The sequence below is a fragment of the Theropithecus gelada genome, chromosome 7a (genome assembly GCF_003255815.1).
Source record: "Theropithecus gelada isolate Dixy chromosome 7a, Tgel_1.0, whole genome shotgun sequence".
Classification (NCBI taxonomy): domain Eukaryota; kingdom Metazoa; phylum Chordata; class Mammalia; order Primates; family Cercopithecidae; genus Theropithecus; species Theropithecus gelada.
In genome coordinates this window covers 42,360,639-42,427,325 of record NC_037674.1, presented here as the reverse complement: position 1 = coordinate 42,427,325, position 66,687 = coordinate 42,360,639, and the positions used below count along the sequence as shown (strand labels likewise).

At 46.6% G+C, this 66,687-nt stretch overlaps 1 pseudogene across 1 annotated transcript; it reads left to right on the top strand.

Annotated features, from left to right (window-relative positions):
- Positions 1–50,398: 50,398 nt before the first annotated feature.
- Positions 50,399–51,049, top strand: LOC112627849 (annotated as a pseudogene). Its single transcript, XR_003120234.1, has one exon. The product of XR_003120234.1 is annotated as a myosin light polypeptide 6-like (transcript).
- The last annotated feature ends 15,638 nt before the right edge of the window (positions 51,050–66,687 follow it).

Sequence of the window (66,687 nt, the reverse complement as noted above, 5' to 3'; positions counted from 1 at the left end):
TCCTTTTTTTTTTTTTTTTTTTTTTTGAGATGGAGTTTCGCTCTTGTTTCCCAGGCTGGAGTGCAATGATGCAATCTCGGCTCACTGCAACCTCTGCCTCTCAAGTTCAAGTGATTCTCCTGCCTCAGCCTCCCAAGTAGCTGGGATTACAGGTGCATGCCACCATGCCTGACTAATTTTTGTATTTTTAGTAGAGTCAGGGTTTCACCATGTTGGCCAGGCTGGTCTCCTGACCTCAGGCAGTCCACCCGCCTCAGCCTCCCAAAGTGCTGGGATTACAGGCGTGAGCCACCGTGCCTGGCCAGCAATTGATCTTAACATGTGAGGTTGAGATCCTGTGAAATATTTGGCAGGGAAAAGTCCTATGGGAATGAAGAAGTCTATGAATGAGTTATCTGTTTAACTAGAACCAACGCCCTACATCCTCAAAGGTCTGAGCTTTACCAGGAAGAGCCAATAAGCCGAAGAGGGAGTCCTGCCCAAGAGGTTAGGCTGGTGATGGTGGCCTGTCACCTGTCCCCCTGGGAACCAATGGAGGGAGCAGAGCAAACCTAGGCTTCACGTTATTCAGGAAGGGCAGTGGCTGCTAAGCTGGCTAGTAAGAACCTGCAGCAGGACAGACATCTGGCACCTCAGAACTCCTCTGCTGCCTGCCATCTCCACAGGCTATATAGGAAGTGCCCATGCTAGACCATACTCCTGGCCACTGCCTCTGAATTTTGGTGATTATTTATTGTTCAAACCAGGTATTTTAATAGTGAAAGATTATGCTAAAAATAACTTAAATTATGTAATATTTTGAAATATTTACTATTTTTAAATAGATGTGGGGTCTCACTATGTTGCCAGGCTGGTCTTGAACTCCTGACCTCAAGCAATCCTCCTCCCTTGGCCTCCCAAAGTGCTGGGATTACAGACATGAACCACCACACCTGACCTGAAATATCTACTATTGACTGACATTGTTTTTGTATTCATAGATCTATAAAATATTTCTATTCAAGAGCCATTTTAAAAAGTAAAACTAATTCTAGCAAATAACATATCTCTGAGAAACACACTGTTAAGGGAATAAAATGAAAAACTACAGACAGAGAGAAAATGTTTGCAAAACACATATCTGATAAAGAACTTGTATCTAAAATACACAAAGAACTCTTAAAACTGAACAATAAGAAAGCAAACAACTCAATAAAAAAATAGGCAAAAGATTCTGGACACCTCACCAATGAAGCTATAAGGATGGCAAATAAGCATATAAAAAGACGCTTCACATAATTTAGCTTTAGGGAAATGCAAATTAAAACAACAATTAGATGCTACCACACACCTGCTAGAATGGCTAAAATCTAAACCACCAACAACATCAATTGCTGGAGAGGATACATAGCAAAGGGAACTCTCACTGATTACTAGTGGGAGTGCAAAATAGTATAGCCACTTTAGAAGATATTTTGGCAGTTTCTTACAAAGCTAAGCATAGTTTTACCATATGATCCAGAAATCATGCTCCTGGGCATTTATCCAACTGATTTAAAAAATTTATGTCTACACAAAAACCTAAATGTTTATAGCAACTTTACTCATAATCACCAAAAACTGGAAGCAACCAAGATGTCCTTCAGTGGGTTCATGGATAAGCATACTGTGGTACATCCATACATCCATGTAATGTAATACTAAATGTATATTGCTAAGCGAAAGAAGCCAACCTAAAAAGCTAGATATTGTATGATTTCATTTATATAACACTCTAGAAAAGGCAAAACTAAAGAGAAAGGTCACCAGAGGTTTGTGGGAGGAGGTGTTGAATGAGTGAGGCACAGGGGATGGATTGTTTAGGACAGTAAAACTATCCTATAATATTATAACGATGGATACATGACACTATGCATTTGTCAAAACCCATAGAACTTTACAGCACAAAGTGTGATTCTCACTGTATAAAAAATTTGAAAATGACACTTTAGAAGGTTGGGGAAATCTGAAGATGGAGTGCAGATTGTGATAAAAGAACCTAACTGTATGTATGAAACAGCCTCACTGAAGGGGATGGGGAAAGAGGTTCTGACCTAAGTTACTTTGGGAATGAATGGCGTCTATAAGACGAAAGGCAAACGGACCTGCACATAAGAACAGTACTTTAGTTGATAAAGTGGTTTCTCATGGGGATACAGATGAGCAATTCCAAAACTTCTAATGTAACACTGGAATTGAACAATTAAGTAAATGGATGGTGGATGGTGGGAGCCAGGTTTTTCGCTGTTGGAGTGGGGAGTTACAGATTAGCAAGGATGGGGGCTAGAATGACCTATGTGGTAATGAATTAGAGCTGAGCACATCAGTATGAAACCATGTTAGCTTAATATAGATATAGATGGTTACATATGAAATATTTATAACTGCATGTACATAAATATATACACACTTAAGTTTCCTTGCTCTGCCAGCTTAGAGAGCCTAGAAGCAACAAAACTTTTGAGAGGGCCTAGAAGCAATGACTCCTCACCAGCACACGTAGCTCCCAGATCTAGGTTTCTACTTCATCCTCCAATTAAAGGAACCAGGGCTCCTTGGAGAAATGGTTGATTTTAGGACTGGGGCAGAAAATATACTAGAGAAGCCTGGAGCATCTTGTAATTCCAGAAAATAAGGAAATGCTACATAACAAATACACAAACAAACAAAAAAACACAATGAGGGGATGTGTCAAAGGGACACAGGAGCCAACTGAAAGAGTTCCCAGTGGCCAAAACTGGAACAACTTAAGCAACAAAATAAAGAAGTGTTTAATTATAACCTAATGGATAAAATAAATACCCATGAGTCCATAGTGCTCCAGATTAATGATTGAATAAATGAATAAATAGGGAGAAGAGATACATCTCCAGTGCAGGAGAATTTCAAATAATTTCTGTAGATACTCCACCCTCAGAAGGGGTGCATAACTCTCTATTTCTTCAGTGTGGAATGTGCATAGTGACTTCCTTCCAAAGACTACAGTATGGGAAGGGGAAGAGTAACTTTGCAATGGAGAAACTGACAGACACTACCTTGGCCAGGTGATCAAGCCTATGGAAACATGATAACTAAATGCAAACGTGACATCCTGGATGGGAGCCCAGAAGAGAAAAACAACATTAGGTTGAAACTAAGGAACTCTGAATAAGGTATGGGCTCTAATTATTTAAAATGTATCCATATTGGTTCATTAATTATAACAAGTGTACCTAACATGTAAGATGTTAATTATAGGGGAAGCTAGGTGTGGAGTATATGGAAGCTTTCCGTAATCTTCACCATTTCTCTGGAAATATAAAACTATTCTAAAATTAAGAGCTTATTTAAAAATAACATATCTGTGTAAATTATATTTTTTAAAAATTTTATATTTATTATCCAAGCATTAGAAACAGTATAAGAGAAAAATTTTGGTACATATTCATGTACTTTAATCAATTTCTTAGCCATATGTGTCTAATACTGTGTCACTGGTATTTTTCTAAGGAAGGTGTGTTTTTTAAAACATGATCTTTTTTAAAAAACCTCCTCAGAGAATTACCTGTAACCATCTCTAAGTCACTTTTTATGATTAGTAAAATGTAAACTGTTGACATCCATCATGGACTCTTCTCTGTAAATTGTAATATTTTTAGTGAGAATATAGTTTCTCTACAAAGGTACCTGGTAAATTCAGAGAAAAATCTACTAAATGGAGGATATTCTCAATTCTAATTTCTTTAGACAGAAACAACTTAACTATTTCAGCTCAAATATTTTCACAGGGAGTGTCTTTTTGCCACCATTTATAATACCTTAAAAAATTTAAAAGAATTTTTTAGAGATGGGATCTCACTGTCATCCAGGCTGGAGTGCAGTGGTGAGATCATAGCTCACTGCACCTTGAAATCCTGGGCTCAGGTGACCCTCCCCCATCAGCATCCCCAGAAAATGGGATTGCTAGCGTAAGCCACCATGCCCGGCTATAATACCTTTCTTTAACGAATATTATGAGAAGTTAAAATTCATCACATAAATTGACTTTGTCATTTTGTTTAACATTTTGCCTACTGTAGATGACACAAAACCATAAGCCATCTGTCTTCCATTCAATTCAACTACAAAATATAAATTTTCCCAATTAAAAGTAGGAACACCTTCAAAATATTCTCCCTGCAAGTCAAGACATTCCAAACAAAAATGACAAAATCTCTAAATTAAATCTTGCTTACCATTTGAACTGTCATTACTTAATTTATTCAGCTCCTCCCTTGCTTTTGGTACATAACAGTAATGGTTTTCAGGGTGCAATAAATGACACTTGCTAAAAACCCTGTTTTCAATACCTGAAATTTGATACAAGTTTCAAAATTTAAATTTATTTTGCCACACTTGTTGAACACTCTGATTAAAAGTTTTCAATTACTTTTGAACAAAATTTAGAGGACTCGTTTACAAAATGTTCAATTTCATTGTACACACTTAAAATGATTTACAAGGCAATTCTTCAAAGACTCAAACATTTAAAAAATTCAACTGACGATAGACATCAAAAACAGAAAACATGTTGCTGTGCTGGATTGTGCCAAACCACATTGGAGCCTGAGGCAAAAGAAAAATCAATAATACGGATCTTGCCTTTACTTAAAATTTTGATATTTTGTTCATCATGCATTTTTGCATTAATTTTGATTTTTAAAATATTGTTTAAAAATATTGGTTGTCTTGATTACTGTGTTTTTTGTGCCCTCTTAAAATCTGTATCTGAGGCAGGTGTCCAGACATGGCCCTGCCATTGTGCTGAAATATGTTTTATATTCAACATCACTTTTGCCTCAAAAATATTGTAGTATAATTACTCTTTTGTGTATGCATTTAAATACGTACATATGTCTATAAATTTATAGATAACTACAGTTTCTACTTCAGTTGATACACCATAACAGCTTGTTTTATTCCAGTTTTCAATTACATGTGCACCACCATCAATTTCAAGTTCATTTCTACTATGGATTTCCTAATTGGATGTAAATATTGTTTTGCTGCTATGTTCTACTAAAATGTATATCCATATTCACAAACACAAATTCTTCCGTCTTTAACGCTGAGCTTTTAAACTGAATTTACAAGAATATTCTCAATAATGTCAGATGTTTCACCCTCACTGGAATGAATTTCCCAAAGCTTGACTGTAATTTCATCATTGGAACAAACTAATATTTCTATTTGAAGCACCTGATGACCTTGGCGTAAAACTGCCAAAGGCTGGCATGAGGCATGGAGCAGAAGCCCTCCTGACCTAGCTCAAGTTGGGGAAGTTTGCTGTGGGGAAGATCACCTGGAGCTGGGAGGGAAGCTAGAGAGATCTGAGCTGGATCCCTCATTGGACAGGTTGCTGAAGGACCACCAGGGATCTAGGACAAGTCCACATGCCCAGCCACAGAACATTTCCCTGTTGTCAGCATCCTTTTTCTTCTGCTCCCACCTGCTAGTTCTTTCCAGTTAGATCAAGTTCCTGAGCCCAGCAATCTGAACAGCCTAGAGAAGTTTTTGAGCCAAGTGGCTGGCCGGCCGGTGTATTGGCTGTCTGTGGGTTGAATGTCAGCCTTTTGTCCAATCAGCTGAGACCAAGGGGCAGTGGGTGGAGCAGGCTTACTTGGGACAGAACATGGCAGCCTGGAGCACACAGGAGTTTTCCTTAGGAGAGGCTATGGTGATGGCCTCAGTGGGCACTGACTGGTGGCCCAGGTCTAGTCTGCACACAGCTGCTGCCTGGACTCAGTGACTCCTCCTCCTCCAGGCAACTCTTCTCTCTGCTACTTGTTTGTCTGACATTGATGCCCTAAGGTGGGTTCCTGGAACCAGCTCTCCATGTTCATTTAAGTGGACATCCTGGAAGGGAAAATGTGTCTTCCGTAGTGATTAGTTATTCCCCACCCTGAGATGACACTCCCAGAATTTTTCAGGGGAAACTGCCAGCCTCTGCTAATGAGGTCTTGGTATTGTCTCAGGACCGTAACAGCTATATTTGTGGTGCCCTTGCAGGACATTTTTTCATCTCCCTTGCAGCCCTCACAGAGGAGGCACAGTCAATGAGGTGGGGAGACTGTTGGGTGAAACTTCTAGGAAAGTCCCTTAAAAGGGGACAAGCTCAGCCGACACATGCCTTTGGACCCTCCCTGCTCCAGGACTGTGGGTGCTCTATGAGTGGCAGAGCAGCCAACTTGGGATCAGGAGTGGCAGGAAGGATTCTGGGACCTCGACTGCACTGAGGACCCACTGAGTTGCCTACCACTGTATTCCTTTTACTCAAATAAAGGAAAAGACCCTTCATTTGTTTAAGTTGCTGTTTGGGGAATCACTGGGAACATAATTCCTAACTGACTCAGCCTCCAAATCTCTCCTTTCCCACAATTTGATGGAGCCACCAGGAGGCATATATTCCATCCCCAGTGGTGACCTTCTCCCTCAGTCATTATTTCCTCAACCAGCCACAAGAGGAAGCAATTCTTAGACACAGATCACTGTCCCAGAGGACTCACATCCCAGTGCTGCAGGAACTCCTGCTCTGATGGGGCAGGGACAGAAAGGACATTTACTAAGCATCTATTATGGGCAAGAGTCTTCAACTATTAGGATTTATTTAATACTCACAAGAATCTTGTGAGGTAGGCATTTGTTCCACCTTATCCATTAGAAAACTAAAGGATGAGGTGACTTGCTCAGGGTCACACAGCTAGGAGGAGGATGCGGCAGAACTGAGAACGAAGCTCAGACAGCTGACTCCACTGCCCTGTTCTCTCCACCAAACTGTGCTGCCCCCGAAGCAGAGCTGTAGACAATTCCCCGGCAGTCTGGGGAGAGCACCTCCTATCTTTGAGGGGAATTGTTCATCCCCTCCTCCAACCCTAATGGAGGCTGCCAATCACAGGCCCTCAAGGGTTGCTGCAAAATCCAGGTTGGGCCAGTCAGTGGCCTTCCCTAGAACTTTTTGAATTGAAATTAAGGGAAGAGGGGATTTCTGTCTGTGATAGCGAAGCTGGGACATGTGAAGACAGGCTGGCCTGTAGAGGAAAGAAGTCTTTAGCCAGAGAGAATGATGTTGACATACAGAGAGAAGCAAAGAGAACCTGGTGGGTCTCCTCCACCTCAAGGCAGCTGCACCCTCCTTTGTCCCATGGTTTGGTTGTGTGAGCCTATACACTTTTTGATTGAGCAGGTTTGAATTTGATTTCTGTCACTCAGCTGCCAGTGGGAATGCAATATAGTTCAACCACTTTGGAAACTGTTTGACATTATCTATGAAAGCTGGACATATACATAAGCTATGACCTGGCAATTCCACTCCTAGGCCCATGCCCAACAGAAATTAGTGCACGTGTTTACCTAAGGACTTGTGCTAGAGAGTGTTCATAACAACAGTGCTCCTAACAGCCCCAAACTGGAAACAACTCAAATGTCCATCAATAGAATAATGGATAAGTAAAGTGTGGTATATTCATATAATGAAACACTATACAGCAATGAAAATAAGCAATGTACAGCTACATGCAACAGTATGACTGAATCTCACAGACATCAGATTTAGTAAAAGAGTACATACTGTAGATTCCCTGTCTGTGAAATTCAAAATCAGGCAACACTAATCAATGGTGACAGAAGTCAAAATAATTGTGACCTCTGAGGGTAGGGGTGGTACTTACTGGGAGGAAGACACAAGGAAACCTCCTAGAGTGCTGGAAATGTTCTAGATTTTTATTTGGGTAGTGGTTACATAGGCAGAATGTCATTGAGCTGTGCACGCAAGATTAGAGCGTGTGGTGTACTTTACCATAGGTACATTAAACCTAAACCTCAATTTTAAAAGCATCATCAGCCGGGCGCGGTGGCTCACGCCTGTAATCCCAGCACTTTGGGAGGCCGAGATGGGCGGATCACGAGGTCAGGAGATCGAGACCATCCTGGCTAACATGTTGAAACCCCGTCTCTACTAAAAAATATTTTTAAAAAATCTAGCCAGGCATGGTGGTGGGCACCTGTAGTCCCAGCTACTCGGGAGGCTGAGGCAGGAGAATGCCCTGAACCCGGGAGGTGGAGCTTGCAGTGAGCTAACATCCAGCCACTGCACTCCAGCCTGGGCGACAGAGCTAGACTCCATCTCAAAATAAATAAATAAATAAAATAAAAAATAAATAAAAAATAAAAAGCATCATCATACCCATAAAAATAATAAATCAATAAGAGTATCACCATGCAAGACTCTGAGCCCAGCCTTTGCAGCCCATATGCATACAATGAATGGTTGTTCCAATTGTCATTCTCCCACTGTGTAACAGAATGGAGATTCCACAAAGCTGGGTTCTAACTGTCTCAGGGCTCAATGAGTTGCAGCTTCAAACTACAGGTTGAGTATTTTTTTTATCTGAAATGCTTGGGAACAGAAGTGTTTCAAATTTTGGATTTTTTTTTGATTTTGGAATATTTGCATATATGTAATGAGCTATCTTGGGGACAGAACCCAAATCTAAACACAAAATTCATTTATGTCTCATACACACCTTATACACATAGCCTGAAGGCAATTTTATACAAAATTTTAAATAATTTTGTAAATAAAACAGAGTTCATGTAGATTGAGTCCTCAGAAAGCAAAGGTGTCATGATCTCAGCCACCCATGTGTACAGTCCGTGGTTGTTTGGTATCACCATCATTCCAGACTTTGAATTCATTTGCTGCCAATAAGCAACTGGGGATGCTGAGCAAAGTGTGTGTTGTGTGCCTGTGACACCCTACACAAAGTCAGGTGTGGAATTTTCCACTTGTGGCATCATGTAGGTGCTCAAAAATTTTGGATTTTTGGCACATTTCAGATTTTGGATTTCAGATTAGCAATTCTCAACCTACAGTTCCTGTTCCCTGAAGCAACATGAAAAGTGGGAAGGGTCTACAACCATCTGATCTTTGACAAACCTGACAAAAACAAACAATGGGGAAAGGACTCCCTATTTAATAAATGGTGCTGGGAAAACTGGCTAGCCATGTGCAAAAAACAGAAACTGGACCCCTTCCTTACACCTTATACAAAAATTAACTCAAGATGGATTAAAGACTTAAATGTAAAACCCAAGACCATAAAAAGACTAGAAGAAAACCTAGGCAATACCATTCAGAACATAGGCATGGGCAAACACTCCATGACTGAAACACTAAGAGCAATCGCAACAAAAGCCAAAATTGACAAATGGGATCTAATCAAACTAAAGAGCTTCTGCACAGCAAAAGAAACTATCATCAAAGTGAACAGGCAACCTACAGAATGGGACAGAAAATTTTTGCAATCTACCCATCTGACAAAGGGCTAGTATCCAGAATCTACAAGGAACTTACATAAGTTTACAAGAAAAAAACTAACAACCCCATCAAAAAGTGGGCAAAGGATATGAACAGACACTTCTCAAAAGAAGACATGTATGCAGCCAACGAACCTATGTAAAAAAGCTCATCGTCACAGATCACTAGAGAAATGCAAATCAAAACCACAATGAGATACCATCTCACGCCAGTTAGAGTGGTGATCATTAAAAAGTCAGGAAACAACAGATGCTGTTGAGGTTGTGGAGAAATAGGAATGCTTTTACACTGTTGATGGGAGTGTAAATTAGTTCAGCCATTCTGGAAGACACTGTGGCGACTCCTCAAGGATCTAGAACCAGAAATACAATTTGACAAAGCAATCCCATTATTGGGTATATACCCAAAGGATTATAAATCATTTTACTATAAAGATACATACACGCTTATGTTTATTGCAGCACTATTTACAATAGCAAAGACTTGGAACCAACCCAAATGCCCATCAATGATAGACTGGATAAAGAAAATGTGGCACATATATATACCTTGGAATACTATGCAGCCATAAAAAAGAATGAGTTCATGTTCTTTGCAGGGACATGGATGAAGCTGGAAGTCATCATTCTCAGCAAACTAACACAGGAACAGAAAATCAAACACCACATGTTCTCACTCATAAGTAGGAGTTAGACAATGAGAACACGTGGACACAGGGAGTAGAACATCACACACTGGGGCCTGTTGGGGAGTGGGGGGCAAGGGGAGGGAGAGCATTAGGACAAATACCTAAAGCATGCAGGACTTAAAACCTAGATATTAGGTTGATAGGTGCAGCAAACCACCATGGCACATGTATACCTATGTAACAAACCTGCATATTCTGCACATGTATCCCAGAACTTAAAGTTAAAAAAAAAAAAAAGTAGGAAGGGAAGGGGAGGGGAAGAGAGGGGAAGAGAGAGGGGAGGAGAGGTGGAAAGAAAGCAAGAGCAATAGGAACTTTTCATGCTTCCCTTGGAAATGATGGTCCTGCAAGGAAAGTTTTTACTCTTATTCATCTTCTTAGAGATCTGGAGAGCTCTGAGCTACAGCCTCACAAATGTTGCCAGAGGTAAGAAAGGAGAGGGGGAAATTGATCCCAGGGACCCTCTCCTATCAATAATACATGGGCCTTATACTATCTTCCAAAGCATGACTTTGCTGTACTAAAACTCAAGTTCCATTCAATTCTCATCATAGACATTGCTAAAGTTGGGAGGAGAGTGGAGAGCCCAAAGAGGGAGAGAGAAGAGGGGAAAAGAAGACACAGTAAACTTTTTTCAGAGATTTCACCTTTTCTAAGGTAATAGCAAAATAGAGCCTTAGTTGCTGAACTTCCTCTTCTGTGCCAGGGCATTTTACATTCTGTTGTTGTTGTTGTTGTTGTTTGTTTTGAAATGGAGTCTCACTCTGTCACCCAGGCTGGTGTGTGGTGGCATGATCTTGGCTCACTGCAACCTCTGGCTCCTGGGTTCAAGCAGTTCTCCTGCCTCAGCCTCCCAAGTAGCTGGGATTACAGGCACACGCAACCACACCTGGCTAATTTTTATATTTTTAGTAGAGACGGGGTTTCACCATGTTGGCCAGACTGGTCTCAAACTCCTGACCTCAAGTGATCTACCCACCTTGGCCTCCCAAAGCGTTGGGATTATAGGAGTGAGCCACGGCACCCGGCCCATTTCACACTTTTTTTTTTTTTTTTTTTTTTGAGACAGGGTCTCACTCTGTCGCCCAGGCTGGAGTGCAGTGGCCGGATCTCAGCTCACTGCAAGCTCTGCCTCCCGGGTTCACTCCATTCTCCTGCCTCAGCCTCCCGAGTAGCTAGGACTACAGGGGCCCGCCACCTCGCCGAGCTAGTTTTTTGTATTTTTTAGTAGATATGGGGCTTCACCATGTTAGCCAGGATGGTCTCGATCTCCTGACCTCGTGATCCGCCCGTCTCGGCCTCCCAAAGTGCTGGGATTACAGGCTTGAGCCACCGCGCCCGGCCCATTTCACACTCTTGATGTCATTTTATTTTCATAGCGACTTGTTGGCTGTTGTTATCCCCACTTTACAGGTGAGAAGATTGAGGCACAGAGAAGTTGAATGACACACCCAAGGCTGCACAGCAAATACCTGATGTTCCCATGTCCCTTCTTGCCCACCCTCACCTCCATTGAGTCATTCTCCCCAGTGCGGTCAGAATTATCCTTTTAATGCACGATTTCAATCATGCCTTTCCGTTTCAGACTGTTTAAAATGTTGTCATTGCTATGACAGAAAGACCCCATCCTCAGCCAGGGGCCTGGCCCCATCTCTCTAACCTCACTGGGTCTCTAGTTCCTGCCATATTGCACAAGGATTTGTGCTTCCACTTACCACAGGAAGTTTCGTCCATGCTTTCACCTCTGCCCAGAATGCCCTGCCCCACCCCCTTCCCCTGGAAGCCTCCCCCATCTTACACAGCTCAGCCCCAAAAATCATCTTCTCAGGGCAGCCTTTCCTGGCGTCTCCCATTACCAACCTCTGCTCATGTTCAAAGAATCCTGCATACTTTCTTCAGAGTCCTTACCACAATTTGTAGTAATACATCTGTGTGATTATTAGTTAAATGTCTACCTCCCCCACTAGAATATAAGTTCCTGGGATGTGCTTGGCTCACCTCTGTATCCACAGAGCCTAGCAGTGTGCCTAGCACATTGGAGGTTCTCAAATATTTCATGAGTAGATGGGTGGGTGGGTGGGTGGATGGATGGATGGATGGATGGATGGATGGGTGGATGGGTGGATGGATGGGTGGACGGGTGGACGGATGGATGGTTTGGTGGGGGTAGAGAAAGTTTTCCAGCACAAGATCATCTGACCACAGGATTCTGCTCTCTCTACTTCATTTCACCAAGTCTTCAGTCCCAGGATCTTTATGAAGACCAAGTAAAGACTGGGCGCAGTGGCTCATGCCTGTAATCCCAGCACTTTGGGAGGCCAAGGCAGGTGGATCACGAGATCAAGAGATTGAGACCATACTGGCCAACATGGTGAAACCTCATCTCTACTAAAAAAATTTAAAAATTAGTGGGGCATGGTGGTGCGCACCTGTAGTCCCAGCTACTCAGGAGGCTGAGACAGGAGAATCACTTGAACCCAGGAGGCAGAGGTTGCAGTGAGCCAAGATCGCGCCACTGCACTCCAGCCTGGTGACAGAGCGAGACTCTGTCTTACAAAAAAAAAAAAGGTCAAGTAAAACCAACACAGATGAGGCCAAAGGGCTTCAAAGATCTCAAAGTCACAGCCCAAATACAGAAAGTGACTTACTTACCAAAGTCATACAACAGTGGCCAAGGAAAGACAGGAAAGAACCCAGGTCTCATTGTTAGAATAATAATGGTCTTCCAGTGGATTCCTCAGGAACAATTGGTAAGAACAGCGTTCTGGTTCTTTGCATGTTCACAACTGTTGGGTAGCCTTTATGTTTATGTGTGTCTGGACCTAAAATCCTTTGCTTATACTTTCTTTCGTTGAGTTTCTTGAAAATGTTGTTTCAAGGCCGGGCACGGTGGCTCACGCCTGTAATCTCAACACTTTGGGAGGCTGAGGCGGGTGGATCACCTGAGGTCAGGAGTTTGAGACCAGCCTGGCCAACATGGTGAAACCCCGTATCTACTAAAAATACAAAAATTGCCAAGCATTGTGGCGGGGGCCCATAATCCCAGCTACTTGGGAGCTGAGGCAGGAGAATCGCTTGAACCAGGAGGCGGAGGTTGCAGTGAGCTGAGGTCATGCCACTGCACTCCGGCCTAGGCGACAAGAGCGAGGCTCTGTCTCACAAACAAAGAAAAAAGAAAAAAAAAAAATTGTTGTTTCATTGTAGCCTTTCTTCATATGTTGCCATTGAGAAATCTGATGCCAACCTGATCTTCTTTCCAATATAAGGGAATTGGTCTTTTTAAATTTGAAGCCTAGAGAATGTGTGTCTTTATCCTTGAGGTCTAAAGTCTTGGAATGGACTGTTCCATATCTATTTTCCCATGAACAGAGTAAGCCCTTTAAATACATAGATTCAGGTCTTATTTTATTTCCAGAGAGTTTTATTGTATGATAGATTTAAATTTTAGTTCTGTTTAGTTGTTGGGTTTTTTCTCCCTTTTTAAGGATTCCAATGATTAAAAAAAAGGTTGACTCTTCTTTGATTGCCTTCTCTATACATCAATTTCTCTCTGATCTTTCTTGATCCCTTTATTTCATTTTTGTTCTCTTAGCTATTTCATTTCTCTCCTGTAATATTTTCAGTCTGTCTATTTTCCCATGGGCACCTTGTCATTTAGACTTCATTTCTGCGATGACCTTGTGTTTTTCTTCCATTTCTTTCCTGAGGGTTTGATAAACTCTCCTTTTGTATCTTTCTAATCTTTATCTTGTCATCTATTTTCTGGGCATTCCCATTTCTGATTTGAGGTGGGTTTTTATTTTTTCACACCTGCAAATGCTTGTTGAATAATATTTAATTAGGTTGGGGTATTCTGCAATAGTTTTGCTCTGCTTCATCGTTGATTTTGGAGACAGAAGTTTGGCCCCTGAAATATGTTAATCCTCAGTTTCTGTTTTATACTAGGTTTGTGTAGACACTGCATACTATTTTATGTTTATTTTAAATATCTTCTATTTTTTCTAGAGCAGCAATTACAGGTGATTCTTTGCAGGCAAGGGTAAGGATTTGGGACCATAAGTGTCTTAGCTCAAGAGTGTCTTCTTCTGCGTTATAGCAAAATGAAGTTGCTTTAATGGAAAGTTTCTTTTATTTCTGTAGAACCCTTAATTTCCACCGCTTGCTTCCTTATTTCCCTCCATCTTCAGGGATCCAACAGATTCATCCTCCTTCAAGTCATCTCCCTCTCACACAAAAATGGTCCCTTAAAAGATTGCACCTCTTGTCCCGTACCAAGCTTGTCCAGCCTTCAGCCCATGGGCTGCACACGGCCCAGGACAGCTTTGAATGTGGTGCAACACAAATTCATAAACTTTCTTAAAACATTATAAGATTGTTTTGCATTTTTTTTCTTTAGCTTGTCAACTATTGTTAGTGTTGGTGTATTTTATGTGTGGTCCAAGACAATTTTTCTTCTTCCCATGTGGCCCAGGGAAGCCAGAAGATTGGATACCCCTCTCCTACACATTCTCAAGTCACTCCCCTCAGTTCCCCAATTGACAGTGCTCTGATCCATCAGCGTTTCCCCACTCAGGGTAAGACTCTGACCTTTTGGGAGTGATTTTCCTTAAACCCTACCACCATTACACCCCTGCTGCAGGCTTCCTTTTTCCTTGTAGCCTCTACTTGACTCCACTGTAGCATGGGCCCTGGAGCTTGTTCTGTTGGTTTCAATGTTTATTTTCCTACTCTTGTGCACACATGAATTGATTCCCTACTCCAATGTATATTGAAGCTTGTCATGCTGTAAAATTATTGCATTTGTTCTTCTTGTGGGTCTATATGATTTTTGAAGGCTATATGTAGATATTTGGACTCAGATGGTTGCCATTATCCTCCAGGAAACTGGAACGAAGTTTGTCCATTTTATTAGTCATTATAATAAGCAACACTGGCTCACGGCTGTATTCCCAGCTACATGGGAGGCTGAGGCAGGAGGATCATTTGAGCACAGGAGTTCGAGACCAGCCTGAGCAATACAGCAAAACCCCATCTCTACAAAAACATTTTAAAAATTAGCCAGGCATTGTGGTGCACACCTGTGGTACCAGCTACTAGGGAGGATGAGGCAGGAGGATTGCTTGAGCCCAAGAGTTTGAGGTTGCAGTGAGCTATGATCATGTCAGTGCACTCCAGCTTGGGTTATAGAGTGAAACTCTGTTTCAAAAATAATAATAATAATATTAATTAATTAATTAATTACATTATGCTCAGTAAATGTTTTCTGATTGATTCAAATTATTTGGAATATATTGGTACTTGATTTATGTCCTACAATGTGGTTGATTTTAGTCTTCAAATTGGGTAGCTGTGTCCTCCAACTTTATTATTTTCCAAAATTATTTTGGTTGATCTAGTTCCATATAAATATTAAAAGCAACTTGTCTCTGTCTAAAAAAAAGAAAAATCTTACCAGCACTTTTATTTGAGTTGTGTTAAATTTATAGTTCTATCTGGGGAGAACTGACATCTTAACAATATTGAGTCCTCTAGTCCTACAACACAGTGTGTTCCTCCATTTATTTAGGTTCTCTTTGATATCTTTCAGCAGTGTTTTGTAATTTTCAGCACAGATCCTGCAAGTTTGTCGGTTTGTACCTAATTATTTTGATTTTTGGAGCTATTACAAATATCTTTAAACTTTAGTTTCCAATTGTACATTGCTAGTATATAGAAATTTAATTGATTTTTGTGTTGACTCTGTATTCTGCAGCTTTGTTAAACTCTCTTATAAGCTCTAGATTATTTTGGTAGATTCCTTGGGATCTTAATCTATTTTCTGTTGTTTATAACAGAATATCTGAAACTGGGTGATTTGTTTTAAAAAAGAATTTATTTCTTACAGTGCTGAGAAGTCCAAGGTCAAAGGGCTACACTCATTGAGGTTCCTCTTGCTGGTGGGTATTCTCAGAGTCCCAAGGCACTGTGGGGCATCACATGGTGAAGGGGCTAAGCATGCTCAAGTCTCTCTTCATCTTCCTCTAAAGCCACCAGCCCCATTCCTGTGATAACCCATTAATCCATTCATCTATAAATGGATTAATCCATTCATAAAGATGGAGCCATCATGACCCAGTCACCACTTTTTTTTTTTTTTTTTTTTTTTTTTTTTTTTGAGACAGAATTTTGCTCTTGTTGCCCTGGCTGGAGTGCAGTGGCACGATCTTGGCTAACTGCAACGTCTACCTCCTGGGTTCAAGTGATTCTCCTGCCTCAACCTCCCGAGTAGCTGGGATTACAGGCATGTGCCACCCCACCAGGCTAATTTTGTAATTTTTTTATAGAGACAGGGTTTCACCATGTTGAAACCCTGGTTTCACCATGGTCTTGAACTCTTGACCTGAGGTGATCCGCCTGCCTTGGCCTCCCAAAGTGGGCCCAGCTGACCCAGTCACCTCTTAAAGACCCTATCTCCCAATATTGTCACATTGGGAATTAAGTTTCGACATGACTTTTGGAGGGAACAAACATTCACACCATGGCAGATTTCCTATATAGGATCAAGTCATCTGCAAATAGTGATAGTTGTGTTTCTTCCTTTACAACGTCAGTGCCTTTTACTGTCTTGTCTTAATGCACTGACTAGAACTTTCAGCATAAGGTCCAATGGGACTGGTGGGAATGAACATCTTTATCTTGTTCCTGATGTTAGGGAGAAAGCGTTCAGTCTTTACAATTAGGTATGATGTAGACATTTTTTATATCCCTTTATCAGATTAAGGAAGTCTCCTATTCTTGGTTTAGTAGAGTTTTCACAGATGTTCTGGGAGTGTTTTACTGATATTCATGAATGCATATTGAATTTAGTCAAATACTTTTTCTGCATGAAATAGTATGATTATGTGGTTTTTCTTCTTTAGTTTGTTAATAGAATGGACTACATTGATTGGTTTTTCAATGCCTTGAATTCCTGAGATAAACCTCACTTATTATTTTTAATATATATTACTGGATTTAATTTGTTACATTTTGTTGAATATTTTTGTATCTATATTCATGAAAAATATTGGTTTGCAGGGTTTTTTTTTTTCCTTGTAGTGTCTTGCCTGGTTTTGGTATCAGAATAAAATTGACTTCATAAAATAAATGGGGAAGTGTTTCCTTCTCTTATATTTTCTAGAATAAATTATGCATGAAAAAAATTGGTCTAATCTATTATTTAAACATTTGGTAGAAATTGCCAGTGAAATTATCTAGCCTAGAGATTTCTTTTTCAGAAGGTATTTAACCATAAATTCAATTTCTTTAACAAATACAGAACTATTAAGGTTCTCTATCTTGGTGAGTTTTTGGTAGTTTGCGGCTTTAAAGGAATTGGTCCATTTATCTAAGTTGTCAACTTTTTGTGGAGTTGTTTGTAGTAGTTCCTTATTAGCCTTTTAATGTGTGTGAGGTGTGATGTAGTAAGTTATCTCTTATTCCTGATTTTGGTCATTTGTGTCTTTGTCTTTCCTTAGTCTTTCTAGAGGTTTATCAATTTAATTTATCTTTTCAAAGAACCAGCTTTTGTTTCATTGATTTTTTATTGTTTTCTTGTTTTCAATTTCATTGATTTTTGCTCTTGACTTTGTTATTTCTGCTTGCTTTGGGTTTATATTTCTCTCTCTCTTTTTTTTTTTTTTTTAGTTTCTAAAAATGAGAGCTTAAATTGTTGATTTCAAGTCTTTCTTCTTTTCTAATATAAGCATTTAATGCTATCAGTTTCCTGTAAACATTGCTTGAGGTGCATTCCACAAATTTCGACGTTTCTTCACTTTCATTCAGTTCAAAATATTTTCTAATTTTCCATAAACTTTCTTTTTGACCCATTGTTTTAAATTGTGTTAAACGTATTTAGAGACTTTCCAGTTATTGCTCTGTTATCAGTTTCTAATTTGATTTCATTGTGATCAAATAACATACTTTATGTGATTTCAGTTATTTTAAATTTGTTAAGACTACTTCTATAACCCAAGATAGGGTCTTTCCTGGTGAAGATTCTTTTATTTTTGTTGCCCAGGCTGGAGTGCAATGGCACAATCTCAGCTCACTGCAACCTCTGCCTCCCGGGTTCTAGCAATTCTCCTGCCTCAGCCTCTGGAGTAGCTAGGACTATAGGCACATGGCTAATTTTGTATTTTTAGTAGAGATGGGATTTCACCATGTTGGTTAGGCTGGCCTTGAACTCCTGACCTCAGGTGATTCACCTGCCTCAACCTCTCAAAGTCTGGGATTACAGGCATGAGCCACTGCGACTAGTCAAAGGTTCTTTTATACCGTGCAGATTTTATTTTCTGCCATTGTTGGATGGAGTGTTCTATAAAATGTCAATTAGATCCAGGTCAGTGATTGTTCATATCTTCTGTATCATTGCTATTTTCTATTTACTTCTTCTATTAATTATTGAAAGAAGAATATTAAAGTTTACAACTGGAATTGAATTTTTCCATTTCTCCTTTCAGTTCAATTTTTGCTTCATGCATTTTGAAGTCCTGTTATTAAGTGTATACACATTTATTATTGTTATGTTGTCTTGGTGAACTGGTCCTGTTATCCTTATGTAATGTCTCCTTTTATCCCTAGTACTTTTCTTTAGTTTAAATTTTACTTTATCTTATATTAATATAGCCACTCCAGCTTTCTTTTGATTGGTGTTTGAATGGTTTATCTTAATCTTTTTTTAAATGACTTTACTGAGGTAGAATTCACATAGCATAAATTCGCCTATTTGAAGAGAGCTGTTCAGTGGGTTTTAGTGTATGTATCTTAGTCTTTTAATGTATCTATATCTTTATATCAATATAATTATAGGCAGCATATAGTTATATCTTTTTTTTTAATCCATTCTGATCATTTCTGTCTTTTAATTGGTGTGTTTAGACCATTTACATTTAACATAATTATTGCTGTGTTTGCATTTAGGTCTGTCATTTTATTATTCTGTTTGCTCCCTCTGGTTTTTGTTCCTCTCTTTCCCCTTCCCTGTTTTTATTGAGGTTATTTAAACATTTTTTAGTATTCTATTCTAATTTATAAGCTGCATTTTTTACTGTATTTCTTTGTAAAAATTTTTGATGGATTTTCTAGGTATTACTATATGCATATTTAACTTTTCAGAGTTAAATAGAAATGTCTGCTTTGAAGAAATACTTACTACTTTAAATGGAATATAGAAACCTTCCCATCATATAGGTTCCTTCACTCTCCTTCCTTTCTATTATGGCTATCTTATATATTATATATTAGGTCTACATTGAAAACCTCATCAAACAATGTTATAATTTTTGCTTTCAACTATTAATCATATTTTAGATAACTCAAGAGAAGGGGAATAGACTACCCAGAAATCTACCGCTTCTGTTGTTCATCATTTATTCTTGTGTTTCCAAGTTTCCCTGTGGTATTACCTCCCTTCCATCTGAAAAACTTCCTTTAGCATTTACTTTAGAACAAGTATGCTAGCAACAAAGTCTCTTAGTTTTCCTTTATATGAGGATATCTTAATTTCACCATCATTCCTAAAGGATATTTTCACTGGATAAAGAACTCTGAGTTGATGGTTCTTTTCTTTTAGCACTTTGAAAATGTTTCATTTCCTTTTAGCCTCCGTGGTTTCTCATGAGATACTGATAGTAAGTCTATATTTTTCTCTAACTACTTTCAAGATTTTTTTCTCTTTATTTTAAAGAAGTTCAACCATCGTATCCCTGACAGTGCATTTCTTTGAGTTTACCCTGTTTGAAGTTGGCTGAATTTCTTAAAACTGTAATTCTGGGAAATTTCCAGCTGTTATTTTTTTCAATTATTATTTCCTGAACTGTACTGTTGCTCCATTCCTTCCAGGACTCTGATGACCTGGCCATCTGACATTTTGGTATTGTTCCCCAGGTCCCTGAGACCCTGTTCAATTTTTTCAATCTTTTTTCTCTTTGTTGTTCAGATTGGATCATTTCTATTGATCTATATTCAAGTTCCCTGACTCTTTGTTCTCTCATCTCCATTCTGCTAGTTTTTCCAGTTACTGTTTTTTAATTTTAAAATTGTATTTTTCAGTTTTATAATTTCTGTTTGGTTCTTCTTTATATCTTCTATTTCTTTGTTGAGACTTGCTATCTTTTCATTCATTCCAGAGTGTTCACCCTTACTTCTTGGAGTAAGGTTATAATAGCTGCTTTAAAATCTTTGATAATTTCAACATCTGTGTTATCTCAGGATTGGCATCTAGTTGATTGTCTTTTTATTGTGAATTGAGTTTTTTCTGGTTTTTCATATTCAAAGTAATTTTAGATTGTATCCTGAACATTTTGAATAGTATGTTATGAGACGCTGGATCTTGATTTTTTTAACTCACAGAACCAGTGAGTGGTCTTGTTTAAATCCTAAAGAGAATGCTGATTTTTTTTTTCTTTTTTTTTTTTTATCAGACAAGTGACCAGGCTAGGTCCAGGCTGCCAATTCCAACCTACCTTCTGTGGCCTCTGGTACCAATATCGGTTCAGTTCTCAAAGCCATTTGCTGTATGGGTTTCATTTGTAGACTAGTTCTCAAAGACTTTGATGTTTTGTTTGGGATCAGATCCATGCTGCACAGTTTGGAGATGATTCTGGAAGTTTATACACAAAGGTATGGGATCACTCTCTTGTGCTCTCTCCTCTCTACAATCTCCCTCATCAGTTTCTGGCTCTTTGGGGCCTCCTTTTCCAGTCCCTCAGCCAGAAATCTAGGACTTTAATTTCCCAGCTCTGCTATGTACTTATAACTGCCTCTGTGTCTGGGGCCAAGCAGCAGCAGAACAGAAGGCAGAGGGATTAGGGTGTGGGGGTGGAGACAGAAGTAACAGGAATTTCCCCAGGCTCTTGGGCTCACAGCTCTTCTGGGAGGAGAGGTTTTTTCTCTCTAAGAATTTTAGGCACCTACTTGGCTGATGCTGCTGTCACCATTGCCGCTGCCTCCATTGCAATGCTGCCTGGTGGCTGGAGTGGGAGATGATGGAGAAAAAAAAACGTAAACAGGAAAACTTCCCACATCTGATTTTTAGGAGCCCCCTTCCTGCTCCTCAAACCAGAAAAGGAGTTCTTTCTGTTCTCCTGGAGCTCTATCTGCCCCTACCTGGTGCACTCTTCCAGGTTTTGGGCTACCTATGAGTCAAGGCCAGGCAAAACAAGGGGAAAATAAATGAGAAACTCAACCCCAGTTCAGTCATACTTCAAATTCTTATTTCCTTCTCCAATCTATCAGCTACTGTGTGGTTTCCAAGTTCTCAGATAGCTGGCCCATGCATCCTGTCCGTAGTTTAGAATCACAGCCAGTAGGTATAAGGTAGAGTGTGTTTACTCCATCTTTTCCAGAATTGACCCTTCATGCATTGGGCTTTAATTTCAATTCGATTTTTAAATTTTAACTTATTTGTCATTTCTAGAAATTCTATTTGGTCTTTTTCAGCTTCACCTGATCACTTTTGATAATCTCTCATTCTTTTGTCATACATTTGATCACATCTTTAATTTCTTTAAGCAAACCACACATAATTATTTTATGTTATACATACAACAGATCATTCCAATGTCTTTGGTTGTTGTTGGTCTGATTCAGCAATGTTATGTCTGCTGAATCTCATTTCATGTAGCTTATTTTCTCTTCTGTTTAATATACATGTATGTGCATTAAAAATATATATATATATATATTTGTGTAACCTCCTGTTTCTGGAAGTTTCTTTGTGAGAATACTTTGAAGCCTAGATTTAAAATGCATTCCTCTAGGGAGTCTTCACAATTGCTTCATCAGGCATCTGGGGAACACTTGAAACTATATTTTCAGTTAGTTTTTTTCTGGAGTTGGAGAGGGAAGCAATACAGGCAGTGTGAATTCTGATGCCACATCCACTTAAAACTGAGTTTGTCGAGGCCAGGTGTGGTGGCTCATGCCTGTAATCCCAACACTTTGGGAGGCCAAGGAGGGCGGATCACGAGGTCAGGAGTTCAAGACCAACCTGGCCAACATAGTAAAACCCCGTCTCTGCTAAAAATGCAAAAAGTTAGCCAGGTGTGGTAGTGGATGCCTGTAATCCCAGCTACTTCGGAGGCTGAGGCAGGAGAATTGCTTGAACCTGGGAGGCAGAGGTTGCAGTGAGCCAAGATCGCGCCATTGCACTCTAGCCTGGGTGACAGTGTGAGACTCCATTAAAAAAAAAAGAAGAAGAAAGAAAGAGAGAGAGAGAGAAAGAAAGAAAGAAAGAAAGAAAGAAAGAAAGAAAGAAAGAAAGAAAGAAAGAAAGAAAGAAAGAAAGAAAGAAAGAAAGAAAGAAAGAGAAAGAAAGAAGGAAAGAAAGAAATAAAGAAAGAGAAAGGAAGAAAGAGAAAGAAAGAGAGAAGAAAGAGAGAGAAAGGAAGAAAAAGAGAAAGAAAGAAAGAAAGAAAAGAAAGAAAGAAGAAAGAGAAAGAGAGAAAGAGAGAAAGAAAAGAAACTGGGCTTGTCCCAGAGATTCCAGGGAAAATCCATCTTTCCTTTGCTCCAACTGCGTTGAGACAGAAGCAGACAAACCTCTGTGGACATGTTTTCCCTACTTTACTGAGGAGGTAGCCCTTTGGGATCCCAGCTTTATGCAGGCGTCTTCTAACCTACCTCCCACTTTGCTTGGACCCAGGAGTTATCTTCCATAAAATGAGTACCTTCCAGCCGGGCGCGGTGGCTCATGCCTGTAATCCCAGCACTTTGGGAGGCTGAGGCAGGCAGATCACCTGAGGTCAGGAGTTCGAGACCAGCCTGACCAACATGGTGGAACCCTGTCTCTACTAAAAATACAAAAATTAGCTGGGTATGGTGGTGCATGCCTGTAATCCCAGCTACTTGGGAGGCTGAGGCAGGAGAATCACTTGAACCTGGGAGGTGAAGGTTGCAATAAGCAGAGATTGCACCACTGCACTCCAGCCCGGGAGAGAGAGCAACACACTGTCTCAAGAAAGAAAAATCAGCGAGTCAACAGAGTAAAGCGGAAGCAAGTTTATGAAGAAAGTAAAGGAATAAAACAATGGCTACTCTACAGGCAGAGCAGCATCGAGGGCTGCTGGTTTGGCTATTTTTGTTTATTTCTTGATCATATGCTGAACAAGGAACGGTTTATTCATGAATTTTCCAGGAAAAGGGTGGGAATTTCCCAGAACTGAGGGTTCCTCTTCTTTTTAAATCATATAGGGTAACTTTCAGATGTTGCCATTACAATTGTAAACTGTCATGGGACTGGTGGGAGCGTCTTTCAGCATCCTAATGCATTATAATTAGCATATAATGAGCAGTTAGGATGACCAGAGTTACTTTCATCCATTTTGGTTTGGGCGAGCTTCTTTACTGCATCCTGTTTTATCAGCAGGGTCTTTGTAACCAGTATCTTGTGGCCCCCTCCTATCTCATCCAGTGACTTAAGAATGTCTAACCTCCTAGGAATGCAACCGGGCAGGCCTCAGCATCATTTTCCCCAGCCCCCGTTGAGGATGGAGTCGCTGTGGTTTGAATGCCTCTGACACTCCTGTCCTCTGTGCCTTGTCTGGGCCACACTCTCGGGCACTCAGAAACATGCTTCTGAGTCCAATCCACCTGGGGCTGTGGGAAACCCTCTTGGGCACGCAGGCACATCCTGCTGCCCTGGCCGCTCTGTGAGGCCAGTCACACCCACTGGCAGGACCACTTCCGCTTCTGCTTCCACTTCCGCTTCCACTCTGGCGCACACCACAACACAGGGAGGCCCAGGCTCCAGGCTCCTTCCTCCCTGCTCTTCAACTCACTTCCATCCTCTCATCTTACTTCCCCTTGAGTCTCCTTCCCCAACTCATGAAATTTTTATTTAGTTTGTGGGGGAGGGCCACACAGGGAGTGGATGGCAAAGACTGGATTGAAATCCAGGTGTCCAGACGTCTCAGCCAGGGTCCCTACAAGCCTGCAGAGAGCTTTGGCACAGCAGGACCCATCCTGTGCTGTGCTGATGTGACAGGGAACCCCTTGGGGAGGAACACGGGGGCCATCTTCCCAGGCATTCAGCACAGCACCTGTCATTCTGGAAGTGAATGAATGAGGTTGGCTACCTGGGCAGGAGGTCCGCAGTGCATTTTCACTCTCTGCGCATGGTTGAGTCTCCACTGTTGGCCAGACACTGACCACTGCTTGACCTGTTAGCGAAGGAGATGTGAGGGGAGGGGCTGGGGAAGAGGTGAAGGAGGAGAGAGGAAGGGGTGTGTCTGCCTGCATGCTGCAGAGAGTGCTGCCACGTCACAGCGATGCCCCAGATGCTGTGCTCAGAGCTGTCTGAGGGTTCCCTTACTGAATTCTCACATTCTCTTAGAAAGAAAAAGAGATTCTTCTTCACTCCCATTTTGTAGATGGGAAATTGAGTCTTCAAGAGATTGAATAACTTGCCTAAAACGATATAGCAAATAACTGGGGAAATGGGGTTCAAATCAGCTCAAAAAAAAAAGTTGAACCCAAATCCTCCATACCACAAGGCCTCTTCGCCATCAGTGTGATGATCTCCACTCGACAGATAAGGAAACTGAGGCCTGGTTTAAGTAAGGGACTTGCTCCAGTTAGTGAGAGAGTCAGACCCCAAACCAGCACTAGAGCCTGGACTGCTTCCCCACAGTGCTTCAAAACCCCTGACCAACGGGGAAGACGGGAAGACAGGTCCTGATGTTGCTGCCCTACGGGTGGTGGCCATTGAGTAGGCATGGGGTCTGTCCTGGCCAGCAGAACTCCCTGACACTGTCAGTGCCAGGTGGTGTGCACACCCGGCACCCAGATAAACAAGAGACCAGCTCCCGGCCTCATGGAGCTGCTGTGTGGGTTCTGCAAGAGAGTGGCACCTACATCTCACAAGACCTCGTCTCCCCTGCCAGTGCCCATGCCCCAGGATGCTGGTCGTTTCCCTCAATGGCCAGCTCTGTGGGTGCCTTCACTTCAGAGGTCAGGCCCCAACCCTCTGCTGAAGGACAGCTGGGCAAATGGTTCCACCCACCAGAGCCGGACACCTGGCCCGGACTGGAGTAGTGAACTTCTCTCCTGGCTTATAGAGGCCTGAAACTTCCTTCCCTCTAACTGTGGGTGCCAGTGGCAGTCCTCCAGGCCAGGCCGGTGAGGAGGCCCTGGGAGGCAGAAGGTCTGTGGTGGCTGTGAAAATGCCCCTCTCAGATCTCTGACTGTGAGGAGCATCATTGACCAATGGCTTCAGCAGCTGAGCTGTAAAATCTATCACCAAGGTGTGTGTCTGAGGTGGCTGCACTCCCTGCAGGCTCCTTGAGGTCCACAACAGACCTGCATCATGGTCGGATGGTCCTCCCAGCCTCCCCATCTTCCCTCACAGCCGTGTTCCCTAATACATCTCTTGCACATCTTATCCTGACTTGGCACCTGCTTCTCAGAGAATTTGGATTAATTGCAAGTCCTGAGCCTGCAGGCCAGCCCTGGCTGTGGGACGTTCATGGGCCACAGCACCAGATACAACCTAACTGGGACAGTGCATCAGGGGGTGCCAGTCCCCGTCGTGCCCAGGACGCATTACTCCCTACTACCAGAGGATTCACATCAGAGAATTCACCCCTCTGGGATGCAGGGTTCACCTCTCCCTTTGGCCCCGCGAGCCATCACCCTCTTAGACAAACCCAATTCTGTCACTCCTCCCTTGCAGACGTGCGCGTGTGGGCCTGGGGCAGTGTGGAAGTCAAACAGAAAGCGCTGGTTATATATTCATTCATGCCTGCCTTTTATTATCCAGGAATTTATCAAATCCTGGATTTGTGCAAGGCACAGTGACAGCAAAGTATTCCAGAAACTGCACAGGATTTGGAGACAGATGGAAAGTGTGGACTATGTTTGAACACTTGCGCTCAGAGCTGTGTGATCTTGAACAAGTTACCTAGCCTCTCTGAGCTCTTGTTTCCCCATCTAAAAATGGGTTGTATGAGAAATTCATGTTGGTCAGCATGGGCTGACCAAGCGGCCTTCTACAAATAGCCAGGGATGTTATTGTTAGGCCTGTAGTTCTTACTTCTGTCCTTGAAAGAAAGACTCAGGCAGTGACCTGGGTCTGACTCTTCATTCTGGGCACCCAGAGACCAGGCTCCCACACACAGTTCAGCAACTGGAGCCATTGTGCCGGGTAGCCACTTTCTCTGCTGAAGACGGGGCAGGTGGGTTGGGGATCCAGTAAGAGTCTGACCCAAGGCTCATGTCTTCTTCCTCCACTGCCAAGCCTCCTTCCATGACAGCAGCCCCTACTGAAGGAGGAGGCAGAGGGAAGGAGTGGGGATCAGGGCCTTGCAGAGGGATGCCTGGATGCCGTGGGGAAGGCTCAGTAATTAGAAGGACCCAGATATAAAGCAGACATGGAGCCAGTGTTTGAGGAGGGGGAACAAAACAGGACATGTTCGACTTAAATGACCTGGGTAAACTCTAAAACTGTCTACATCCCAGCAGGCAGTTTGAGACAAAGTTGCCTGGAGGTTCAGAGGAAGGAGAGCACAGATCCAAGTGGGAAAATTCAGGGAGTCTTCCTGGAGGAGGTGGCATTTTAGCCACCTCTTGAAAGGTGCTATGGGGGACTAAAGGATAGGGTAGGACGCTCTGGGGAAAAAAATCCCAGCATAAGCAGAGGGCAGGGGATGGGAAGGATGGAGTAGTTCACCTGGAGTGGTATAGGAAAGAAGAAGAGTGAGAAGTGAGGACACAGGTTTTCTGGAGGGCCGGGAGTTTGATGTTTACTCTGTTCAGCAGATGGGTGGCAGGATGAGATTCTGAGCAGAGGAGTGATGCTCTCAAAGTGTATTAGTAAGATGGGTGGCCCAGGGCATTTTGGAACCCTAGGTGTCCCAGGCAAAGACCCCAGGAAGCTTTTAGCAGCTTTTGCCCTTATTTTAAATGACCCCACCTCTTTATCTGTGTTTTCATCAGGGTCTGAGAGTTAGCGAAGTTCTGCATTCTATGTGTCATGAGCCTGTCACGCAACCGCTGTGTAACCCCTCCCAGTACACAGGCACGCTCACATGCACATGCACACACAAGCACACACCCTCAGAGGCCAAGATGCATGGCCAATATTGACCACGAGAGGGCGCCTCTGACATCCCCGCAGAGGGAGAAGCAGAGACTGGGCTAAAGAACCAGCCCCAGGCAGAAGGGGCCTTTAAGACAAGCAAGTCCACCTGCCTCATTTTACATTTGGAGAAACTGAGGCTCAGAGCGGGGGATGGCATGATCCAGGAGAGGGAGGGGGTAGTGGCCACATTAACAGTTGGACATGGGAAGATGGCTCTTAAACTGCGTTTGAAAGTCAACAGAATTGAGACCAAGGAAGAGGCACCCCTGCACGCATGCCAGCGCACCCGTGCAAGCATTTTCACCACTGCTACCCAAAAAACGATTTTTCTCATCACCTGCCACAATGCCCGCATTTCCACCAGATTAAAAATCCATCCTGTCCAACCAATCTCTTTGTAACTATACATGCCCCCATAAGGTTACAGATTACAGCCTCGGGCCCTGCGGTGGGAGGGTCTGCACTGAGTGCTGGGAATCCTGGTTAAGCCCGCAGGGAATCCACTGTCACCTGGGAACAGGAGAAATCAGCCTCCTTTTCCCATGAGTTCGCCCTTCCCGTTTCCTGGAACACCCTTCCCTATCTCTCCTGGTGAAGAAGCCCCATTCATCCTTCAACCTCCTATGTTAACCCACTTGGGAAATGTGCTGATGTCTGTCTTACCACCCTGTTCCCCACAGTCCTTGAGACCCACCCACTCCACCCACCTAAACTCCACCCACTCTGATTCAGATGAATCCCTGTTCCCCCGTACCCTTGTCATCCTCTGGAAGCTCCTCTTGGGCAGGGACTGTGAGCTCTTCATTGCCACACTCCAGCTGGTGCTGACTTTCCCCTCACTGCTCTTTGAATGGAGGGAAGCAACATGGTGCCGGAGAGTTGAGGCTGAAATCAGGAGACCTGTGTTCTAGTCCCAGCTCTACCATTAACTGGTGTAGGTAAGTCCCTTCCCCTCTCTGAGGTTTCTCTACATTTTTTTCTACTCCATGAGAAGAGTGGTCTAAAAGCATCTAGAATCCCTCCCCATTATACATTCTGAGCCTGAGGTTTAACTCCTAATGGCCTTCAGAAATGTCAGGTCTTATTAGGAGATAATTCCCAAGTTCTAGAGCTCAGAGTTTTCACCACGTGGGATTGACATCTCTTATTCCTCGGACTACCCTCTGTAAACAATAGGCAGCAAGAACTCCTCAGCACTGCATGTGGAAGAGGGTTACACAGAAGTGTTTGAACTAGTGCAGCAATGAGGCTGCTATTGCAATGTTCTCAAATTCAGACCATAAAGGATAGAGGTGCTCCAAGAAGTATTAATTTGCATTTTCTTTGGTATTTAGAAAACTGTTGAGACTCTACCATTCTAATAATGGACTGAGAATGGTGACAGGCAGCAGGTAAGATTTTGGAGAACTTTCAGGAGTCCTCAAACTTTGCTTGTTGATGCCTATACCACAGGCTGGCCTGGCCTCTCAAGCCTCAAACCCCTGCTGCCCAAGCCCCCAGCTCTCTCTGGGCCTTCCTGGGCTCTTCCCTCTTGGCAGAAGCACTGATGCCGAGGTCACACTCCTTCTTTAAACAAACACGAGGCAGGCACCACCTAATTATGCACTGTGGATGATGACTGGAAATGGGACCTGGCTTTCCAGCCTTTGTCTGCAAGGCCACTGGGTTGAAGGGATGGGAGGTGAGGGTGGAGCTCAGGAGACCTGCCAGCTGCCAGCCCAGGTGTCTGTGTCTGGGAGACATCAGGGAAAAGACCCATGGAGACAAATGTAGCAAACTGGCCTCCAGCTCACAGGACCCGCTGGGTTGCTTTGCAGGACAGCTGAACCTTGATTGGGCAGGGGCTCACAGGCATGCACGTTTCCAAAGCCCCAAATTCTTCCTCCTCCTCCTCCTCCTCTTCTTCATCTCCTTCTTCCATAAAACACAGATGTTTTTCAGCATGTGGGGAGCCAGGAAGCTCCGACTTGGTGCCCACCCACGTCATCAGACAAGTCACCCCTTTCCTGGCCCTCAATTACCCATTGGTCAAATAGGGACAGGAACTGCCACCCCAGCAACCACATCAGAACTTCTCATGCTCTTCCAGAAGCTTCTGAGCTCCCACAGATGCCGTTCCCCACACCCCCACCCCTCTGCCCTCCTTCTCCAGGCTGCCAGTGCCAAGATCTGCTCTCCTAACTTTCAGTCACGGGGCCTCCCAGCGCACCTCGCTCTCTCTGTCCCTGTTGTGCTTAGTTTGGGGGGCAGGGGGTGAAACAAGCTCTCTGAGGTTCCCACACAACCCCCCTGAGCAGAGAGATTCATGACAGTGTCATTTGCGATAGAATAAAATTAGAATTTAAATGTTTGCAATTAGGGAATAATAGTTCTAATAATGATGACAATGACACTTTCCGAGCGCTTCCCACATTCACACCATAATCACATTGAACCCTTACAAACAACTTATCAAGGGGGTACTATTACTATCCCTGTTTTACAGAGGAGAAAACTGAGGCACAGAGAGGTTAAGTGGTGGGGCTAGGATATGACACATTCGTTTTGAGGCATTTTTCTGTGATCATTTACAATTATGATGTTGTGCAAAAGTTTAATGTCATGAGGAAATATGTGTGTTATAATGTTTAGGAGGCATGTATGCATATGTATGTCCACACTGTATAAAATAAAATATGTAAAAATAAAATGTGTTTTTAAAAGTTGAATAAAAATACACCAAAACGTCCATGGCCATTTCCTCTGGGCAATGAGTTAATGGAGAATTTCTAATTCTTTTTTTGTACTGCTCTGTATTTTCCGCATTTTCTACAATAAGCAAATGTTCTTGTAAATTATGAAAAGAAGCAGGCATCGTATATTGCCTGTGAGGCATTTGGGAGTAGAAACTCAGACCCGAGTTAGGTCTGAAGAGAGTGCTAGGGGTGAAGAAACCTTGATCTCAAAGGTGCTCTTCCAAGCTCCTCTCTGACTTGGCTTCCTGGGCTGAGAGGCTGTTTTAGCTACACAGGATTCATTCATTCTTTCATTTGTTCATTAATTCATTCACTCACTCACTGATCAGTTGCCCGGCACGTCGCGGGGGATACAGAGACAACCAGGCTTGTTTCCAATCCTCTCTGAGCTCAGACTGGGTGATGCTGAGGGCCCGGGCAGGGAAGGACAGGGGCAGGGTGGTCACTGGGCAGCAGGAGAGGGGTCAGAGGCAGAAAAGACAGCACAGGGAAGGGTTGGGAGGAGGCGCATCCAGGACCATCCAAGGTTCTGACTTGGGCTGTGCACGTCAGTGGAGCTCCTCGGGGTCACCCTGTTCATGGCTACATCCCCAGAATAAATGAATAAATAAGCGAACAAACGAACAGAGAAAGAAAGAAGACAAATGACAAATGGCAGAAAGCACCTGCAACCTGTATCCCAGGCAAAGCATGAATGCCTCTAGTGAACGGCTTCTAAAAGTAGAGAAGGAAAAAACAAACAACTTCCTAGAAAAAATGGGCTGAAAATATTAACAGACAATTCACAAAGAAATGCAAATAGCTCATAACCCTGTGAAAATGTGATCAACGTGGCTCAAACAAAAGAAATGCAAATTAAAACTACTCAGAGATACCACTTCCTACCTATCAGATTGGCAAAAATCCAAAAGTTTGGCAATGCGTTCTACTGGCACTCCTAGCCAGAGCTGACGGGAATGCAAAATGATGCAGCCCCTCTGGGGGGGGAATTGGCAGTAGCTGTAGCAAAATTGCATGTATGTTCAACCTTTGACTCAAGAATCCCATTGCTGGGAATCTACCCTAGAAAGACACTAGCAAAAATACCAAAAGATGTAAGCATGGGCATTTTATTGCAATTCAATTTGTAATCGCTAAAGAATGGCAGCAAGGAAAATGTCCATCAGCAGAGGCCTGTGGTTACCAGCACAATGGAGGACTCTGTGGCTGTAAAGCGGACTGAGGACAATCTTGACCAGCTACTGGGGAGAGATAGCTGGAGTGGGATGGACAGCGAATACAGCAAGAGGCAGGGAAGTGTCGTTGCATGCTAATCCTTACCTAAAAGGAAGAGTCAAATATGGAGGCATATACCTGTAGTCCCAGCTACTCAAGGTTGAAGCAGGAGGATTGTTTGAATTTAGGATTTCAAGTCCAGCCTGAGCAACATGGTGAGATCCTCATGTCAAAAAAAAAAAAAAAAAAAAAAAAAAGGAGGGAAGGATATGAATATATATGCATTATGTATGTGATACATGTTAAATTAATGTAATAATAAAGAATAATGTTTAAAAATTAATAGTTGTGGGGAAGGGAACAGATTGAAGGGGGCATAAAAGCTACACCTTTCTGAATATATTTTGTATGATAGATTTTGGAACCAGAAATAAAATTTAAAATCTTTAAATAAATTTCTAAAAAAAAAGATGTAAAAATCCTAAAAACCTAAAGCAAAATAAAGCAAATAAATCTACACATTGAATTAGTGATTTAACCACCATTCAAATTAAACTGAGGCCAGGTGCAGTGGCTCACCTCTGCCAGCACTTTAGGAGGCTGAGGCAGGAGGATCACTTGAAGCTGGGAGTTCTAGCCCAACCTGGGGAACATAGCAAGTCCCCGTTTCTAATATATATATTAGCCAGGTGTGCTGGTATGCACCTGTAGTCCTAGCTTCTCAGGAGGCTGATGCAGGAGAATCGAGGAATTTGAGGCTGCAGTGAGCTACGATCATGCTACTGCACTTCAGCCTGGGCGACAAAGCTGGACCCTGTCCCTAAAAATAAGAAAAAAGTAAACTCAGGCACAATAAAATTTTAAAGAATTTATAGGAGCAAATGACAATTCATGAATTGGGCAGTTTCAAACCAGAAATGAGGGAACACAAGGGGTGGGTTTTTATACAAGGAACACGGAAGTAAAGCAAAGAAAATATTTGATTGGTTACAGTTACACAGTTGCCTTTTTTAATCTATCCCATGGGAAAGTCCCTCATTATGTAAGTTTGTTAGCTACTTCTGATTGGTTAAGCTTAGGTTCTGGTAATCTTTTTAAATATAAGCATTTACAATAAATAGCTCAAGTTAAGTTTGCTTATGTTTGCACATCATGCAAGGTTGAGGTCACTTATGAGGCCTAACTGGTTTTGTTTGCTCAGGGATTCTTTAGGCCTGGTCTTTATTTTAATTTACTTTAATACCACAAAGAGAAAAACTATTGCAAATGACTTTCAAACAAAGTAACTTAAAGACACATAAACCAATGGGAACGCAGTGACCTTATTTGTATCCTGATTCAAACAAACAAGTTGAAAAAAAAGAAATGATGACATTCATGAGACAAAGGAAAATGTGAGCACCGACTGGAGATATCATGATAGGAAGAGTGATAATGGCACACATTTTATATGTGATAAGGGTATTGTGGCTTTTTAAAAAAAGAATCCGTGGCCGGGCATGGTGGATCACGCTTGTAATCCCAGCACTTTGGGAGGCTGAGGCACGTGGATCACCTGAGGTCGGGAATTTGAGACCAGCCTGACCAACATGGAGAAACCCTGTCTCTACTAAAAATACAAAATTACCAGGGCATGGAGGTGCATGCCTGTAATCCCAGCTACTCAGGAGACTGAGGCAGGAGAATGGCTTGAACCCGGGAGGTGGAGGTTGCGGTAAACCGAGATCTCACCATTGCATTCCAGCCTGGGCAACAAGAGTGAAACTCCATCTCAAAAACAAACAAACAAACTGAATCCATGTCTTTTAGATATAATACTGAATAGGAATGAAATGATACGACATCTAGGATTTGCTTCAGAAGTAACTTGGTCATTGTGGGAGAGCAGGGGATGAAACAAGATAAGCCATGAAAAGCCAGGTGTGGTGGTGCACCTGTAGTCCCAGCTACTTGGGAGGCTGAGGCAGAAGGGTCCTTTCAGCCTGGGAGGTTGAGGCCACAGTGAGCTGATATCATGCCACTGCACTCCAGCCTGGGTGAGAGAGTGAGACCTTGTCTAAAAAAAATAATAAAATAAAATAAAAAATAAAATGCCAGGTGAGGTGGCTCATGCTTGTAATCTCAGCACTCAGCATTTTGGGTGGCTGAGGCGGGCGGAGGATCATCTGAGGTCGGGAGTTTAAGACTAGCCTGACCAACATGGAGAAACTCTATCTCTATTAAAAATACAAAATTAGCTAGGCATTGTGGCGCATGCTTGTAGTCCCAGCTACTCAGGAGACTGAGGCAGGAGAATTGCTTGAACTGGGAGGTGGAGGTTGCGGTGAGCCGAGACTGCACCACTGTACTCCAGCTTGGGCAACAAGAGCAAAACTTCATTAAAAAAAAAAAAAAGATAAACCATGAAAGGGTAATTGATGAAACTGGTGATGAGCACACGGAGACCCGTTATATTAATACTATTCTTTCTACTTTTGTAGATGTTATCAATTTTCATAATAAAACATTTTTAAAGACTAGCACTTGATAAAGATGTGGAAAAATCAAAATACAAACATTACTAGAGGAATGCAAAATGCTACAGTCACTTTGGAAAACAGTTTGGCAGTTTTTATAGAATATGCTTAATATACAAGCCACCAATTCCACACCCATCTACCCTGGAGAAATGAAAATTTTCATTTGCCAAAAAAAAGTGATCCTTCCAGTTAGGAATAAGATTCTTCCTGTATTTTTCAAGACACTCAAGTTAAAGTTTAAATTTCAAAGGTTATTATGGCTTTGGAGATGGTACAGTCATTCTGAATAAGAATTTGGCAGATTTCTTCCTTCCTTCCTTCCTTCCTTCCTTCCTTCCTTCCTTCCTTCCTTCCTTCCTTCCTTCCTTTCTTTCTTTCCTTCCTTCCTTCTTTCTTTCTTTCTTTCTTTCTTTCTTTCTTTCTTTCTTTCTTTCTTTCTTTCTTCTCTCTCTCTCTTTCTTTTCTTTTTTCTTTCTTTTTTTCTTCTGCAGAGTCTTACTCTGTCACCCAGGCTGGAGTGCAGTGGCACAGTCTCAGCTTACTGCAACCTCCGCACCCTCACCCGCCCTGCCGGGTTCAAGTGATTCTCCTGCCTCAGCCACCCAAGTAGCTGGGATTACAGGCATGGGCCACTACCACCCAGCTAATTTTTGTATTTTTAGTAGACACAAGGTTTCACCATGTTGGCAACGCTGGTCTCGAACTCCTGATCTCAAGTGACCCACCCACCTCAGCCTCCCAAAGTGCTGGGATTACAGGCGTGAGCCACCAAGCCTAGCCAGAATTTGGCAGATTTCTATCAAGTGAAACATACATTTACATGAGAACCCACAATTCCACTTCTAGGCATCTATCCCAGAAAAATGAACATTTATGTTTGCACAAAAACCTACACACGAACATTTACTGTGGCATTATTAATAATTGCCAAAAACTGGAAACAACTCAGTGCTTATCATCTGGTGAATGGAAAAATATATTGTAGTATACCTATACACTGCAATCCATCTCGCCAATGAAGAGGAACACCTATGAATACATGCAACGTATTCATAGATGACTCTTAAAAGCATTGATGCCCAGCAAAAGAAGTCACATTCAAAAGGTTATGTACTGTATGATTTCATGTACATGGCATTCTGGAAAAGGCAAAACTATAGGGACAGGAAACAGATCAGAGGTTGTCTGAGGCTGGAGGTGGGAGGAGGGGTTGACTACAAGGAGCAGGAAAGAATTTTCTGGGTTGATGGAAATATTCTATATCTTGATTGTGGCAGTGTTTACACATCTGTTACACATTTGTCAGATCCCACATAACTGTATGTTAAAAATGGGTGAATTTTACAATATGTAAATTGTACCTCAATAAACTCCCACCAAACAAGCAAAATACACCTGGCACTTGATAAATGATCAACTACGTGTAGGTGGAATGCCCGATGAATGAATGAACCAAGAGGAGTAACCCAGAAGGAGGGGTAGGTGTGGGCGGGAATGTTCGAGATGGGAGTTGAGGAACCTGTAGGACCTCAGAGTTGGGGAGACTAGTTGGTGGCAGGACATTCAGAGTGGAGACCTGGGTACCATGGGGCCTTTGACACAGGCTGGCCTTTCCCTCTCTCCTCTTCTGGCCCCTCCCCCTTCTCCAGTGAATGTCATCCCAGGCTCCTGCCTCCTGGAACAGCAGTCTTCCACTCAAATATGCCCCCGTCAGAAAGATTCGCTCACACTGCTGCCCATGTTCAAATTCCTCTGGGCTCTGAGAAAGGCCTGTATGTGCAGACTCTGAGCCCCAGGCTGCACCTGCCAGGTCTTTCTGGCTCTTTTTAATCTCCGCAGGAGCCTCAGGGAACACAGAACTCCCCTCCTCTGTTGCAGGCACAGGGTGTCACCCACCGCAAGATGCAAGCAGAGGCCAGAGGCCACCTCTTCCCCACTCACTGCCCCTGTCATTGCTTTGAAGAGCCTCATCAAGATGTGGCGGGCAAGGGAGCCTGAGGGAGACACAATCCCTTTCCTGGGAGAGCCTTGGACTAGCACGATGGGGGAACACAGACCTCACCCTTAAAATTTCCCAGGCTGGTGGCGATCCACACTCCTTGTGATTCTCAAGCCTGACAACCTCCCCAATTGGTTGAGCCTTTATTATATCTTACTTTCCTGAAGACAAAGTTTCAGAAAATAAACATGCTTTAACTATTGCTAAATATGTTGAGCAGGGAGGGACGAGGTGGATCCAAATTTGTGAGGGGAAGCCTGGCATGGTGGCACGGGCTGCAGTCCCAGCTGCTTGGGAGGCTGGGACAGGAGGATCCCCTGAGCCCGGGAGGTTGAGCTGCAGCGAGCTATGATCGTGCCACTGCACTCCAGCCTAGGCGACAGAGCGAGACTCCATCTCAAAATAAATAAATAAATAATAAACCAAACTCCTAAGGGAAAATCCCAGATTCAGCAGCAAAGTATTGAGAAGACAGAAAACTCTTCAAGCAGAACTGGCCCGGCAGGGTGATTTAATGCCATTGCAAGGCTGTAGGGGGCGCTGGAAGAACACAAGCGTCCATTGGCCGTTCCCGGGAGCGACGCGAGCCTGGGGACAATCTGGAAAGTTTCAGAACAAGGTCCCCGACCCTGGCTGGTCTCTTGCGGCACTTCGCCCATAAAAGTCGAACTATCATCAGATCTGTCTCGCTGGGGTTTCAGGAAGATCAAGTGAGAGCATGTGGTTGAAACATGATAAAGGAGTTATTGGTAAGAAAAAAAAAAGAAGGCCGGGCGCGGTGGCTCACGCCTGCAATCCCAGCACTTTGGGAGGCCTAGGCGGGCGGATCACAAGGTCAGGAGATCGAGACCATCCTGGCCAACACAGAGAAACCCCGTCTTTACTAAAAATACAAAAATTAGCTGGGTGGGGTGGCGGGTGCCTCTAATCCCAGCTACTCGGCAGGCTGAGGCAGGAGAATCGCTTGAACCGGAGAGGCGGAGGTTGCAGTGCGCGGAGATCGTGTCTCTACACTCCAGTCTGGGCAACAGAGTGAGACTCCATCTCAAAAAAAGAAAAGAAAAGAAAAAACAAGAAAGGATTCCTAAAGCCAGGACGAGCATGCGGTCTCGGGTCCTCAGATAGGTAACTGTTCTAAGCCGGTTCTTGCCACGCAGTGGAAGGAGCACCTGCAGTCAAAGCACCGGGTCTCCATCCTTTCTCCCCCACTGCAGAGCTGTGTGGCCCTGGGCAGCTCCTGGCGCCTCTCGGAGTCTCCGTTTCCCCTTCTGTGAAATGGGGACAGTCCCTCACTGAGCTGCCACGAGGACCGAATGAGAGAAAAGCATGGCGTGCCTGGTGCCCACTGCGCCCAGCCCACAGAAGGGGGCCAGAGTGAAATGAAGTGGGGAGGGAGGCACTGGCCTCCCAGAGCTGCTGGGGGAGGCTGGGAGGTAGCAAGGTTGCGGGATTTGGACCGCTGAGCCGGATTCTGCCCAGAGGTGTGGGCCCTTGAAAGCCGGCTGGTACCTGGGGCCCAGGGCTGAGGGTTTGGCCTTGCCCTCAAATCCTGGTTGTGCGCCCTGCACACTGGCGGACCCGTCAAGTCGCTTTACCTCTCCCAGGTCACCTTCCTCTCCTGTAAAGTGCGGTTACTACGCCTGTCGGAAGTTAAAGTCCTGGCAGTCTCCCTCCGAGTCCAGTTTGCCCCTCAGCTCCTCCCTGCCAAGGGACTTTGCAGGTGCAGAATCTGAGAGGAGGGAGAGAAAGGAGAAGCTCTGTGTAAGGAACTGGTTCCTGTCTCAGGCCCGGAGAGGGGAATTGACCTACCCAAAATCTCCCAGGGAGGCAGAGCCAGACGGCTTTCGGGAGGAGGTGGCCTTCTGGAGAGCCAAGAGCCTCCTCTTCGCTTAGTAGTATCTTCATGTTCGAATCTGTGTCCCTGACCCTCGTTCTGTGACTTCCTGTGAGCTCTCCTCTCATTCACCAGGGTGCCTGCCTGTTCTGAATTCCCAGGAGGGGTCATCTTTGAAGGCCTACACTTAGGCAATCCCGTTATCTAGGGACTACGGAGAGGAAAGGGCTGTGGGCGCTCTGAGCTCTGGGGAGGAGGCTCTGGAGACCCCAAGACCACAGCCCAAGGGGCATCCTCAAGGAGGGTGCACAGTCAGGAGCGGGGAGAGAACAGGCTCAGGCCTAGGAAGACTTATCCCAGGGGAGAAAAAACTAGAAAGTTCTAGGAGAGGTGGTCAGAAGAGTGGGGAACTAACTGCACAGTGTGAAGCTTCCTGGGGGAGGGGCCCCTCCCTCTTAATAGCGGCTTGAAGGCTCCGGGCAAATTCCTGGTGGCTCCAGCTTCAAAATACATCCAGGCCTTATCTTTTAGTGATATATACTGACATTTTTATGGATGAAATAATATGAAGTCTGGGATTTGCTTCAAAATAATCCCGTTGCTGGGAGGGGTGAGAGGTTTACATGAAACATAATTGGCCATGATCTGATGATGGTTGACGCGGGTCATGAGGACATGGGCGTGCCTCGTCTCACTACTTTTGTATACGTTTACCGTTCTCCATCATAAAAAGTTCAGATGTCCAGAGTCAGCCGTTTCTCTCCAGCTCCACGCTCCCTGCCCGGGGCTCCTCACGGAGTGGCCTCTTCGGCGGCGCCCTGCAGCCTGTTCCCCACACGGCCGCCAGAGGGAGCCTGCCACAGTACGCGCCCCACTCACAACCCCACCTGGCCCCGCTCACTCCCGGCACTTCAAGGCCACACTCCATCTTGTCCCTGTTGCCTCTCGGGCTCCTCTGCACTGCCCGGCTGCTAAGCCTCCCGCATGGCCCCAGGGCCCTAACCCTACATGCCGGGGGGAGGTGTCCCTTATGACACTTCAGACATTGCAATAATGCGTGGGACTTATACTAAAAGCATTACATGTATAATGTTTATAATATCCCATATTTTATATATGTATATTTGATGATTATCTGAAACCCAAATCCAACTAGGCATCCTGTATTACATCTGGCAACCCTCCCCCAAATACCTTGTGAGCTCCTACCAGAAGAACCACGTTGTCATCCCCAGTGCCCAGTATACAATGGCGCCCTCTCCTAGCAGAAAATTGCCAAAAAGCAGCCTCTGGACTAAATCAGCCCTTACCGCATTGCACGAATTTCAGATCCACTTATTTCAGCGACAAGGTGCCCTTTTGCAGTGTGTGATCTGCCCAACCATTTCTGGCAGCCCTGCAGGAGACCAGAGAAGCAGGTGCTTCCTGAATGAGAGGAGCTGGCCCTCCCAGCTCCCGCTTCTCCCCAACAGAGGGCAGAGACTGACAGAGAAGGACCATGCCCAGGCCTTGGCTGGCTGCCCTCTCTGGGTGCTTTCTCATTCAGGCCCCATCTGGGGTGGGCCTGAATCCTTGCAGTGCCCCATGAGAGTGGGTAGAGGGGCTCCGTGCCAGGCGCCAGCTGCCCCCGTGGCCTGAGGGTGCCCACTCAAATCATTCCAAGTAAACATTTGACCAGCCCTGCCCCAGCCCTCATCCCACGCCGACACTTGGCCATTGTTCCTGGACAGGCCCCTCTGTGTCCCATCCCTTGTGGCTGACATTTCAGCAGGGCCCTGGAAGGACTGGAGTGACCCCATGCCCCATCCCCCTTCTGAAGACAGGCTCAAGGGAGGTGGTCCCAGTGAGGGCAGGCTCTGAGCGGGGGAGTCCCAGCAGACCAGCCGTCGCCTGGCTGGGCCAGCCACCTCCTTGAACACCCAGCTTGGGGCACAGGCTGCCGAGCCTACGAGCCTACGGGTCTGGCAGTAGAGCCATGGGACGCCAGCTGACTCGGCTGCTTTGTTCCCAGCCTGGAGTGGTCTGAGTGACTGTAGCTCCTTCTTTGCTGAGAAGCCGCAGATAACGCTGGCGACAGGGCCTGATAAAGCGTCTGTCAGAGGCCCCGCTATTCCCACAGGCCCCAAGGGCTCCTGCAGCACAAGCCTGTCTGGAGGTCAGTCCCGCTCTGGGGGCTCACCCCTTCCCCGCTGGAGGCTGAGGAACAGGCTGGCAGACCCACCCCTGCCCAGATCTCCCAGCACCCAGGTTTCTACCCCGGTTTCTTGACTCAAAAGTCCCTAAAGCCTCCGGGTCTGAGCATCGTAAATGAACCCTCTGAATTATTCCCAGGAAGAGAATGTCAAAGACATGTCTCCCTCAGTGGAATTCCAGACTGTGGCTCTTGGGGAGCTGGCGGGGATGGGGATCTGGAGGCCTGGAACTTCTTTCTGAATCCCCTCAGGGAACATCCCAAGTCACCTTCTCTACATCCTCCTTGTTCATGTCACCAGAGCCCACTCTAGGCCAGTCTCTGCAATTGGCACGGGGGACGTGGGAACAAACAAGATGTGGTCCGTGACCACAAGGGCCTTCCAGGGAGAGGGGGCTGGAAGATCTGCCCCCCACACCCCTACCTGACCCAGGCCAGGCGTCCACCCCCAGCCTGCGGAGAGGCCTGGCCTGGAGTAGGAGGTGCATGAGGGTGTATCTTACCAGCCTTGAGGGTGTTGGGGGATCCTGGAGTGAGATTCGGTGCCACAGGACTGGAGAGTTGAAGCTTGAGGGGCCTGTGAACAAGGAGTCTCCAGTCTGATGGAGGAGGCACAGGCCCTGCCCTGGGGAAGACCTAGTCTCATGGGGGTGTCAGAAGAGACCCTCGTAGAAACCCAGAGAATAGGCTTTCCTGAAGCCAGCACTCTCAGCGCCCTGAACTCAGGTTCAGGTGTAAGGCCGTGGGCACTGCCAGGGAAGATGCCCCTGACAACAGAAGTCCCCCCGGGCAGTGTGGGAATGCTGGGTTCCTGGCTGAACCACAGTGAGAACGTGGGACCTGATGCTGGGGCCACCCCGTGGCAACCAGCCTGAATAAGGACCTTGTACCTGGTGGAGGTGGAGCTAGAGGTCCTGTCCTGGAGTTAGTCCCAGCTCTGCCTCTCCCTCTCTATGTGACCCTCTCTGAGGGCTGGAGGGTTTCTCTGGGTCACATAGCAAGGGAGAGGGCTGGAGGCTCACAGGGAACTCCTAGAAATAGAAGCTCCACGGGAGAGCCATAATGGAAGGGCCAGTGTGACTGGTGGAAAAGGCCTGGGCCACCTACCATACCCAGGGAGAAGGAGCACCTCTCCCGGCTGGACTGGGAGTCCTATGGACAGCAGAGAGTAGGCACCCAGGCTTCCAGTACCTGTGGACCCAGGAACTGCCTTCCCCTACACCTGACCCCTGGCCAAAGGTTTCAGCTTGGCCTCTCACCAGTATCAGGGACCTTCAGCTCACAGAGGAAGGGCCTGGCATCTCCAGGTGTCCAGGTTTCACTCTTGCAGGGCCTCCCGCCCTCTCCTGTAAACCCCATCTCAGCCAGCTTTCCCTGAAACCTCCACAACCATAAAGGCTCAGCCCCAAATACCACGCACTCCAGAAGTAACCCTTCCTTTCCTTCTCTGGCACTGGCTTCCCTCAGTGTTGGTATCCCTTTCAGAGTGGTTCTTCAGCATCCACGCCTTCATCTCTCACACAGCCGTTGGAAACCCAGTGGAGAATAAAATAGACACATCTCCTGCCTTCAAGGAGCTTCCAGTCTCATGCAGGGGAGTGGACTGTAGCCCACTTCTACAGGCCAATGACTAGAAGACCAGAGGGAGTGATCAAGGCAGCGAAGAAGGAACGATGCCCACCCCGATACTGAGCTGATGATAAAAGTACTTCCCTCGTTAATCTTATAACTGTTCCCCTTCTTCAGAGCAGGGAGAGGACACAGACCCCTAGCCTTTGCTCAGGAAGGGCCTCCCCACCTGGGCTCAAGGAGGAAGCTTGGCTGGTGCCCTAGGTGGCCCAGGCCTTCAGCCTCTTACTCTCCCCGCCTCCCCTGGCCTAGTCTGGCTCTGTTGCAGACTTCCTGTATTGCCTTGGGGACATCACTCCCCACTCTGGGCCTGGGACAGTGACTTTGGGGCAGGGTGGAAAGGCACAAGTGGTGCAGCTGTCTCCAGCCAGTTGATCTTGGGGACACTGGGGATGTGGGCCAAGGAATGCTGGGGGTGGGGATTGCCACTCCATTGCTGGGTGAACCCAAGGCTCCCAAGCTCATCTCTGGGGAGCCCTGCCCCTCTGCAAAGGGAGGGGATGGCTCCCCACTCCAGGGTCTTTGCTGCACACACCAGGCCTGGGGACCTGAACGCCAGCAAGTTGCTTCATTGAATGATGATAAGCAGCAGCTGGGCGTGGTGGCTCACACCTGCAATCTCAGCATTTTGGGAGGCCAAAGCAGGTGGATCACTTGAGGTCAGGAGTTCGAGACCAGACTGACCAACATGGCGAAACCCTGTCTCTATTAAAAATATACACACCACTTTGGGAGGCCAAGACAGGCGGATCACAAGGTCAGGAGATCGAGACCATCCTGGCTAACACGGTGAAACCCCGTCTCTACTAAAAAATACAAAAAAACTAGCTGGGCGAGGTGGCGGGCGCCTGTAGTCCCAGCTACTCAGGAGGCTGAGGCAGGAGAATGGCGTAAACCTGGGATGCGGAGCTTGCAGTGAGCCGAGATCCGGCCACTGCACTCCTGCCTGGGCGACTGAGCAAGACTCTGTCTCAAAAAAAAAAAAAAAAAAAATACACACACACACATTAGCTGGGCATGGAGATGCACGTCTGTAATCCCAGCTACTTGGGAGGCTGAGACAGGAGAATTGCTTGAATCTGGTAGGCGGAGGTTGCAGTGAGCCGAGATTGCACCACAGCACTCCAGCCTGGGTGACGGAGCGAGACCGTAGTCTCAAAAATAAATAAATAAAATAAATGATGATAAGCACAATAATTTTCTCATCACAAAGCAAAGCAACGGAAAAATAAAGCAAAAAAAAAAAAATATATATATATATATATACACACAAAACGAAACAAAACCCAACAGCACAGCACAATATCACCTGACCCTGGCTGATGCTCTGTCACGGCAGTCACAGCAGTCGATGGCAGCTGATGTCAAAACAGTCTAGACAAAGCCTGGCTGCTGGAGGGCACCCCTTGTCCCTCAGAGTGGCTCTAGGGAGCCAGGAACATACACAAGGCCCTATTTTGAGGCAGGCATAGCTACATTCTCAATCCCATTTAACCTTCACCAGCTCACTAGGCATTTTGAAACGCCTTTTTATTGAAATTTAACGTATGTATGGTACAACTTGCATGAATCTCAAATTGTTTGATGAGCTCAAGCTTAATGAATTTTCACATAGGTATAAACGCATGTGATACCAACCAGATCAAGATATAAACCACTTCCGGCCGGCCGTGGTGGCTCACGCCTGTAATCCCAGAACTTTAGGTGGCTGAGGCGGGCGGATTACCTGAGATCAGGAGTTTGAGACCAGCTTGACCAATATGGTGAAACCCCGTCTCTACTAAAAATACAAATATTATCTGGGCATGGTGCTGGGCACCTGTAGTCCCAGCTACTCGGGAGGCTGAGTCAGGAGAATTGCTTGAACCTGGGAGGTGGAGCTTGCAGTGAGCCGAGATGGTGTCACTGCCCTCCAGCCTGGGCAACAGAGTGAGACTCCGTCTCAAAAAAAAAAAAAAAAAAAGCTATAAACCACTTCCAACATGCCAGAAGTTTCCCTCAGTCCCCCTCCAAGTCAGCACCCCTGAGGGTAACCACTATCCTGACCTTTCTCACCACAGACTAGCCTCACCTATTATTGAATTCAGCTTAATGGAATCACACAGCTCGTGTTCTTGTGTGTCTGGCCTCTTTCACTCAACAAAATGTCAGATTCTTCCATGTTGCTTCATCTGTCAGTAGTTTCTTTATGTTGTTGCTGTGCAATATTCCACTGTACAACTATCCCACACGGCTTCAGCCATTCTTCTGATGATGAACCTCAGGGTTGACTCATTTGGGGTCATTGTGAACAACCCCCAAGAACACCCTGTCCGTGCCTTTTGGACACACGTGCTCATTTCTCTTGGGTCTGTAGCTAGGAGTGTACCTGCTGGGTTAGGGGCTGGTGGACGCTTAGCTTTCGTAGCTGTTTGTGTAGTCGGTATATTTAGCCAGATATGGAAACGGAAGTTCAGAGCGTTTAAGTAGCTCATCCAAGTTCATGCAGTTACTCAGAGGTGAAGCCTAGAATTCAGAGATTTCTGAGTCCAGCATCTTCCCAGGGGAGGCCAGCTTCCCCTCCCATCCTTTTAATCCTGCCTTTTAGGACAGGTGAAAGGGGTGTGAGGATTCGGGGGAAGCAGAGAAGCCCCTCAGACAGCCTGCTGTATAACGAGCTCCTGGGGTATGTCCACGCTGCCCGGGACGGCACAGTGCACCCAAGGCAGGGGCTGGACAGAGGCTGACATGGAATAAGTGGGGCAGCTCGGTGCCTTGAGGGTCCCCTGTCCACCCACCCCCACACTGTGTGGCCCCTCCCTTCTCCAGTCTCATCCCTGCCCACGCACTCATCTGTCCCCCTCACTCCAGCCACACTACCTTTCTTGCTATCCCCCAAAACACCAGGCATGTTTCTGCCTCACAACCTTGACATCTGCAGGCACCTCTTTCTAAATTTCTCCCCCAGACATCGGCAAGGTACCCCCGACCCGCCACCCCCACTTTTTCATGGCGGCTGCTCAACTACCTGGTCTAAAAGAACACCCCCATCATGCACCACCCCCTCACCTTGTTATCTCTGTCTGATCTTCTGTCTTTTGTATATTGATTTACTGCCTGTCTCCCCACCCCAGAAAGTGAGCTCCAGAAGGCAGGGCCTCACCATCTTGTTTGCTGCTCCACCCTCAATGTGTGGGGCAGTGCCTGGCACCTTGCAGGTTCTCTAGAGATATTGAATGCAAGAAAGAATGAATGAATGAGCTAATGAACAAATAAAACGCAACCCCTCAGAGCAGCTACCAGCAAACATTGCAGGTGAGGAGAGGCTTTTGGTGCCAGGCCTGGCTGTTGATGTCCAAGTCTTGAGAAAAAGCTCCCACCTGGGCATTGGTCTAGAGCCCTGGGGTAGAGTGAGGTGGTGCCCAGCCTGACCTTAGTGGCCTCCAGGTGCTCAACCATCACAGCCAGCTCTCACGGGAGCCAGACAGACAAGGGCACCAATGTGGATCTGGGCCCCAACTGGGCTGATCTGTCAGGATGGGGAGATTTAGGATTCCTGGGTGATGAGGGAGAGCTGATAGCTACAGATCCCTCCAGGTGTCTTTTCCCTGGTGCGGGACCAGCGGGGGGATGAGGGCAGAGATCATCGTCAAAGCAGGTGGGTCTAGGAATAATTGGAGGGGTCCCGGAGGGATCCCATTTCCCCCAAGCCCCGCCTAAAGTACATTCTTCATTCCTCATTGCTAGTGTTGGCCTGGGAAGCCTTTGCTGGCTTATGTTACAGTTTTGGGCCCCGGTTTGTTCCATGTGTAAAATGGGTAGAACTAGGCCATGAAGTACCATAGAGAAACAGCCCTAGATCAAGGGTTTCTGGCATAAATTCTCATCCTCGGGACTGCTGTGTAGCCTCTGGCAAAGCCCTGCCATCTCTGGGCTTCAGATTCCCCACATGTCAAATGAGGGAGTATCTCCAAAGACTGATGTCCTCTCTTAGTCACTGTAAAGCGACTGACCTCCTGTCCTTTCTCAAGGAAGGGCAAGTTTAGCAAAGGAGGCAGGGAGGGGAAGCCTAGGGAAGAGGGTGAGAATGTGAAGTATGAACCTCACCAGTGCGACAGCTTGGCCCTGACCTGGGCTTGCTGGAGGCCTCCTCTCTGAACTCCACCAAATGCCTGGCTGAGACTCGAATAGTGTGGCTGACTGGGTGGGGAGCTGTCCAATCAACTCCTCCTCTCTCCTCCTATTAACGAGGCTCTGAGTTCCAAAGGGCATCCAACAGGAGACCCCAGCTGGGACCCCTCTCCCAGAGTTTGTCCAAGTTTCGCACAGTTCTACCATGGGACCCCTCATTTGCCACCAGGGTGGGGAAAGGTAAATTCGCTTTTCAGTCCGAGTTAGAGAGAGACCTAGTTTTCAGAAGCAGAAGCTGAGTTCTTAGGAATCCCAGAGATCATTCGTTTGAGCGCATAAGGATGCCCAAGTCTGGGCTTGCAACATTTTGGTGTTACTTCATTGAATCCTCACACAAACCTGTAAAGAACAGAGCATCATTCCCCCCATGTGACAGATGCAGGAACTACCACTCAGAGAGGCTAAGTGACGTGTGCAAGGTCACACAGCTAGTGGGCAGCAGGGCCAGAATGTAAAGCCAGGTCTGTCTGACTCCAGATCTGGGCTTCACGCTTCCTCCCTTGTCAGAAGAAGGGGTGCAATCTTGTGCTTTGGGGGTCCAGGAGCCTGAGAGATCATTCTACCAGCAAGGGCTGGGGAGAAGACTGGGACCTTTGCACCTGCTGTCTGCTTTAGCTAAAAACCCTTCCCTTAGAAAATTGCCTTGCTGAATCCCACACTTTACTCGGGTCTCAGCTTAAGGGGCACTGTCCCAGGAAGGCCTTCCTCTGGGACCACTGAGTCTTATATAGAACAACTCCTCTGTCTCCCACAACGCCTTTCCTCCTGGCCTCAGGTGATGGGTCTCCCTGACACCTATCACCATCTGCAGCACTATCTTGTCTCAGATGCGTATTCAAGTGTTTATTGCTTGTCTCCACCAAAAAACCATGAGGCTTTGTCTGTCTCATTCACCCCTCCATCCTCAAGGCCTAACATAGTGTCTAGCGCATAGTAGGTGCTCAATGAATATTTGTTGGCAGAAGGCATGAGTGACTGCCTTTTTTCTTAATAAGGTTAAGAAAAAGGAGTATCTGTGATCTGCCAGGCCTGGTGGAAAGGGTTGACCCTTGGACTCTTAGACGTCTCATTCCAAGCGTCGCCGCTGTCAGTTGTCAGCCCAGCGCTTGCACGGGGAGCCGAGGCTGTCTCTGCAGCTTCCAGGGCGCAGGACATGAGTGGCAGATGAAGCAATCCACTAAGGGCTGGGGCGCTGGCCCCACGGCGCTCTGGCTCCGAGCCCAGTGCTCTTTCTAAGAGCCGGGGCAGGGCCCCGCCACGGGAGAGGGGTGCCGAGAGCCCCGCGCCCTCGCCGCGCGTCCCCCGCGGAGCCCGGGGCCGCCGGACCTGGCCCCGCGCCCGGGGCCGCGCCCTCCCTCCCCGCCCGCGCCGGCGCCGCCGCCGCCCCCTGCCCCGCGCGCGGCCCCTGCGCTGCCAGCGGCTCCTTCCCCAGCGGGGGCCATCCTCGAGCTCAGGACCCGCGCACCCGAACCCGGGCCGCCCGCGACCCCCCGGGATCCCCCGAACCCCGGCCCGCCCGCCCCGGGCCCCCCAGACTCGGGGCGCCCGCAGGCCCCGCGGGGCACGGGAACCGGCAATTTCCCCGGCCGCCGCCCCGCCCGCCGCCCGCTCTGTACTTAGCTGATGACGGGTTCCGCGGCCCTCGGCGGGGCGGGCGGCGGGTTCAGGGCGGGCGAAGCCGGCCCAGCCGGTCCCGTGCTCTGCTCGCAGGCGGCCGCCGGGCCTGTGTCATCCACCAGGAATTTCTGTTTTCCCCTCCGCGGGGCTGGAAGAAAAAACAATAATTAGGTCACTGGGCAGGCGGCAGAGAGGGTGTGGGACAGGCCAGTGGCGCCCTGTTGGGCAGGGAAAGGGTTTGGGAGGACGGCGGGGAGGGAAGGCCCCACAGCGCTCTCCTTCCTGCCCTCCCCGGCCTGCCCGCGGGTGCAAGCAGAGGCAGCCCTGACCGTCCCCACCGTTCACTCATTCCACAGGCGTTTGCTGGGCACCTCTTGTGCACCAAATTCGATGCTAGGCGCTGGGAATTCAGCAGTGAGCAAAAGAGAAGGAAGGACCTGGTGAAAAAGATAGAAAGACGGAGAGACAGTCAGGTAGTGACCATACAGTGGGAGGCCACTGCACAGGCAGAGGCGTTTCAGGGTATATGGATGGGAGCCAGGGAAGGCTTCCTGGAGGAAGTGGCACCTGCTCAGAGGCCTGAAAGAGGAATGGGCCTTGTTGTGGGGAGAGGCAGGCTGGGTATTCCAGGTGGAAGGAGTGGCAGGTGCAAAGGCTTGGGCGTGAGAAGACAGGGCACACGACAAGGACTGAAAGTACAGTAGAGAAGCATCGCATGAGCTTTCAATCCTCAGGGTGGCTCCACCGATTAAAGACGCATATTTTTGATCCCATGAGGCCCCTAAACGCAAGCCAGCTACTTTATCTGGTGCTCAACTGAAGATGTAACCACATTTTCCCACATTGGAGGAAGACTGTTTTGGACGTACTGAGAGGTACTGAGTCCGGGGACTGTACCTATGAGTGACTGAAGACATTTGCAAGGGGTCATCTGGACTTAGCACATTTCTCTCATTCACTCCCACCTTAAGACAACCCCCGCTGTGAAGGACGGGATGCCCGGGCAGGGGCACATGCCTGAGTCATTTGGAGGATGAGCTGTGAGACTGGGGAGGTGGACAGCATCGGGGTATAAAGGATCTTGCGGGTCATTGTACTGAGTTCAAACTTAGGGGAACCAGGGAGCCATGGTTTACAGCAGGGAGGTGGGGGACAGGATCGGATTTCGGAAAACTTAATAGCTGACAATAGCCAAGATGTATTTGGCTCCTATTACATACCAGCACAGGGCTGGGATTTTACACACATTTTAGTAAACTTGGCAATAATCCTGTGAGTATGGTACTAAGTCTGATTTCATAGAAGAGAAAATGGGCCAGGGAGGTCATTTGCCACAGGTCACTTGCCAGTAAGGGGCACACCCAGGTCTCCAAAGTGCTGGGCCGTGTTCTGGGAGCTCTGGTGAAAGAAGCAGGCTCTGCCCTTACCCTCAGGGAGCCTGTTTTCTGCTGGGGGAGGTGAATGTGAGGTGCCTTAGTCAGGGTCATGTCAGAGTGGAGTTGACTGCTCTCTGGTGTGGCTCTCCAGGGGTACATTCTCCAAGACTGGGATGGCGATCCTACTCCAGAGTCATCCGGGAACCCAGGTTCCTTCCATCTTGCCACTCTGCCCTCTTGGGATGTCCATTATGGGCTCCTGTCTACATTCTGGGCAGAGGAAAGAGATGGAGGGACATGTCCTCTTTCCTTAGGTAACATCACTTCTACTTACAACCCACTGTCACAACTTAGTCCCATGTCACACTTAGGTGGTGCAAGGGAAGTTGGGCAATGCAGTCTTTAATAAGGCAGCCCAAGTGCCCAACAGAAACAACAGACTTTTCACACTGTAGAACAGGGGTCGGTGAACATTTTCTTAAAGGACCAGGCAGTAAATATTTCAGGCTTTGCAAGCTATACATTATCTGTGGCATTGCCTACCCTACTACAAAAGAGTGAAAGCAGTCATAGACATAAAAATGAATAAGCCTGTCTGTACTTGCAATAACATTTTATTTATGGACAATGAAATCTAAATATTATATAGTTTCTATGATTCACAAAATATTTATATTTTCAGTCACTTAAAAATGTAAAAAAAGGCCAGGCCCAGTGGCTCAGACCTGTAATTCCAGCACTGTGGGAGGCTGAGGCAGGCAGATTGCTTGAGTCTAGGAGTTTGAGACCAGCCTGGGCAACATAGGAAGACCCTGTCTCTACAAAAAACTATAAAAAAAAAAAAAAAAAAAAAAAGCCCAGCATGGTGACTTGCTCCTGTGGTCCCAGCTACTCTGGAGGAGGCTGAGGAGGGAGGATTTCTTGAGCCAAGGAGGTTGAGGCTGCAGTGAACCGAGACTGTGCAACTCCACTCAGTCTGAGTGACAAAGGGAGACTCTGTCCTAAAAAAAAAAAAAGAAAACGCAAAAAAGAAATACTTTCGTGCTTGCAGGCAGCACAAAAATAGGCAGCAGGCCAGATTTGGCCTATGAGTTATAACTTGCTGACCCCTGCCACAGAAGAAGGGAAGGATGGAGATTAGCAGACAACCAGCAGCTTGTGCCACAGTAATAAGGCATGAGACAAGGCCATATGGGCTCCCAGCACCCCGGAAATAAAAGTCCTGGGTTCTGAGAACTTAAAGAAAGAGTGAGGCTGGGTGGAGGATGTGTAGGACTTTGATAACAGAGAAGTTGGAGAAAGGTGATCTGGGCCAAGGGCACAGTGATGAGAAAAGGCTGGGTGCACAGAAGTCAGGCATGGCTGGGCTACCCCGCAGTTTGAGGGATAGAGAGGGAGGGCCCAGCTGAATGATGATGAGCCTTATCCACATCTGCCAGGCTGCAGGCTTTTTGTTTCCTATGGGCAGTGGGGAGGTGGGGAGTCATGTGATCACAGCTGTACTCCATGAACTTAGTTTTGAGTCATTTCATATGGCTCTGTTCCTCCAAGAAGCTGACTCTGATCTCCTTAAAACCCATCTCTTTCTATCCTGGGCCCTTTAGTGGCAATCCCCATGGGCCTTGGATCACGTAGCCTCTCCTTACTATCTGCATAGGAGGATGTAAGTTCTTGGTGGGAAGACGGACAAAGCTGTGTCCCTCACAATAAGCAACATGAAGTCCTAGAGGAGGAATATACCATACAGGCCAGCATGTTAGACATGCTTGTACTTTTTTTCAAAACACACACACACACTATATCTCTATCCGTATCTGTATATGTATCTCTATCTAGATCCTCATTTGTCTCTGCATCTGCAGCTGTATTTGTATCCAAGGCCACATCCATATATATCCAGAATGTATATCCACGTCAACAGAACCACCACTTACCCAGTATCCAAAGCATCACTTTAAGAATAGAAGCTGGCCATTACTGCAGGAAAAGGTCCCGCAGAGCTGAGCAGTCAAGATGTGGGACTTCACCGAAGACCAGACCGCAGAGTTCAAGGAGGCGTTCCAGCTGTTTGACCGAGCAGGTGATGGCAAGATCCTGTACACCAGTGTGGGGACGTAATGAGGGCCCTGGGCCAGAATCCAACAACGCCAAGGTGCTCAAGGTCCTGGGGAACCACAAGAGTGATGAGATGAATGTGAAGGTGCTGGACTTTGAGCACTTTCTGCCCATGCTGCAGACAGTGGCCAAGAACAAGGACCAGGGCACCTATGAGGATTGTGTCAAAGGACTTCGGGTGTTTGACGAGGAAGGAAATGGCACTGTCATGGGTGCTGAAATCCGGCATGTTCTTGTCACACTGGGTGAGAAGATGACAGAGGAAGAAGTAGAGATGCTGGTGGCAGGGCACGAGGACAGCAATGGTTGTATCAACTATGAAGAGCTCGTCCGCGTGGTGCTGAATGGCTGAGGACCCTCCCAGTCTCCCGACTCCGTGCCTTTCCCTGTGTGAATTTTGTATCTAACCTGAAGTTTCCCTAGGCTCTCTTGTCTCAACACCTTTCCCATCTTGTCTCTCTTCGATGATGTTTGCCATCAGCATTTACCAAATAAACTTGCTCTCTGGGCCTTCGGAAAAAAAAAGAAGAATAGAAGCTTTAGTGCCAAAAAGGTAAAATAGAGTTGTCCTTCAGTATCCATGGGGGATTGGTTCCAGGACCCCCATGCATACCAAAAGCCACAGATGCTCAGGTCCTTATATAAAATGGTACATTATTTGCATATAACCTACACACATCCTCTCATATACTTTAAATTATCTCTAGATTACTTATAATACCTAATACAATGTAAAGTTATTTTATACAGTTGTTATACTGTGTTATTCATGGAACAATTACAAGAAAATAGATTTTTACATGTGTAGTACGGACATAATCATCCTTTTTTTTCCCAAATATTTTCAACCCATGGATAGGGAGAACTGACGGTAAAGTGAAGGCTGAAACCAGCCCCTAGTGGCAAAGCATGGAAACAGAAAACTTCACAGCACAGACCATTCTTTCACTCCCCATCGACATCCTCCTGAAAGTTTCCTTAATAAAAATATTCCCCGGTATAACACTTGATTTACCTGAAAAACAACAACAGAATACTTTCAGTAAGGTTATGACCAAAAAATTAATTTTCCTAAATATGTTTTCTTATACAATTGGGGTGTTTCATGTACATCTGTGGGTTTTATAGGTCAGCTAATAGGGGAGCTGCTTGGCCAATAAATGCAAAGATGAACAAGACAGGGTGCTGCCCTTCACGATTCTTCAACACACCCCACTCCCTCAAAGGAGTTTGTACCTAGGCAGGCACTCAGGGACCCTGCAAATTGTTCTCGGTCTGTGCGTTAGGGCAGGGGTCCCCAACCTCCAGGCTGTGAACTGATACTGATCCGTAGCCTGTTAGGAACTGGGCTCCACAGCAGGAGGTGAGCAGCGGGCCAGCAAACATTACCACCTGAGCACTCCCTCCTGTCAGATCAGCTGCCACATTCGCCTCTTTTTTAGGTGGGGAGATGAAGTCGGTCACCCAGGCTGGAGTGCAGTGGTGCAATCTTGGCTCACTGCAACCTCTGCCTCCTGGGTTCAAGCAATTCTCTTGCCTCAAGCCTCCCTAGTAGCTGGGATTACAGGCACGTGCCACCACGTCTGGCTAATTTTTGTAGTTTTAGTACAGACGAGGTTTCGCCACATTATCCAGGCTGGTCTCAAACTCCTGATCTCAGGTGAAACGCCAGCCCCAGCCTCTGAAAGTGCTGGGATTACAGGCATGAGCTACCATGCCTGGTCAACACATTAGCTTCTCAAGGGAGCGTGAACCCTCTTGTGAACTGCGTGTGTGAGGGATTTAGGTTTCGTGCTTTTTATGGGAATCTGACTAATACCTGATGATCTGAGGTGGAACAGTTTCATCTCAAAACCATACCCCGTCTCCCCACCCTGGTATGTAGAAAAATTGCCTTCCACAAAACCAGTCCCTGGTGCCAAAAAGGATGTGGAGCACTGCTTTAGGGGACCATCAGGAGAGTGATCTGGAAGACAGCATGCCCAGGGCACTGGTTCTTCAAGTGTGTTCCTAGACGAGCAGCATCGGCACCACCTGGACCTTGTCAGAAATGCAGCTTCTCAGGTCCCACTCAGACCTACAGAATCAGAAACTCCAGGCATAGGGCCTAGCCCCTGGGTTGGAGCAAGCCCTTCAGATGATTCCAATGCAAACCAAAGTTTGAGGACCACTGGCCTAGAGCCCCGGGCACTGGGCTGAGAGTCAGAAACCCTCATTCTCATACTGGACTTGGCGCTCCAGGCTCTGTGATGTTGGGCAAATCCGGCCCTCTCCCCTGGCCACAGTCCTTAGGTGTAAACTGGTAGGTTTGGTCCTGACTGAGACTGAGGGTGGCCCATGGTCCCTAAGATCTTTCTCAGCTCAGAGAACCCATGGTCTCTCCACCTGACTGTTGGGAGTAGGGCCTTGGCCTTGAAGCAAGGAATGTGCCCTCCTTCTTTAGAGGGAGATTCTTTCATTCTGCAGCATTCTGTTGGCAGGATTGTAGAAATTCGGATCCTGTCAGACTCCCTTGAGTGTCCTGGTCTAGGCGGAGGCCCCAGCAGGCGCCGTGCCATCCTGCCTTTCCCTGGGCTCTCTGTAGTCTGAGAAGGATGGGGCAGTCTCGGCACAGACCTGGATCTGTTTGTTTGTGTCTGGTGAGTACCCCGGGAGGTTGTTTATGTTGTCCACTTTTTGCTAGGGTCCAAGCCCCCAAAATCTGTCAGTCCCAGGTCCCAAGTGGAAACAGAGACCACGGGGCACCAAATCTGCCCTGGCCCCCCATACAGGGGAAACCTTCAGCCCATCTTGTCCAGGCAGGGACTTACGGCTCCTCCATGTGGGATGTCTGAGAACAGTGAGGCTGTATCCTGAGGATGGAGGACCTCGGAGCTGACCCTGAACAGCAGGAGCCATGAGCTCGCTCCCTTGAGCCCAAGACCATTAGGCTCCTGTAGGGGTTGGGTCCAGGCTTAAGGTCTTAGACCCCAAAAAACAGGCCTTAGATGGCAAACGGACACTCCTTAAGGGCACATGCATAGTTCTGAGCCCCAAGGAAACCAGGCGGTAGACCTCAGAATCACCAATGTCTGCCTTCTTCTGAGCCCCATTCCATAGGATTCTGTGTGAGCCAGGCTGGGCAGGGGAGGCAGCCTGGTGTGCAGTAAAGATCCTGAGCTCAGAACTCATGACCCTGGGGTCAGGGCTCACGACTTTGCAGCTAACACTCTGTGTGACTTAGAACAAATCCATCTCCCCTCTGGGCTTCAGTTTCCTCAACTGGTCAATGGATTCATAATATATTCCTGACTATGAAGCTCAAGGAAATCAGACAGGTGAAAATGCCTTGTTAAAACTGAGGTAGGCCGGGCGCGGTGGCTCAAGCCTGTAATCCCAGCACTTTGGGAGGCCGAGACGGGCGGATCACGAGGTCGGGAGATCGAGACCATCCTGGCTAACACAGTGAAACCTCGTCTCTACTAAAAATACAGAAAATTAGCCGGGCGAGGTGGTGGGCGCCTGTAGTCCCAGCTACTCGGGAGGCTGAGGCAGGAGAATGGCGTGAACCCGGGAGGCGGAGCTTGCAGTGAGCTGAGATCCGGCCACTGCACTCCAGCCTGGGTGACAGAGCGAGACTCTGTCTCAAAAAAAAAAAAAAAAAAAAAAAACAAAAACTGAGGTAGGGCCAGGCTCATGCCTATAATCCTAGCACTTCGGGAGGCCGAGGTGGGCAAATCACTTGAGGTCAGGAGTTTGAGACCAGCCTGGCCAACACGGCGAAATCCCATCTCTACTAAAAATACAACAGTTAGCCAGGTGTGGTGGCACATGCCTATGATCCCAGCTACTTGGGAGGCTAAGGCAGGAGAATTGCTTGAATCCAGGAGGCAGAGATTTCAGAGAGCTGAGATCATGCCACTGTACTTCAGCCTGGGTGACAGAGGGAGACTCTGTCTCGAAACAATACAAAACAAAATTCAGGATGTCCTGAGTTTTCCACGGGAGCTGAAATTAAAGAGCCTGGCCTTGGGCTTCCACACCCGCTTCACTTTCCATGGCTATCAAATGGGCTGACCTCCTAAGGATGCCAGGGGAAAGAGTGATGGGAAGAGGGCCAGGCACATTGTAAGCGCTTGATTGATATGGGCTGTAATAGTTATCCATTGCTACATAACATTTGCCCCAAAAGTTAGCAACTTAAAACAACAGGTATTTATGATGTCACAGTTTCCTGGGTCAAGAATCTGGGCATAGGTTCCTAGCTGGGTCCTCTGCCTCATGGTCTCTCTCAGGCTGCATGCAATCAAGCTGTAATGAAGTCAACAGTCATCTGATGGCTCATCTGGGGATGGATCCTCTTCTAAGTCTACTCATGTGGTTGTTGGCAAGATTCTGTTTTTGTGGGTTGTAGGTCTGTAAGCCTCAGTTCCTATCTGGCCTGGCTGGCCTTGCTGGCTGTTGGCTGGAGACTATTCTCATATGCTTGCCACGTGGCCTTCTCCACTGGGCAGCTCATGACAGCTGGCTTCACTCAGAGACAGCAACAGAGTGCCCAAGACAAAAGCCATGGTCTTTTTGTAACCTAATATCAGAGGTGATGTGCCATCACTTTTGCTGTATTCTATTTGTCAGGAGCCACTCACTAGGCCCAGTCCACACTGAAGGAGAGGGCATTCCACAAAGGCATTAACAACAGGAGGTAGGAATCACTGGGGGCCACCTTAGAAGGCTCCTAGCACACTCACCAAGCCTTGCTCTGAGCCAAGCTCAAGCTCTAAGATAGAGTGAGCTCTTAATGGAGGGAGATCGTGGGGAGAGGCTAGAGAAATGTGTTGCCTGGTGGCCTTCCCAAGGCAGGGCCCCCGGGGCCTGCCCACCCTGATCTTTATCGCCATGGCAGGGCCTGTTTGATGGCAGGGGGATTTGCAGCCAGCAGGAGCTGCATTCCAGGGCTGGGTACTTAACATTCCAGAGGAGCTCTCACTAATTAGTACCCTGCCCATCCCAGGCCTGGACTACCCAGCTCCCCTGTGTTCCCATGGCTCGGCCAGAGGACTCCCTTGTGGCTGTGGGTCACATTGAGAGGCCCAGAGATGGACTGGTCTTAAGAAGGGTCACACAGCAATGAGTCCAGTAGCAAAGGAAGGGCGGGGGCTCATGTCCTTTTACCTATAGCTTGTGGGCAAGGGGCAGCTGTGGTCAGAACCTTAGGGCCGGGCCCCCTGGGGGTGAGATGGACTAAAGCAGACCTCAGGCAAATGACTGCTTCTCTGAGCTTCTATTTCCTCACCTGTAAAAGTGGGGGAGGGGGGGGCGGTTCTAAGATCGCATAGCAGGTGACAAAGACTCTCCTTGAGCAAACTTAAACCAGCTCCTCTGAGCCCTCTTTTTGAGTAGGCTTCATCCTGGGATCCTGTCTTCAGCCTGCCTAGCCCAGTTTTAGCAAGAATCCTGTTGCATTGATTTAGCAAGAATCCCCCTACCCTTGATGTCTCCTCTTAGTAACTTCCATCCACTGACAGCGTGCTCCCACCCTTCATTCTGCTGGTTGGCTGTAAACCCTCAGCTGTCTGTGCTGTATTTGGAGTTGAATATAGGCTCCCCACTGTTGTGATAGTCTTGACACCTACCACAGTAGTCCTAAACAAAGTCTTCCTCAAGGGAAAAGCCAGTGAGGGTCCTGGGGGGCTCACACGTGGAATACTAGCATTTTAGGAGGCCAATGTGGGAAGACCACTTGAGGCCAGGAGTTCAAGAACAGCTGAGGCAACATAGCAACACCCTCATTTCTCTAAGAAAAAAATTTTTTTTTAATTAGCCAGGCGTGATGGTGTGTGCCTGTAGTCCTAGCTACTTAGGAGGCTGAGATAGGAGGATCACTTAAGCCCAGAATTTCAAGGCTGGAGTAAGCTGCAATCTTACCACTGTACTCCAGCCCAGGCAACAGAACAAGACCCTGTCTCTTTCTTTAAAAAAAAAAAAAAAGAGAGAGAGAGAGAGAGAGAGAGACAGAGAGAGAAAGAAAGAAAGGCCAGTGGAGCCAGAAGTCTCTGGATGCCCTTCTTGTCTTCTCTGGCTGTCATAGCTGGGCCTACTACTCAGCCTCTGCGGCCTTTGGAGCAAACGCTTAGTGGCCCTTGATTCATCTGGCTACACAACTGGTTCTTTGGAGACTTTTTTTTTTTTTTTTTTTTTTTTTGGGGATGGTGTTTCTCTCTTGTTGCCTAGGCTGGAGTGCAGAGGCGCAATCTTGGCTCACTGCAACCTCCACCTCCTGGGTTCAAGCGAATCTCCTGTCTCAGCCTCCCAAGTAGCTGAGATTACAGGCACCTGCCACCACGCCCAGCTACTTTTGTATTTTTAGTAGAGACAGAGTTTCTCCATGTTGGTCAGGCTGGTCTCGAACTTCCAATCTCAGGTGATCCACCTGCCTCAACCTCCCACAGTGCTGGGATTACAGACGTGAGCCACCGCACCCGGCTGGAGACATTTTTATTTAAACCTTCACTACTGTGCCCGAGGGCAAGCCAGGTGCTTCTCATTCTGAGCTTGAGTGAGCCTCACGAGCAATAGGAAATGGCAACTCCCAGAGGAGCGTTGCACCAGGCCACACCTCACCCTGACCCAGGTCTACGGGTCTTGCTGGGCCAGGCTCTGTGAGGAACAGAACCTGGTTCCTGTCCTTAAGGAGGATCTAAGGTCACTGGGAGGCCAGCAGAGTCATTTGGTATAGGGGTCATCACCACAAAGAACCCTAACATAGACTTGTATAGCAACCTTAAATGAAGTTATTCAGAACTTCACAGAGCTGCATTTAGGACTGGACAAAGGAGAAGACACAGATGAAACCCACACCCGTCACAGGACTGCACTGCCTGTCAGGGCTGCAGCATGAATTCAGACATTTTTAAACCCTGTGATCGCCACGTGAATAGCACACTTATTTTCAGTTCTATTTTGGAGGATTAAGACCATTAATTTGTTCAAGATAAACATTTAAAATCTATACAAAGATCAGGAAACAATATCACTCTAAAAGGATATTATTGGAACAGTTGGCCAAATTTGAATATGAACCATCAGGAGTTGGCAAGCTACGGCCCTCAGGACAAATCTGGCCTGACCTGCTGCCTGTTTTCGTAAATAAAGTTTTATTGGAACACATCCATGCTCGTTCAATTTCACCTTATCTATGGCTGCTTTTGCACAGTGGGGCGGAGTTGAGTAGTTGCAATGGAGACCATATAGCCTGCAAAACTGAAAATATCCGGCTCTTTATAGAAAATGTTTGCTGACTCCTGGATGAGATAATAGCAGTGTATCATTGTGAAATATCCTGATTTTGATAACTGTACTGTTGTTATGTAAAACAAACAACCAAAAAAAAAAAATCCTAGTTCTTAGGAAATGCCCACTGAAGCATTTAGGGATAAAGGGTCGTGCCATCTTCAACTTAACTGGACTCTTGTGCAGAAAAAAATGTGGCAGAGGCCTGTGATGGGGGCCAGGGGTACTCCAGGGAAGAGGCAGGAATTGTGTCAGGACTTGAAAACTAAATCAGAGCTGGTGGAAATAAAAAGGCAGGGCACTTCCAGTAAAGGCACAAGCCCGGCAAAGGTGTAGCAGTGGGTGACATGAAGTGTGGCAGGGCCCAGAGGCTGGGACACTGCCTGGGTGGGAGATGCCCAAGGTGCTGAGAATTCTGGGGGGATGCTGCACCCCTCCGCAGCCAGTGGCTGCGTCGGGGTCCTCCAGAAAGAGCCACACAGGCAATCCAGGCTTCTTCTCCACTCAGGCCTGATACCTGCTTGCTTCTCCTCATGTTCCTCAGCACCCAACTCTTGAGGTAATTTGCTAAGTTCACATACACATGGTACATACTCAAAACCCCTCCTTTCTTCCCCATTCCCCCAGATCCCCAGTTCCCCTCTCCCAAGATAACCTTTGCTAGTGCAAATATGTATTGTTTTTTCTTTACACAAATAATAGCTTGCTGCTTTTTACAGGCATATATCTTACTTCTTTCACATATTATTAGATCTTGGATGACTCCATACCAATCCATGCCATTCTTGACAGCTGCATAGTATTCTATTGGATGAGTGTCCCAACATGTGCTTAACTAGTCCCCAGAATGGCAGCAGATTCATACTGGCAGCTAAAACATTGGCAGTAAACACAGGTAGAGTGTCTACTGTGGCTCAGGCACTCGGGAGATCCCCAAGATACAGAAGGGACTGCAACCTGGTCTGTGGGAATTGGAGCTCCCAGGTTCATGGAGGCAACAGAGTGACTAGTAGATGGCAGAGTGGGATAACAGAACAAGGGTCATGCCAGGGAAGGTTCCCTGGTTTGGGAGAAAGGTAAGGAAAAGGGAAGGATGGCATTCTAACCCAAGGGAGCCATGTGAGCAAACTGCAGTGGTGGAAAGCCAATGGCAAGTTCAGGTACTATGTGAGGATGCAGGTCAGGGAGGGATGGGGAGGAGAATGTGTGGAGCCGAGTCTAGGGAGGCTTTGAATTCGAAGGAGATGGGTGTGGCCTGATTCCTCCTCTTCACCCAGAGGTCTTCCCTTCCAAGATGAGGAAAGGGGCTCAGCAAAAGGAGTTGCAAGGAAAAGGGGCCCTCCAGGAAGGAGGCGGGGCAGAGGAGGCTCCAGGCAGATGGAGGAGTAAGTCGTGGTTACTGAGACCCATCCATTGCTGGGCGTTCTATCTAATTTATTTTTTGCTACTTTTAGTTTTTCTCTGAACCATTGGAGAGTTGGTTGCAGACATCATGGCTGCAGGGGGGTAGAGAGTCACAAACACCAGTGCCAGCTCCCTGCAGCCTCTATCTCTCCGCAGCCACACAGCCCCAGGCACTTTGGCCTGGTGGTTCCCTCTCATTTGGGACTCTGTCCTGTTATCCGAGGCCACAACTCGATTAACTCCCCTCAGGCTTCCAGCACCTCCTGGGTGTCATGAGAGCAAAAACCAGGCTAAGCTGTTGCCTGGCAAGGTGGGTAAGGCTCTGCCAAGGCAGGGAAGAGACGTTGAACAGGTCAGGTTCCTCTGTCTTCCTCATTCATTCCCTCCACAGTCAGGCCCAGTGATTAAAATCCAGGGGAAAGTGCAGAGCTGGAGACAGGGGACGGTGCAGGGTGTGTGGGTCTGAAGTCTATGCAATTGGAAGGCTATTTGTACAGAAAAGGATACCAAATTATGAATGCAGAATTGGTTACAGGGTCTTGGAAAGGGGTGGGTGCAAATGAGAGACCCTGAGGCTTAAATGTCTTTAGCTTCAAGGTAAATTTACCTCTGGCAGGAGGGATCCCCATAGAGAGGAGGGATTTTCCCCACAGACCACTGGGTGCAAGCTCCTCCCATGATGCCACTGTGCCCTTGGGCCCCACTCACCTTCACTCTACCTGGGCGTTGAGTTGGGACAATACGAAATAATAATGGTAGTGCTGGACCCCGGAGCCTTGCCTGCCTCCAGACTTTCATGAGAATATGGTTAATATATCTCCCCCCTGTTTGCTGTTGGGTATTAGTAAATATTTCTGACCATGTTTGGGATTCCTTTCTACTGCTGTATCAGGAAGGGTTGCCAGTCTGCACATCAATCTTCTTACCATCTATTGAGAGAATGGCATGGTTTCCCTCCACCATCTGTCAATTTAATGAGTTGTGTTGGCAGAGTTCCTGATATTGACCATCCTCACATTCCTAAAATAAACTCCTATTGGGTTGTGAGGTAATATTCTTTTAATTTAGTGCAGCAGTAGATCTCTTTTGTTAATATTTTTCTTAGTATTCTTTTTTTTTTTTTTTTTTTTTTTTTTGGGCGGGGGTCTCGTTTGCCCCCCCGGCTTGGGTTGTTTGGCGGGTTTCTTGCCTCCNACCAACATCTGAGTTGAGTCTTGAATTTGCTGGGCATGGGGAAAAGACATTTCAGGTAAATTACCAAGGTGCGGAGAGTTCCAACATTTTAGATGTAACTTTGTTTAAGATGCCCCAGGCAATTGGTGTTTTGCCATATTGAAAGCTCAGAACTCAAAGGGCTATTTATTTGAATTTCAATTTATTACTCAAGTTAAAACAAATGTTTTCTTGATATTTGATTAAATAAGTCATTGGAACATAAATAAATGCAAGGAAACATATTAGGTAAAGGAAAAATTAGTAAGTTCAAATGTCTACTCTTAATAAAGCAAGGTGATTTGGTGAATCGGTAACCTCTATTTTATTTTATTTTATTTTTTATTTTTTATTTTTTTTTTGAGACGGAGTCTCGCTCTGCAGCCCAGGCTGGAGTGCTGTGGCCGGATCTCAGCTCACTGCAAGCTCCGCCTCCCGGGTTCACACCATTCTCCTGCCTCAGCCTCCCGAGTAGTTGGGACTACAGGCGCCCGCCACTGCGCCCGGCTAGTTTTTTGTATTTTTTAGTAGAGACGGGGTTTCACCGTGTTAGCCAGGATGGTCTCGATCTCCTGACCTCGTGATCCACCTGTCTCGGCCTCCCAAAGTGCTGCGATTACAGGCTTGAGCCACCGCGCCCGGCCTTTTCTTAGTATTCTTGCATCTGGATTCAAAAATGAAACCTGTCCTGAGTGTTCTTTGGGCCATTTTATGGACTATTAGGCAACTATGAACAAGAATGACATAGATCTCTGTGTCTTCATTTTGTTGCTGGAAAGTGGTCCCAATCCAGACTGCAAGAGAGGGTTCTTGGATTTTGCACAAGAAAGAATTTGAGACAAATCCATAAAGTGAAAGCAAATTTATTAGGAAAGTGAAGGAATAAAAGAATGGCTACTCCATAGGCAGAGCAGTGGCTTGGGCTGCTAGGCTAAGAATACTTAATAGTTATTTCTTGATTATATGCTAAACAAGGGGTGGATTATTCATGAGTTTTCCAGGAAAGAGGTGGGTAATTCTTGGAACTGAGGGTTCCTCCCCCTTTTAGACCATATAGGGTAAATTCCTGACATTGCCATAGCATTTGTAAACTGTCATGGCGCTGGTGGGCGTCTTTTAGCATGCCAATGCATTATAATTAGTGTATAATGAACAGCGAGGATGACCAGAGGTCACTTTCATCGCCATCTTGGTTTGAGTGGGTTTTGGCTGGCTTCTTTACCACATCCTTTTATCAGCAAGGTCTTTGTGACCTGTCCCTTGTGCCAACCTCCTGTCTCATCCTGTGACTTAGAATACCTAACCTCCTGGGAATGCAGCCCAGTAGGTCTCAGTCTTACTTTACCCAGTCCCTATTCAAGATGGAGTCACTCTGGTTCGAATACATCTGACAGTTTGGAAGGAGGTCCATAACCTAATTCATGGAAAAAATAATGTATGCACTGTATGTGCATACATATATATAACATACATATAATTCGTTTTTTGTTTTTGTTTTTGTTTTTGTTTTGAGACGGAGTCTTGCTCTGTTGCCAGGCTGGAGTGCAGTGGCACAATCTCAGGTCACTGCAACCTCCAGCTCCCAGGTTCAAACAATTCTCCTGCCTCAGCCTCACGAGTAGCTGGAACTACAGGCACGTGTCACCACACCCAGCAAATTTTTGTATTTTTAGTAGAGACAAGGTTTCACCATGTTGGCTAGGATGGTCTCGCTCTCTTGATCTTGTGATCCACCCACCTCGGCCTCCCAAAATGCTGGGATTACAGGTGTGAGCCACCACGCCCAGCCTATAATTTATACTTATGTAAAAGTGTACATAAATTATATGTGTATAATATATATATAATATATAATATAGCATGGTCCCTGAGGACCTAAAAGGAAGAAGGTAAGCACAATAGATATAAATAGTTTATCTGGAACAAGCTTGAGGTTGCAACCTCGGGAGCATAGATTTAAGTTGTCCAGAATATATACTCCAATTAGCAGCAGCAGTTACAAGTGGATTTTTAAAGGCAAAAAAGCGGGGACAGGGAGTTGGTTGATACAAAGTTGTTTGTCGGGAATTCTTGTTGGTTTACAGAAATAACATTGATTAGTGATTGGTATACATTGTTAACCTGTAGGGTATGGGTGATAGTGTCCGGTGCCATGTTATTAGGTTAATTTATAACCACTTATGGCAACTGCAGCAGTTTCAAGAGATGAAGACCTGGCTCAAGGGGAAACGAGGATGTGATTGTTGTCTCATTTGAAAGCCTCTCTGGGCCTGATAAAGGGCTCACATTCTTCAGATAAAAGCTCTTTTCTTTTCTCATTCCATTTCTTTTGAAACTATATGTTCGTAGAATTCAAATGAGCGAATGTTAAATATTTTAAAGGACAGGAGTGGGCTGGCCTCTGTCTCTGGAGAAGCCACCTGGCTGTACACAGCTATGGCTCTGAGCGTCTTCCCTGAGCTACTAGGTCTCCTGCTATTCCTCTGGGATCCCATGGCCTCCCATGGCCCAGCCAGTGTTGCATCTTCTCTCCATCTGCCCTTCCGAGGACAATCGTCCGTGCCTGAAGGGGACGAGGGCGAAGCCTCATTTAGTCTCAGTCTTGTCCTGCATGGCTCTTCAGCAGAACTCAGCCAAGGGTTCCAGAGCCCTGAGAGGTGACTATGGCAAAATGGGTGTCAGGGAGAACAGAGGAAAGAAGGTCACCTGGGCCCTGAAATGCTTCCGTGAGTGGGTGGCTTAGGCTCACGGTCAGGGAGAGGGCCATATCTGTCCCAGGCCCATCTGAGCCCATGACTCACAAGCAGGCCTCATTGCTGCGGCAGGATGTGATGTCAGCCTCGTCGGCCAACTGGCCTGGTCTGGGGTCTTGGCCAGACCTTGGCTGGGTTCCCCAAGGGGGCCACCTCCAGCCCAGCACTGAAAACTTAAAGGCCAGTCAGCTTGGCTCCTTCTCGACATGTACAGATTTATTTAGTAGAACACAGTCAAATACTCCAGAGAATCACAGGCTCCACAGGAGGCCCAACAGATCCCTCAGCCTTTCAGATGCAAACCTCCCCAAAAGGGCAGGTAAGTGCATAGGAGGAGTGCAACACACTGCCTATGACTAGAAGCAACCAGCCCAGACTCAAGTTCCTTTCAGCTGTGTGACTCTTCTAAAGCTGCTTAACCTCTCTGGGCCTAAATTTTCTCATCTGTCAAATGGAGACAGTAATAATCCCTACCTTATGAAGTCATCAAAAGAATCTAATGAAATAATGTGAACAAAGCAGCTGGCTCAAAGAGAGGTAGCCATATGAGGCGAGATCTCATCATGCTTTTCTTTATATCACATGAGAGTATTTTATTTTGGGATTATATTATTTAATATATAATTAAAATATTAAATTATTTTATTTGCATGCAACAAAAACTCACCTAAACTTGCTATAGCAAGAAAAAGAAAAATGTTAGGGGGAGGGATATGGAAATTACAGAAAGGAGCCTGGGGTAACTCCTGGAATCCCTGACCAAAGGCCTAGCTGGAATCCCTCTCCTTCTTTCACTTGGCTTCTCCCTGCTAGCTCTACCCTCTCCTCTCCCATCCCCTGGCTCTGCCCTCTCCTCCGGTCAGCAGTAGTAAGCATGGCTGGCAACAGCACTTGGGTTGATGTAGTCTCCAAACATGAGGCAGCTGAGGTCCTCTGCTTTTAATTCTGAATTCTCTGCAGAAGGCACTGATTGGCTCAGCCTGAGTCAGGTGCTGGCCACCTGGGGAGGAGGGTCACTCTGAACAAACGTGGCAAATCCTGCTGGAAACCTGTGGCTGATGACGGTGCGGAGCAGTTCTTGCAAAGGGCAAGGCTGGGCAGACAAAACAAGAGCAGTGAACACAAGGGCTGAATCTTGAACGAGAAGGAAGAAAGCATCCCAGCCACATGAGACAGACACAGGCCCTGACCCCTAGTTCCCACGGTTCCCAGTCCATGGGCAAAAGCTTGCCTTCTGTTGTGTTCCCTTCAGTGAAGGCCTGTGCTCTTGCACACAGTAGGTTCTCCACCCAATTAGACCCTGAACCCCCACCCCACCCTCCTTCACAGAAGCAAAGCAGACAGGTACTTCTCTTCCCTTCCAGGTTGCCTGATTTTATCTGTTTGTGAAAAGAAAAGAAAAGAAAAGAAAAGAAAAGAAAAGAAAAGAAAAGAAAAGAAAAACATGTCTTTTCCCCAACCCCACACCACCCCAAAAATAGACAGAGCAGACGTTTGTGACTGGGAAACGAAGATGCCTCTACCTTGTAGTTCTGCTCTTTGGTCCGGTGCTTTGAGTGCACTGTATTAAAACACTTCGTTGGAACGGGGTATGCACACTTTCTAGTCTGGCACAGGCTGCCCGCCCTGGGAGGTGCCGTTCCCTGGGCCACATTGTGCATTGATTCCCTGCGTGGTCCCTGTGGGCATATAAGTGGCGGACCCTGCCTGAGTGAGTATTCACTGTGGCACTTGGGCTTGCTAACCATCCAGGTCCCCTCAGCCCGTTTCCAGGCTCATGGCGTGCTAGCCCGGTAGCATGGACAGTGTCAGATCTGCCGGCAAGGTGGGCCCCAGCAGGCCCAGCCCTCTTGCTGGCTAGAGTTGGCTCTGGCGGGGCTGGGCCTACTGGGGGCACCTTCCAGAGCAGGGGATATCAAAGGCTGGGAGGTGTAGGAGGGAAAGCACAGGTGTCGAGGATGGCTCCCTGAGAAGCTGAGGCCCCAGCTGGGCCTTGTAGGCTGGGCAAGAGCACCTTTGTTGAGAGCCCGGGCCTGTGAGGAGCTGAAGAGGTGTTGGCCTGTTCCACTGCTCTCTTTCAGAGAAGTCTCTACAGTAACAGGCGTGTGCGCAGCACTTGGGCTCTTACAAAGGCCTTTCCTATTGAGATCTTGAACCCTCACTATGTCCTGGAGAAGCAGATTGCCACTTTACAGATGGGAAAACTGGGGCTTCAAGTCACCCAGCATGTTGGAAGCAGAGCTGGAGTTCTGTGCCAAGGCCTTGCACCAGGTGCTTCTCCCACTCTTCTGCCTCCAAGCCCAGAGCGGGATCTGAGAGAGGGGGCTGTGCTTTCCATTACCCGCTCTAAGATCCCCTGAGGCCTGAGCATTAACCTCATTTTACTGATGAGGAAACTGAAGAACAGAGAGCTTAAGTAACCAGTCCAAGGTCACACAGCCAGAAATGGGCAGAGCTGGGACTGAAATCCCAGGAGTGTGAGCCCAGAGTCCAAGCTTGTCATTCTTGTCATAGGAACTCCATTAACATGTCATAGGAGTTCCACCAAATGGGATGTGGCAGAAGCACACAGCTCTCCAGGCCTTTGCTGGAAAGAACAAAACAGAAGGCAAGCTCTTACAAATTGACGGGGACCCATAGGAACCAGGGATCAGAGCCTGTGTCTGTCTCATCTGGCTGGGATGCCAGTTTGTGGGGTTTGGCTGATCTGGGTTGGGGTCTCTCACATGTAGGTCAGCTTGTTGATCTATGATGGCTCAGCTGGGATGACAGAGGGGACCTGGCTTGAGGCCACATCTGGTCCTTCAGCAAGCTAGCCCAGCATGGTCTCATGACAATGGCGGAAGAGAACAAGCAAAAGGGGAAATGTGTGGGTGCTTTGTCAAGCCTCTGCTGTGCCAAGTCAGCTACCATCCTATCAGCCCAAGCAAAGCGCAGAGCTGAGCCCTGAGCCCAGGCTTGGCAGAACATTTTACCCAGGGCAGGAGGGTATTGCAGAGCTAGTTGGCAAAGGACGTGGTTACAGGCAGTGGGGAAGAATTGCAGGGCCCTGCATGCAACTGATCTGCCACCATGTCCGTCTTCTCCAGTAGAGCAGGCAGTTGTTCCTGAAGGGCTGATTGATCTTCAGTGGACTAAAACTTCTGCTCAGGTGGGTTGGATTTGGCTGTGGGGACAAAAGACAGGGAACTTGCCATATCAATCTCTGTGACCTTGAGCAAAAACATCTGACTTCTGCTCCAAGTCCTGGTTTCCTCAATTGTGAAAAAAAAAAAAAAAAAAGGAAGATGGAAGCCTGTCCTCCAATGTCACAGAATGACAGGGAATGATGGAGATCTGGGATCTGCTCTGGCCCTGGGAAGTGTGTTGCTGCATCAGGTTAGCCATTCATCATGGTTCCAGGCTCCCGCCCCAAATCAGCCTTCCATTCGCTCAGGATGTGGCAGATACCCCATAGTCCTCAAGGCCCCGAATGCCCCATTCCTCCATTCTCCTTCTCTCTCTTCACTCA